Consider the following 72089-nt stretch of genomic DNA (forward strand, 5'->3'; position numbering starts at 1 on the left):
AGTAAGATCCTGTGAAAGCTGTGGAAGTGATTACAAATGCTATGCATGTACTCAGTGGACCAGTGTGGAATCTTAATCATGCTTCTCTAATTAAAGGGAAAATAGAGGAAAGAGGAAGACATGGGGAGGATAAAGGGGAAAGTAGAGGAAATGATACATTTTTTTGGATGTACCAAAAATGACATGCAGATTTGGAAATAAAGATGGAGTAACACCATCCACGAGTGCACCAACTAATCCATTTCTCTCAGGAAGATCTGATGTCAATAGTGAATGTACAACAAGTACCAGAGTACGCAGATTACCTGTAAGGTTCAAGGACTATGTTCTGTAATTACTCTTGATATTTGTCTGCATTTAGTGATTACACATTGGAACAATTTTTCATTGTGAGTTTTATTGTTTTAATTTTGGAGGGGAGAGATGTGTTACATATATGGTTATTTGAACTGTTGGGAGTTGTATATGTAACACATTAAACGTTGCTGTTTCACCTGCTTTGTGGTTGATTATTGTCATATGAATTGTTTGCACGAGCTAGAGAATGTCCTGAGGGCATATATAGTGGGGATTGGACTTTGAATGGCATTCATGAATAGGAGCAGTGTGTGTAATACTTTAGAGGAATAAACAAGTGGAGTATCTACACTGTAGACTTGTTTTTGCTGTGTGATTTGTTATCCTCTTAACAAGTACCTTTTCACTTGTTATGAGTAGCTCGTAAGGTAAATGTTTGTTGTGTTCTACCTTCTTAGTCATTATGTGTGTGGCTGCCCAAACTTCTACTTTGACATCCCCCCAGCCATTCCTGTCTATACCAGGAGAATCTCTCAAGAGGAGGCAGACTGGAGATATCATTTCTAAAATTCGATATCGACCATAGAAGATAATACCTCAGAAGAGTTCTCCTCACAGAAGAATTTTTTTTTTTAAATCATACACGAGTTCCAAAATGGTTAAGAGCCTCCTGTGAAATAGAAAAGAAGCTGAGAATGCAGGAGGAACTTGATGAATGTAAACAGACCTTAGAAGACCTGGATAAATAACTCGAACCTACAGCCCGCCTGCTAATTCAAAGATTTTTTTTTTCATAAGGGTGCCACTTAAAATGATGAATACTACCTGGTATCTTTAAAGAAATAAGCCATCACATGCACATTTGAAATTCTTCATAGTAAGCTAATCAGAGGTCAGATTATAATGCATACCACTGAGCCTAATTTGAGGCACTATGGGTTAATGGAGATTCCATCCAGAAGCATGGCATTGCCATAGCAAAAACAATGAGCTATCTAAAAGGTGTTTCACAGCTTCTGTAAAAACCTCACAGGGCAACGAGACTTTCAAAGTTTGTTAAACAACTTCAGTTTAGTCATTTATTGAACACAAAGTTGACAGTAAAAATGACCAACCCACTATTCATACATTCAGACACATGTTTTGGCCCGTTGTCATTCAAATCCCAAGGAGATACATTTCCTTAAAATACATCTAAAGATACCTTTCACAGTCCTATGTGATCCTGAATACATTGCTTGGAAAGGGTCTCATGAGCCAACAACTACCCCCTCTTTTTTTGTTTTACAAAAGATGAAGGTTTCTTGATTAAGTTGCATCTTCACATCAACAGTTCTACAACCAGAGTAGCTCATCATTATCTCAGTAATTCAAGTCTGTTATCCAGCCCTAATGTGACACTGCTCTGGTTTGTGATGTCTGACTTTTCTATAATCATCTTCATTCTGGTTCTTCGCGTGCGGAGAGGAGAAATAGGCTGAGCTGGCTTTGTTTCTAAACCATTTCTAGACACATCACTCTGAAACATATATACCTTCCTACTCCAGGGGATATTTAGTGCGAATAATTGGTTTGAAGATTATGCTGCCAAGTTACATGTCTCCTTTCCAATTCAGCGGTAAAAGTCTTTTTTAAACCATCTCCACCCTCCCACCTTCCTAACACGTGTGCATGATTTATGAATCTGATTTATAAGGTGAGTGTAAGTTACCTCTTCTTTTGAATGAGATTCCCTGTGCAAAAATCAATCCGCATAAAACGGGAAAGAAGATACTAAGGGCCAGATGTAGGAAGGAAGCAATTTGCGAGTTGCAAATTGCGAGTCCTTCCGACTCGCAATTTGCAACTCGCAAATTGCTATGCAGTACGGTGTCTCAGACACCGACTGCAACTCGCTATGGGGTCGCAATGACCCACCTCATGAATATTCATGAGGTGGGTCGCAAATTGCGGCCCCATAGCGAGTATAGGCACTCGCTAACATGGAGGCCTGCTGTAGTCAGCAGGCCTCCATGTTAGAGACCTGCTTTTCAATAAAGCAGTTTTTTTTTTTTTAAATGTAGCCCGTTTTCCCTAAGGGAAAACGAGCTGCATTTCAAAAAATCCGAAACCTGACTTAAGTCCTTGTAACATGAGTGATTGAAGTGCTTGAAGGAAATTGCCTCACACCACTCAGAAATCTCACCTCTTTGCTACAGTTTCGAGTCATGCAATGTACCGACCATCTTTGTGTAACTGCACACTCTGACCATAAGTATGGTCACGCTGAGCACGGGTCACGGAACATGGAGGCTATATTAGCACAAGCTACTGTTTACGATACACACTTTTAGCAGCTGCTCAATTGGAGCAGTGCCAAAGTGTTAAAGCAGTACTACGATTCTAGAGGGCCACAATAAAGAACAGTAATGTTACGTATGTTGTTATTCCAACTCTGGGGAGTTGTGTAACACATTACATGTCGCTGCTTGAACAGCTGGTGAGGTTGAATCTTGTCATATGAACTGTGCATGAGAGATAGGGAATGTTGTGACGGCATATATAGTGGGATAGAAGTTTGAACGGCATTCATGTACTGGCATTGGTGCTTGTAACATCTTAACTAAGTAATAAACAATTGGATCATTTACAAGATAAAATCATGCTTTCTGTGTAACCCTTTATCCTCTTAGCACTGGTGATGAAGATGGGTAACTACAGCCTTAAAAATGGACCAATATTTATTGTAGGGGATCGCTTGCAGAAGATCGTCAATTTAAACAGCTTTAGTTATCGGACAGTGAGGTAAAGACTTTGTGAAACATGCTTGCAGCCTGGCCACCGCCCATAGATGATTTATTCTGCAGTCACAGCAATAACAAATTTCTGCATTTTTTATACAAGCGGTGAAGACTGAGTGCAAGATTCCATTAACATCTACCGCATTTCATCTCAGAGGTTCTTGGGACTGCATTACTTCATCACGCCACGCATCAACAACGGGGTGGGCATTCTGGATTGCTTCTGGGTATGAGGAGGAAGCAAGTGGGATGCTTCCAGTTTGACTAGTGCATTGACGAGATGTGCACACCCAAATGATTTCTATTTCTACGTTCACAGTGATGCGCACACCTAAGTAGAAATCCCGGGCACATTAACGGCGATGTGCACACCGAAGTGATTATTAATTACTTTTATTTGGCTGGTTCACTGTGATGAATGCACCTAACTTTGAATGAAACAGTGAAGTGCATTATATTCTAAATCGCTCTTTTTCCTAGTGACTGCATGTACAATACTACAATCTGTGGATGGTTTTGCCATTACATATATATATAGTAAAGCATTATTATGTCAAGGATTGTACCACCATCTATGTTTTTGCCAGCACCTGGGGAGACTACCATGGATTGAGAAACTTGGGAAGTAGAGTTTCTTGCTTATGTAGAAGTTTGGGAAGGTGATAATTGTGGACCTGAAAGAAAATTGTCTCTATTAAAACACTGTTTATGTGGTTTTGGGCTAAAGTACTACAAAAATCTACAACGTTTATTTAACCCCTTCGCTGCCAGGCCTTTTCCCCCTCCTGTGCCGATCCTTTTTTTAGCTATTTGGGGCAGTTCGCGCTTAGGCCCTCATAACATTTTGTTCACATAAGCTACCCACGCCAAATTTGCGTCCTTTTTTTCCAACATCCTAGGGATTGTAGAGGTACCCAGACTTTGTGGGTTCCCCAGAAGGAGGCCAAGAAATGAGCCAAAATACAGTGAAAATTTCGTTTTTTATAAAAAAAAGAGAAAAAGTCGCTGCAGAAGAAGGCTTGTGTTTTTTTCCCTGAAAAGGGCATCAATAAAGGGTTTGCCATGCTAAAATCACCAGCTTCCCAGCTTTCAGGAACAGGCAGACTTGAATCAGAAAACCCAATTTTTCAACACAATTTTGGCATTTTACTGGGACATACCCCATTTTTATGATTTTTTATGCTTTCAGCCTCCTTCCAGTCAGTGACAGAAATGGGCATGAAACCAACGCTGGATCCCAGACACCGCAACATTTCTGAAAAGAAGACAAAATTCTGAATTTAGCAAGGGGTAATTTGTGTAGATCCTACAAGGGTTTCCTACAGAAAATAACAACTGAAAAAGAAAAATATTGAAATTGAGGTAAAAAAACATAAATTTTTCTCTACGTTTTACTCTGTAACTTTTTCCTGCAATGTCAAATTTTCGAAAGCAAAACACTGTTACGTCTGCTGGACTCTTCTGGTTGCGGGGATATATAGGGCTTGTAGATTCATTAAGAACTCTAGGTACACAGAGCCAATAAATGACCTGCACCCTGCAGTGGATTTTCATTCTATACCAGGTATACAGCAATTAATTTGCTGAAATATAAAGAGTAAAAAATAGCTACCAAGAAAACCTTTGTATTTCCAAAATGGGCACAAGATAAGGTGTTGAGAAGCAGTGCTTATTTGCACATCTCTGAATTCCGGGGTGCCCATACTAGCATGTGAATTACAGGGCATTTCTCAAATAGACGTCTTTTTTACACACTGTCTCACATTTGGAAGGGAAAAATGTAGAGAAAGACAAGGCGCAATAACACTTGTTTTGCTATTCTATTTTCCCCCAAGTCTCCCGATAAAAATGATACCTCACTTGTGACAGGATATGCCCCAAAACACAACGTGGACACATCACAGAAAACAGAGCTGTTTTTTGCAAAGTGCCTACCTGTAGATTTTGGCCTCTAGCTCAGCCGGCTCCTAGGGAAACCAAACCTGTGCATTTTTGAAAACTAGAGACCTAGGGGAATCCAAGATGGGGTGACTTGTGGGGCTCCGACCAGGTTCTGTTACCCAGAATCCTTTGCAAACCTCAAAATTTGGCTAAAAAAACACATTTTCCTCACATTTCGTGACAGAAAGTTCTGGAATCTGAGAGGAGCCACAAATGTCCATCCACCCAGCGTTACCCCAAGACTCCCGATAACAATGTTACCTCACTTGTGTGGGTAGTGCTAGCGCCCGCGACAGGAAATGTCCCAAAACACAACTTGGGCACATCCCATTTTTTGACAGAAAACAGAGCTGTTTTTTGCAAAGTGCCTACCTGTAGATTTTGGCCTCTAGCTCAGCCAGCACCTAGGAAAACCTACCAAACCTGTGCATTTTTTAAAACTAGAGACCTAGGGGAATCCTAGATGGGGTGACTTGTGGGGCTCTGACCAGGTTCTGTTACCCAGAATCCTTTCCAAAACTCAAAATTTGGCTAAAAAAATATATTTTCCTCACATTTCAGTGACAGAAAGTTCTGGAATCTGAGCGGAGCCACAAATTTCCTTCCACCCAGCGTTCCCCCAAGTCTCCCGATAAAAATGGTACCTCACTTGTGTAAGTAGGCCTAGCGCCCGTGACACGATATGCCCCAAAACAGAACGTGGACACATCACAGAAACCAGAGCTGTTTTTTGCAAAGTGCCTAACTGTAGATTTTGGCCTCTAGCTCAGCCGGCACCTAGGGACACCTACAAACCTCTGCATTTTTACAAACTAGAGACCTAGGGGAATCCAAGATGGGGTGACTTGTGGGGCTCTGACCAGGTTCTGTTACCCGGAATCCTTTGCAAACCTCAAAATTTGGCTAAAGAAACACATTTTCCTCACATTTCAGTGACAGAAAGTTCTAGAATCTGAGAGGAGCTACAAATTTCCTTCCACCCAGCGTTCCCCCAAGTCTCCCGATAAAAATTATACCTCACTTGTGTGGGTAGTCCTAGCGCCTGTGACAGGAAATGTCCCAAAAGACAAAGTGGGCACATCCCATTTTTTGACAGAAAACAGAGCTGTTTTTTGCATAGTGCCTACCTGTAGATTTTGGCCTCTAGCTCAGCCGTCACCTAGGGAACCATACCAAACCTGTGCATTTTTTAAAACTAGAGACCTAGGGGAATCCTAGATGGGGTGACTTGTGGGGCTCTGACCAGGTTCTGTTACCCAGAATCCTTTGCAAACCTCAAAATTTGGCTAAAAAAATATATTTTCCTCACATTTCGGTGACAGAAAGTTATGGAATCCGAGAGGAGCCACAAATTTCCTTCCACCCAGCGTTCCCCCAAGTCTCCCGATAAAAATGGTACCTCACTTGTGTGGGTAGGCCTATCGCCCGCGACAGGATATGCCCCAAAACACAACGTGGACACATCACAGAAAACAGAGCTGTTTTTTGCAAAGTGCCTAACTGTAGATTTTGGCCTCTAGCTCAGCCGGCACCTATGGACACCTACCAAACCTGGTCATTTTTGAAAACTAGAGACCAAGCGGAATCCAAGATGGGGGGACTTGTGGGGTTCTGACCAGGTTCTATTACCCAGAATCCTTTGCAAACCTCAAAATTTGGCTAAAAAAACTAATTTTCCTCACATTTCGGTGACAGAAAGTTCAGGAATCTGAGGAGGAGCCACAAATTTCCTTCCACCCAGCGTTCCCCCAAGTCTCCCGATAAAAATGGTACCTCACTTGTGTGGGTAGTCCTAGCGCCCGCAACAGGAAATGTCCCAAAACACAAAGTGGGCACATCCCATTTTTTCACAGAAAACAGAGCTGTTTTTTGCAAAGTGCCTACCTGTAGATTTTGGTCTCTAGCTCAGGCGGCACCTAGGGAAACCTACCAAACCTGTGCATTTTTTTAAACTAGAGACATAGGGGAATCCAAAATGGGGTGACTTGTGGGGCTCTGTCCAGGTTCTGTTACCCAGAATCCTTTGCAAACCTCAACATTTGGCTAAAAAAACATATTTTCCTCACATTTCGGTGACAGAAAGTTCTGGAATCTGAGAGGAGCCACAAATTTTCTTCCACCCAGCATTCCCCCAAGTCTCCCGATAAAAATGGTACCTCACTTGTGTGGGTAGGCCTAGCGCCTGCGACAGGATATGCCCCAAAACACAACTTGGACACATCACAGAAAACCGAGCTGTTTTTTGCAAAGTGCCTAACTGTAGATTTTGGCCTCTAGCTCAGCCGGCACCTAGGGACACCTACCAAACCTGTGCATTTTTTTAAACTAGAGAACTAGGGGAATCCAAGATGGGGTGACTTGTGGGGCTCTGACCAGGTTCTGTTACCCAGAATCCTTTGCAAACCTCAAAATCTGGCTAAAAAAACACATTTTCCTCACATTTCGGTGACAGAAAGTTCTGGAATCTGAGAGGAGAAACAAATTTCCTTCCACCCAGCGTTCCCCCAAGTCTCCCGATAACAATGATACCTCACTTGTGTGGGTAGTCCTGGCGCCCGCGACAGGAAATGTCCCAAAACACAAAGTGGGCACATCCCATTTTTTGACAGAAAACAGAGCTGTTTTTTGCAAAGTGCCTACCTGTAGATTCTGGCCTCTAGCTCAGCCGGCACCTAGGGAAACCTACCAAACCTGTGCATTTTTTAAAACTAGAGACCTAGGGGAATCCTAGATGGGGTGACTTGTGGGTCTCTGACCAGGTTCTGTTACCCAGAATCCTTTGCAAACCTCAAAATTTGGTTAAAAAAATATATTTTCCTCACATTTCGGTGACAGAAAGTTCTGGAATCTGAGAGGAGCCACAAATTTCCTTCCACCCAGTGTTCCCCCAAGTCTCCCGAAAAAAATGGTACCTCACTTGTGTGGTTAGGCCTAGCGCCCGCGACAGGATATGCCCCAAAACACAACGTGGACACATCACAGAAAACAGAGCTGTTTTTTGCAAAGTGCCTACCTGTAGATTTTGGCCCCAAGTTCAGCTGGCACCTAGGGAAACCTACCAAACCTGTGCATTTTAAAAAACTAGAGACCTAGGGGAATCCAAGATGGGGTGACTTGTGGGGCTCTGACCAGGTTCTGTTACCCAGAATCCTTTGCAAACCTCACAATTTGGCTAAAAATATATATTTTCCTCATATTTCGGTGACAGAAAGTTCTGGAACCTGAGAGGAGCCACAAATTTCCTTCCACCCAGCGTTCCCCCAAGTCTCCCGATAACAATGATACCTCACTTGTGTGGGTAGTCCTAGCGCCCGCGACAGGAAATGTCCCAAAACACAAAGTGGGCACATCCCATTTTTTGACAGAAAACAGAGCTGTTTTTTGCAAAGTGCCTACCTGTAGATTTTGGCCTCTAGCTCAGCCGGCACCTAGGGAAACCTACCAAACCTGTGCATTTTTTAAAACTAGAGACCTAGGGGAATCCTAGATGGGGTGACTTGTGGGTCTCTGACCAGGTTCTGTTACCCAGAATCCTTTGCAAACCTCAAAATTTGGTTAAAAAAATATATTTTCCTCACATTTCGGTGACAGAAAGTTCTGGAATCTGAGAGGAGCCACAAATTTCCTTCCACCCAGTGTTCCCCCAAGTCTCCCGATAAAAATGGTACCTCACTTGTGTGGTTAGGCCTAGCGCCCGCAACAGGATATGCCCCAAAACACAACGTGGACACATCACAGAAAACAGAGCTGTTTTTTGCAAAGTGCCTACCTGTAGATTTTGGCCTCTAGCTCAGTCGGCACCTAGGGAAACCTACCAAACCTGTGCATTTTTTAAAACTAGAGACCTAGGGGAATCCAAGATGGGGTGACTTGTGGGGCTCTGACCAGGTTCTGTTACCCAGAATCCTTTGCAAACCTCAAAATTTGGCTAAAAAAACAAATTTTCCTCACATTTCGGTGACAGAAAGTTCTGGAATCTGAGAGGAGCCACAAATTTCCTTCCACCCAGCGTTCCCGCAAGTCTCCCGATAACAATGATACCTCACTTGTGTGGGTAGTTCTAGCGCCTGTGACAGGAAATGTCCCAAAACACAAAGTGGGCACATCCCATTTTTGACAGAAAACAGAGCTGTTTTTTGCAAAGTGCCTACCTGTAGGTTTTGGCCTCTAGCTCAGCCGGCACCTAGGGAAACTACCAAACCTGTGCATTTTTTAAAACTAGAGACCTAGGGGAATCCTAGATGGGGTGACTTGTGGGTCTCTGACCAGGTTCTGTTACCCAGAATCCTTTGCAAACCTCAAAATGTGGTTAAAAAAATATATTTTCCTCACATTTCGGTGACAGAGAGTTCTGGAATCTGAGAGGAGCCACAAATTTCCTACCACCCAGTGTTCCCCCAAGTCTCCCGATAAAAATGGTACCTCACTTGTGTGGGTAGGCCTAGCGCCCGCGACAGGATATGCCCCAAAACACAATGTGGACACATCACAGAAAACAGAGCTGTTTTTTGCAAAGTGCCTACCTGTAGGTTTTGGCCTCTAGCTCAGCCGGCACCTAGGGAAACCTACCAAACCTTGCATTTTTGAAAACTAGAGACCTAGGGGAATCCAAGATGGGGTGACTTGTGGGCTCTGACCAGGTTCTGTTACCCAGAATCCTTTGCAAACCTCAAAATTTGGCTAAAAAAACACATTTTCCTCACATTTCGGTGACAGAAAGTTCTGGAATCTGAGAGGAGCCACAAATGTCCTTCCACCCAGCGTTCCCCCAAGTCTCCCGATAAAAATGATACCTCACTTGTGTGGGTAGTCCTAGCGCCCGCAACAGGAAATGTCCCAAAACACAAAGTGGGCACATCCCATTTTTTGACAGAAAACAGAGCTGTTTTTTGCAAAGTGCCTACCTGTAGATTTTGGCCTCTAGCTCAGCCGGCACCTATGGAAACCTACCAAACCTGTGCATTTTTTAAAACTAGAGACCTAGGGGAATGCTAGATGGGGTGACTTGTGGGTCTCTGACCATGTTCTGTTACCCAGAATCCTTTGCAAACCTCAAAATTTGGTTAAAAAACTATATTTTCCTCACATTTCGGTGACAGAAAGTTCTGGAATCTGAGAGGAGCCACAAATTTCCTTCCACCCAGCGTTCCCCCAAGTCTCCGGATAAAAATGGTACCTAACTTGTGTGGGTAGGACTAGCGCCCCCGACAGGATATGCCCCAAAACACAACGTGGACACATCACAGAAAACAGAGCTGTTTTTTTGCAAAGTGCCTACCTGTAGATTTTGGCCTCTAGCTCAGCCGGCACCTAGGGAAACCTACCAAACCTGTGCATTTTTCAAAACTAGAGACCTAGGGGAATCCAAGATGGGGTGACTAGTGGGGTCTGACCAGGTTCTGTTACCAAGAATCCTTTGCAAACCTCAGAATTTGGCTAAAAAAACATATTTTCCTCACATTTCGGTGACAGAAAGTTCTGGAATCTGAGAGGAGCCACAAATTTTCTTCCACCCAGCGTTCCCGCAAGTCTCCCGATAAAAATGGTACCTCACTTGTGTGGGTACGCCTAGCGCCCGCGACAGGATATGCCCCAAAACACAACGTGGATACATCACAGAAAACAGAGCTGTTTTTTGCAAAGTGCCTACCTGTAGATTTTGGCCCCTAGCTCAGCCGGCACCTAGGGAAACCTACCAAACCTGTGCATTTTTTAAAACTAGAGACCTAGGGGAATCCAAGATGGGGTACCTTGTGGGGCTCTGACCAGGTTCTGTTACCCGGAATCCTTTGCAAACCTCACAATTTGGCTAAAAAAACATATTTTCCTCACATTTCGGTGACAGAAAGTTCTGGAAACTGAGAGGAGCCACAAATTTCCTTCCACCCAGCGTTCCCCCAAGTCTCCCGATAAAAATGGTACCTCACTTGTGTGGGTAGGCCTAGCGCCCGTGACAGGATATGCCCCAAAACACAACGTGGACACATCACAGAAAACAGAGCTGTTTTTTGCAAAGTGCCTAACTGTAGATTTTGGCCTCTAGCTCAGCCGGCACCTAGGGACACCTACCAAACCTGTGCATTTTTTTAAACTAGAGAACTAGGGGAATCCAAGATGGGGTGACTTGTGGGGCTCTGACCAGGTTCTGTTACCCAGAATCCTTTGCAAACCTCAAAATCTGGCTAAAAAAACACATTTTCCTCACATTTCGGTGACAGAAAGTTCTGGAATCTGAGAGGAGAAACAAATTTCCTTCCACCCAGCGTTCCCCCAAGTCTCCCGATAACAATGATACCTCACTTGTGTGGGTAGTCCTGGCGCCCGCGACAGGAAATGTCCCAAAACACAAAGTGGGCACATCCCATTTTTTCACAGAAAACAGAGCTGTTTTTTGCAAAGTGCCTACCTGTAGATTTTGGCCTCTAGCTCAGCCGGCACCTAGGGAAACCTACCAAACCTGTGCATTTTTTAAAACTAGAGACCTAGGGGAATCCTAGATGGGGTGACTTGTGGGTCTCTGACCAGGTTCTGTTACCCAGAATCCTTTGCAAACCTCAAAATTTGGTTAAAAAAATATATTTTCCTCACATTTCGGTGACAGAAAGTTCTGGAATCTGAGAGGAGCCACAAATTTCCTTCCACCCAGTGTTCCCCCAAGTCTCCCGATAAAAATGGTACCTCACTTGTGTGGTTAGGCCTAGCGCCCGCAACAGGATATGCCCCAAAACACAACGTGGACACATCACAGAAAACAGAGCTGTTTTTTGCAAAGTGCCTACCTGTAGATTTTGGCCTCTAGCTCAGTCGGCACCTAGGGAAACCTACCAAACCTGTGCATTTTTTAAAACTAGAGACCTAGGGGAATCCAAGATGGGGTGACTTGTGGGGCTCTGACCAGGTTCTGTTACCCAGAATCCTTTGCAAACCTCAAAATTTGGCTAAAAAAACAAATTTTCCTCACATTTCGGTGACAGAAAGTTCTGGAATCTGAGAGGAGCCACAAATTTCCTTCCACCCAGCGTTCCCGCAAGTCTCCCGATAACAATGATACCTCACTTGTGTGGGTAGTTCTAGCGCCTGTGACAGGAAATGTCCCAAAACACAAAGTGGGCACATCCCATTTTTGACAGAAAACAGAGCTGTTTTTTGCAAAGTGCCTACCTGTAGATTTTGGCCTCTAGCTCAGCCGGCACCTAGGGAAACTACCAAACCTGTGCATTTTTTAAAACTAGAGACCTAGGGGAATCCTAGATGGGGTGACTTGTGGGTCTCTGACCAGGTTCTGTTACCCAGAATCCTTTGCAAACCTCAAAATGTGGTTAAAAAAATATATTTTCCTCACATTTCGGTGACAGAGAGTTCTGGAATCTGAGAGGAGCCACAAATTTCCTACCACCCAGTGTTCCCCCAAGTCTCCCGATAAAAATGGTACCTCACTTGTGTGGGTAGGCCTAGCGCCCGCGACAGGATATGCCCCAAAACACAATGTGGACACATCACAGAAAACAGAGCTGTTTTTTGCAAAGTGCCTACCTGTAGGTTTTGGCCTCTAGCTCAGCCGGCACCTAGGGAAACCTACCAAACCTTGCATTTTTGAAAACTAGAGACCTAGGGGAATCCAAGATGGGGTGACTTGTGGGCTCTGACCAGGTTCTGTTACCCAGAATCCTTTGCAAACCTCAAAATTTGGCTAAAAAAACACATTTTCCTCACATTTCGGTGACAGAAAGTTCTGGAATCTGAGAGGAGCCACAAATGTCCTTCCACCCAGCGTTCCCCCAAGTCTCCCGATAAAAATGATACCTCACTTGTGTGGGTAGTCCTAGCGCCCGCAACAGGAAATGTCCCAAAACACAAAGTGGGCACATCCCATTTTTTGACAGAAAACAGAGCTGTTTTTTGCAAAGTGCCTACCTGTAGATTTTGGCCTCTAGCTCAGCCGGCACCTATGGAAACCTACCAAACCTGTGCATTTTTTAAAACTAGAGACCTAGGGGAATGCTAGATGGGGTGACTTGTGGGTCTCTGACCATGTTCTGTTACCCAGAATCCTTTGCAAACCTCAAAATTTGGTTAAAAAACTATATTTTCCTCACATTTCGGTGACAGAAAGTTCTGGAATCTGAGAGGAGCCACAAATTTCCTTCCACCCAGCGTTCCCCCAAGTCTCCGGATAAAAATGGTACCTAACTTGTGTGGGTAGGACTAGCGCCCCCGACAGGATATGCCCCAAAACACAACGTGGACACATCACAGAAAACAGAGCTGTTTTTTTGCAAAGTGCCTACCTGTAGATTTTGGCCTCTAGCTCAGCCGGCACCTAGGGAAACCTACCAAACCTGTGCATTTTTCAAAACTAGAGACCTAGGGGAATCCAAGATGGGGTGACTAGTGGGGTCTGACCAGGTTCTGTTACCAAGAATCCTTTGCAAACCTCAGAATTTGGCTAAAAAAACATATTTTCCTCACATTTCGGTGACAGAAAGTTCTGGAATCTGAGAGGAGCCACAAATTTTCTTCCACCCAGCGTTCCCGCAAGTCTCCCGATAAAAATGGTACCTCACTTGTGTGGGTACGCCTAGCGCCCGCGACAGGATATGCCCCAAAACACAACGTGGATACATCACAGAAAACAGAGCTGTTTTTTGCAAAGTGCCTACCTGTAGATTTTGGCCCCTAGCTCAGCCGGCACCTAGGGAAACCTACCAAACCTGTGCATTTTTTTAAACTAGAGACCTAGGGGAATCCAAGATGGGGTACCTTGTGGGGCTCTGACCAGGTTCTGTTACCCGGAATCCTTTGCAAACCTCACAATTTGGCTAAAAAAACATATTTTCCTCACATTTCGGTGACAGAAAGTTCTGGAAACTGAGAGGAGCCACAAATTTCCTTCCACCCAGCGTTCCCCCAAGTCTCCCGATAAAAATGGTACCTCACTTGTGTGGGTAGGCCTAGCGCCCGTGACAGGATATGCCCCAAAACACAACGTGGACACATCACAGAAAACAGAGCTGTTTTTTGCAAAGTGCCTAACTGTAGATTTTGGCCTCTAGCTCAGCCGGCACCTAGGGACACCTACAAACCTGTGCATTTTTACAAACTAGAGACCTAGGGGAATCCAAGATGGGGTGACTGGTGGGGCTCTGACCAGGTTCTGTTACCCAGAATCCTTTGCAAACCTCAAAATGTGGCTAAAAAAACACATTTTCCTCACATTTCAGTGACAGAAAGTTCTAGAATCTGAGAGGAGCCACAAATTTCCTTCCACCCAGCGTTCCTCCAACTCTCCCGATAAAAATTATACCTCACTTGTGTGGGTAGTCCTAGCGCCTGTGACAGGAAATGTCCCAAAACACAAAGTGGGCACATCCCATTTTTTGACAGAAAACAGAGCTGTTTTTTGCAAAGTGCCTACCTGTAGATTTTGGCCTCTAGCTCAGCCGGCACCTAGGGAACCCTACCAAACCTGTGCATTTGTTAAAACTAGGGACCTAGGGGAATCCTAGATGGGGTGACTTGTGGGGCTCTGACCAGGTTCTGTTACCCAGAATCCTTTGTAAACCTCAAAATTTGGCTAAAAAAGTATATTTTCCTCACATTTCAGTGACAGGAAGTTATGGAATCTTAAAGGAGCCACAAATTTCCTTCCACCCAGCGTTCCCCCAAGTCTCCCGATAAAAATGGTACCTCGCTTGTGTGGGTAGGCCTATCGCCCGCGACAGGATATGCCCCAAAACACAACGTGGACACATCACAGAAAACAGAGCTGTTTTTTGCAAAGTGCCTAACTGTAGATTTTGGCCTTTAGCTCAGCCGGCACCTAGGGACACCTACCAAACCTGGTGATTTTTGAAAACTAGAGACCTAGCGGAATCCAAGATGGGGGACTTGTGGGGTTCTGACCAGGTTCTATTACCCAGAATCCTTTGCAAACCTCAAAATTTGGCTAAAAAAACAAATTTTCCACACATTTCGGTGACAGAAAGTTCAGGAATCTGAGGAGGAGCCACAAATTTCCTTCCACCCAGCGTTCCTGCAAGTCTCCCGATAAAAATGATACCTCACTTGTGGGAATACACCTAGCGCCCGCGACAGGATATGCCCCAAAACACAACGTGGACACATCACAGAAAACAGAGCTGTTTTTTGCAAAGTGCCTGCCTGTAGATTTTGGCCCCTAGCTCAGCCGGCACCTAGGGAAACCTACCAAACCTGTGCATTTTTAAAAACTAGAGACCTAGGGAAATCCAAGATGGGGTGACTTGTGGGGCTCTGACCAGGTTCTGTTACCCAGAATCCTTTGCAAACCTCACAATTTGCCTAAAAAAACATATTTTTCTCACATTTCGGTGACAGAAAGTTCTGGAACCTGAGAGGAGCCACAAATTTCCTTCCTCCCAGCGTTCCCCCAAGTCTCCCGATAAAAATGGTACCTCACTTGTGTGGGTAGGCCTAGCGCCCGTGACAGGATATGCCCCAAAACACAACGTGGACACATCACAGAAACCAGAGCTGTTTTTTGCAAAGTGCCTAACTGTAGATTTTGGCCTCTAGCTCAGCCGGCACCTAGGGACACCTACAAACCTGTGCATTTTTACAAACTAGAGACCTAGGGGAATCCAAGATGGGGTGACTTGTGGGGCTCTGACCAGGTTCTGTTACCCGGAATCCTTTGCAAACCTCAAAATTTGGCTAAAGAAACACATTTTCCTCACATTTCAGTGACAGAAAGTTCTAGAATCTGAGAGGAGCCACAACTTTCCTTCCACCCAGCGTTCCCCCAAGTCTCCCGATAAAAATTATACCTCACTTGTGTGGGTAGTCCTAGCGCCTGTGACAGGAAATGTCCCAAAACACAAAGTGGGCACATCCCATTTTATGACAGAAAACAGAGCTGTTTTTTGCAAAGTGCCTACCTGTGGATTTTGGCCTCTAGCTCAGCCGGCACCTAGGGAAACCTACCAAACCTGTGCATTTTTTAAAACTAGAGACCTAGGGGAATCCTAGATGGGGTGACTTGTGGGGCTCTGACCAGGTTCTGTTACCCAGAATCCTTTGCAAACCTCAAAATTTGGCTAAAAAAATATATTTTCCTCACATTTCGGTGACAGAAAGTTATGGAATCTGAGAGGAGCAACAAATTTCCTTCCACCCAGCGTTCCCCCAAGTCTCCCGATAAAAATGGTACCTCGCTTGTGTGGGTAGGCCTATCGCCCGCGACAGGATATGCCCCAAAACACAACGTGGACACATCACAGAAAACAGAGCTGTTTTTTGCAAAGTGCCTAACTGTAGATTTTGGCCTCTAGCTCAGCCGGCACCTAGGGACACCTACCAAACCTGGTCATTTTTGAAAACTAGAGACCAAGCGGAATCCAAGATGGGGGGACTTGTGGGGTTCTGACCAGGTTCTATTACCCAGAATCCTTTTCAAACCTCAAATTCGGCTAAAAAAACAAATTTTCCTCACATTTTGGTGACAGAAAGTTCAGGAATCTGAGGAGGAGCCACAAATTTCCTTCCACCCAGCGTTCCCCCAAGTCTCCCGATAAAAATGGTACCTCACTTGTGTGGGTAGTCCTAGCGCCCGCGACAGGAAATGTCCCAAAACACAAAGTGGGCACATCCCATTTTTTGACAGAAAACAGAGCTGTTTTTTGCAAAGTGCCTACCTGTAGATTTGGTCTCTAGCTCAGGCGGCACCTAGGGAAACCTACCAAACCTGTGCATTTTTTAAAACTAGAGACATAGGGGAATCCAAGATGGGGTGACTTGTGGGGCTCTGTCCAGGTTCTGTTACCCAGAATCCTTTGCAAACCTCAACATTTGGCTAAAAAAACATATTTTCCTCACATTTCGGTGACAGAAAGTTCTGGAATCTGAGAGGAGCAACAAATTTCCTTCCACCCAGCATTCCCCCAAGTCTCCCGATAAAAATGGTACCTCACTTGTGTGGGTAGGCCTAGCGCCCGCGACAGGATATGCCCCAAAACACAACTTGGACACATCACAGAAAACAGAGCTGTTTTTTGCAAAGTGCCTACCTGTAGATTTTGGCCTCTAGCTCAGCCGGCACCTAGGGAAACCTACCAAACCTGTGCATTTTTTAAAACTAGAGACCTAGGGGAATCCTAGATGGGGTGACTTGTGGGTCTCTGACCAGGTTCTGTTACCCAGAATCCTTTGCAAACCTCAAAATGTGGTTAAAAAAATATATTTTCCTCACATTTCGGTGACAGAAAGTTCTGGAATCTGAGAGGAGCCACAAATTTCCTACCACCCAGTGTTCCCCCAAGTCTCCCGATAAAAATGGTACCTCACTTGTGTGGGTAGGCCTAGCGCCCGCGACAGGATATGCCCCAAAACACAATGTGGACACATCACAGAAAACAGAGCTGTTTTTTGCAAAGTGCCTACCTGTAGGTTTTGGCCTCTAGCTCAGCGGGCACCTAGGGAAACCTACCAAACCTTGCATTTTTGAAAACTAGAGACCTAGGGGAATCCAAGATGGGGTGACTTGTGGGGCTCTGACCAGGTTCTGTTACCCAGAATCCTTTGCAAACCTCAAAATTTGGCTAAAAAAACACATTTTCCTCACATTTCGGTGACAGAAAGTTCTGGAATCTGAGAGGAGCCACAAATGTCCTTCCACCCAGCGTTCCCCCAAGTCTCCCGATAAAAATGATACCTCACTTGTGTGGGTAGTCCTAGCGCCCACAACAGGAAATGTCCCAAAACACAAAGTGGGCACATCCCATTTTTTGACAGAAAACAGAGCTGTTTTTTGCAAAGTGCCTACCTGTAGATTTTGGCCTCTAGCTCAGCCGGCACCTATGGAAACCTACCAAACCTGTGCATTTTTTAAAACTAGAGACCTAGGGGAATGCTAGATGGGGTGACTTGTGGGTCTCTGACCATGTTCTGTTACCCAGAATCCTTTGCAAACCTCAAAATTTGGTTAAAAAACTATATTTTCCTCACATTTCGGTGACAGAAAGTTCTGGAATCTGAGAGGAGCCACAAATTTCCTTCCACCCAGCGTTCCCCCAAGTCTCCGGATAAAAATGGTACCTAACTTGTGTGGGTAGGCCTAGCGCCCCCGACAGGATATGCCCCAAAACACAACGTGGACACATCACAGAAAACAGAGCTGTTTTTTTGCAAAGTGCCTACCTGTAGATTTTGGCCTCTAGCTCAGCCGGCACCTAGGGAAACCTACCAAACCTGTGCATTTTTAAAAACTAGAGACCTAGGGGAATCCAAGATGGGGTGACTTGTGGGGCTCTGACCAGGTTCTGTTACCAAGAATCCTTTGCAAACCTCAGAATTTGGCTAAAAAAACATATTTTCCTCACATTTCGGTGACAGAAAGTTCTGGAATCTGAGAGGAGCCACAAATTTTCTTCCACCCAGCGTTCCCGCAAGTCTCCCGATAAAAATGGTACCTCACTTGTGTGGGTACGCCTAGCGCCCGCGACAGGATATGCCCCAAAACACAACGTGGATACATCACAGAAAACAGAGCTGTTTTTTGCAAAGTGCCTACCTGTAGATTTTGGCCCCTAGCTCAGCCGGCACCTAGGGAAACCTACCAAACCTGTGCATTTTTTAAAACTAGAGACCTAGGGGAATCCAAGATGGGGTACCTTGTGGGGCTCTGACCAGGTTCTGTTACCCGGAATCCTTTGCAAACCTCACAATTTGGCTAAAAAAACATATTTTCCTCACATTTCGGTGACAGAAAGTTCTGGAACCTGAGAGGAGCCACAAATTTCCTTCCACCCAGCGTTCCCCCAAGTCTCCCGATACAAATGGTACCTCACTTGTGTGGGTAGGCCTAGCGCCCGTGACAGGATATGCCCCAAAACACAACGTGGACACATCACAGAAAACAGAGCTGTTTTTTGCAAAGTGCCTAACTGTAGATTTTGGCCTCTAGCTCAGCCGGCACCTAGGGACACCTACAAACCTGTGCATTTTTACAAACTAGAGACCTAGGGGAATCCAAGATGGGGTGACTGGTGGGGCTCTGACCAGGTTCTGTTACCCGGAATCCTTTGCAAACCTCAAAATGTGGCTAAAAAAACACATTTTCCTCACATTTCAGTGACAGAAAGTTCTAGAATCTGAGAGGAGCCACAAATTTCCTTCCACCCAGCGTTCCCCCAACTCTCCCGATAAAAATTATACCTCACTTGTGTGGGTAGTCCTAGCGCCTGTGACAGGAAATGTCCCAAAACACAAAGTGGGCACATCCCATTTTTTGACAGAAAACAGAGCTGTTTTTTGCAAAGTGCCTACCTGTAGATTTTGGCCTCTAGCTCAGCCGGCACCTAGGGAACCCTACCAAACCTGTGCATTTGTTAAAACTAGGGACCTAGGGGAATCCTAGATGGGGTGACTTGTGGGGCTCTGACCAGGTTCTGTTACCCAGAATCCTTTGTAAACCTCAAAATTTGGCTAAAAAAATATATTTTCCTCACATTTCAGTGACAGAAAGTTATGGAATCTTAAAGGAGCCACAAATTTCCTTCCACCCAGCGTTCCCCCAAGTCTCCCGATAAAAATGGTACCTCGCTTGTGTGGGTAGGCCTATCGCCCGCGACAGGATATGCCCCAAAACACAACGTGGACACATCACAGAAAACAGAGCTGTTTTTTGCAAAGTGCCTAACTGTAGATTTTGGCCTTTAGCTCAGCCGGCACCTAGGGACACCTACCAAACCTGGTGATTTTTGAAAACTAGAGACCTAGCGGAATCCAAGATGGGGGACTTGTGGGGTTCTGACCAGGTTCTATTACCAAGAATCCTTTGCAAACCTCAAAATTTGGCTAAAAAAACAAATTTTCCACACATTTCGGTGACAGAAAGTTCAGGAATCTGAGGAGGAGCCACACATTTTCTTCCACCCAGCGTTCCCGCAAGTCTCCCGATAAAAATGGTACCTCACTTGTGTGGGTACGCCTAGCGCCCGCGACAGGATATGCCCCAAAACACAACGTGGATACATCACAGAAAACAGAGCTGTTTTTTGCAAAGTGCCTACCTGTAGATTTTGGCCCCTAGCTCAGCCGGCACCTAGGGAAACCTACCAAACCTTTGCATTTTTTAAAACTAGAGACCTAGGGGAATCCAAGATGGGGTACCTTGTGGGGCTCTGACCAGGTTCTGTTACCCGGAATCCTTTGCAAACCTCACAATTTGGCTAAAAAAACATATTTTCCTCACATTTCGGTGACAGAAAGTTCTGGAACCTGAGAGGAGCCACAAATTTCCTTCCACCCAGCGTTCCCCCAAGTCTCCCGATAAAAATGGTACCTCACTTGTGTGGGTAGGCCTAGCGCCCGTGACAGGATATGCCCCAAAACACAACGTGGACACATCACAGAAAACAGAGCTGTTTTTTGCAAAGTGCCTAACTGTAGATTTTGGCCTCTAGCTCAGCCGGCACCTAGGGACACCTACAAACCTGTGCATTTTTACAAACTAGAGACCTAGGGGAATCCAAGATGGGGTGACTGGTGGGGCTCTGACCAGGTTCTGTTACCCGGAATCCTTTGCAAACCTCAAAATGTGGCTAAAAAAACACATTTTCCTCACATTTCAGTGACAGAAAGTTCTAGAATCTGAGAGGAGCCACAAATTTCCTTCCACCCAGCGTTCCCCCAACTCTCCCGATAAAAATTATACCTCACTTGTATGGGTAGTCCTAGCGCCTGTGACAGGAAATGTCCCAAAACACAAAGTGGGCACATCCCATTTTTTGACAGAAAACAGAGCTGTTTTTTGCAAAGTGCCTACCTGTAGATTTTGGCCTCTAGCTCAGCCGGCACCTAGGGAACCCTACCAAACCTGTGCATTTGTTAAAACTAGGGACCTAGGGGAATCCTAGATGGGGTGACTTGTGGGGCTCTGACCAGGTTCTGTTACCCAGAATCCTTTGTAAACCTCAAAATTTGGCTAAAAAAATATATTTTCCTCACATTTCAGTGACAGAAAGTTATGGAATCTTAAAGGAGCCACAAATTTCCTTCCACCCAGCGTTCCCCCAAGTCTCCCGATAAAAATGGTACCTCGCTTGTGTGGGTAGGCCTATCGCCCGCGACAGGATATGCCCCAAAACACAACGTGGACACATCACAGAAAACAGAGCTGTTTTTTGCAAAGTGCCTAACTGTAGATTTTGGCCTTTAGCTCAGCCGGCACCTAGGGACACCTACCAAACCTGGTGATTTGTGAAAACTAGAGACCTAGCGGAATCCAAGATGGGGGGACTTGTGGGGTTCTGACCAGGTTCTATTACCCAGAATCCTTTGCAAACCTCAAAATTTGGCTAAAAAAACAAATTTTCCACACATTTCGGTGACAGAAAGTTCAGGAATCTGAGGAGGAGCCACAAATTTCCTTCCACCCAGCGTTCCTGCAAGTCTCCCGATAAAAATGGTACCTCACTTGTGTGAGTACACCTAGCGCCCGCGACAGGATATGCCCCAAAACACAACGTGGACACATCACAGAAAACAGAGCTGTTTTTTGCAAAGTGCCTGCCTGTAGATTTTGGCCCCTAGCTCAGCCGGCACCTAGGGACACCTACCAAACCTGTGCATTTTTAAAAACTAGATACCTAGGGAAATCCAAGATGGGGTGACTTGTGGGGCTCTGACCAGGTTCTGTTACCCAGAATCCTTTGCAAACCTCACAATTTGCCTAAAAAAACATATTTTCCTCACATTTCGGTGACAGAAAGTTCTGGAACCTGAGAGGAGCCACAAATTTCCTTCCTCCCAGCGTTCCCCCAAGTCTCCCGATAAAAATGGTACCTCACTTGTGTGGGTAGGCCTAGAGCCCGTGACAGGATATGCCCCAAAACACAACGTGGACACATCACAGAAACCAGAGCTGTTTTTTGCAAAGTGCCTAACTGTAGATTTTGGCCTCTAGCTCAGCCGGCACCTAGGGACACCTACAAACCTGTGCATTTTTACAAACTAGAGACCTAGGGGAATCCAAGATGGGGTGACTTGTGGGGCTCTGACCAGGTTCTGTTACCCGGAATCCTTTGCAAACCTCAAAATTTGGCTAAAGAAACACATTTTCCTCACATTTCAGTGACAGAAAGTTCTAGAATCTGAGAGGAGCCACAACTTTCCTTCCACCCAGCGTTCCCCCAAGTCTCCCGATAAAAATTATACCTCACTTGTGTGGGTAGTCCTAGCGCCTGTGACAGGAAATGTCCCAAAACACAAAGTGGGCACATCCCATTTTTTGACAGAAAACAGAGCTGTTTTTTGCAAAGTGCCTACCTGTGGATTTTGGCCTCTAGCTCAGCCGGCACCTAGGGAAACCTACCAAACCTGGTCATTTTTGAAAACTAGAGACCAAGCGGAATCCAAGATGGGGGGACTTGTGGGGTTCTGACCAGGTTCTATTACCCAGAATCCTTTTCAAACCTCAAATTCGGCTAAAAAAACAAATTTTCCTCACATTTCGGTGACAGAAAGTTCAGGAATCTGAGGAGGAGCCACAAATTTCCTTCCACCCAGCGTTCCCCCAAGTCTCCCGATAAAAATGGTACCTCACTTGTGTGCGTAGTCCTAGCGCCCGCGACAGGAAATGTCCCAAAACACAAAGTGGGCACATCCCATTTTTTGACAGAAAACAGAGCTGTTTTTTGCAAAGTGCCTACCTGTAGATTTGGTCTCTAGCTCAGGCGGCACCTAGGGAAACCTACCAAACCTGTGCATTTTTGAAAACTAGAGACATAGGGGAATCCAAGATGGGGTGACTTGTGGGGCTCTGTCCAGGTTCTGTTACCCAGAATCCTTTGCAAACCTCAACATTTGGCTAAAAAAACATATTTTCCTCACATTTCGGTGACAGAAAGTTCTGGAATCTGAGAGGAGCAACAAATTTCCTTCCACCCAGCATTCCCCCAAGTCTCCCGATAAAAATGGTACCTCACTTGTGTGGGTAGGCCTAGCGCCCGCGACAGGATATGCCCCAAAACACAACTTGAACACATCACAGAAAACAGAGCTGTTTTTTGCAAAGTGCCTAACTGTAGATTTTGGCCTCTAGCTCAGCCGGCACCTAGGGACACCTACCAAACCTGTGCATTTTTTTAAACTAGAGAACTAGGGGAATCCAAGATGGGGTGACTTGTGGGGCTCTGACCAGGTTCTGTTACCCAGAATCCTTTGCAAACCTCAAAATCTGGCTAAAAAAACACATTTTCCTCACATTTCGGTGACAGAAAGTTCTGGAATCTGAGAGGAGCCACAAATTTCCTTCCACCCAGCGTTCCCCCAAGTCTCCCGATAAAAATGATACCTCACTTGTGTGGGTAGTCCTAGCGCCCGCGACAGGAAATGTCCCAAAACACAAAGTGGGCACATCCCATTTTTTGACAGAAAACAGAGCTGTTTTTTGCAAAGTGCCTACCTGTAGATTTTGGCCTCTAGCTCAGCCGGCACCTAGGGAAACCTACCAAACCGGTGCATTTTTAAAAACTAGAGACCTAGGGGAATCCTAGATGGGGTGACTTGTGGGTCTCTGACCATGTTCTGTTACCCAGAATCCTTTGCAAACCTCAAAATTTGGTTAAAAAACTATATTTTCCTCACATTTCGGTGACAGAAAGTTCTGGAATCTGAGAGGAGCCACAAATTTCCTTCCCCCCAGCGTTCCCCCAAGTCTCCCGATAAAAATGATACCTCACTTGTGTGGGTAGTCCTAGCGCCCGCGACAGGAAATGTCCCAAAACACAAAGTGGGCACATCCCATTTTTGACAGAAAACAGCTGTTTTTTGCAAAGTGCCTACCTGTAGATTTTGGCCTCTAGCTCAGCTGGCACCTAGGGAAACCTACCAAACCTGTGCATTTTTTCAAAACTAGAGACCTAGGGGAATCCAAGATGGGGTGACTTGTGGGGCTCTGACCAGGTTCTGTTACCAAGAATCCTTTGCAAACCTCAAAATTTGGCTAAAAAAACATATTTTCCTCACATTTCGGTGACAGAAAGTTCTGGAATCTGAGAGGAGCCACAAATTTCCTTCCACCCAGCCTTCCCCCAAGTCTCCTGATAAAAATGGTACCTCACTTGTGTGGGTAGGCCTAGCGCCCGCGACAGGATATGCCCCAAAACACAATGTGGATACATCACAGAAAACATAGCTGTTTTTTGCAAAGTGCCTAACTGTAGATTTTGGCCTCTAGCTCAGCCGGCACCAAGGGACACCAACCAAAAATGGTCATTTTTTAAAACCAGAGACCTAGGGGAATCCAAGATGGGGGGACTTGTGGGGTTCTGACCAGGTTCTGTTACCCAGAATCCTTTGCAAACCTCAAAATTCGGCTTAAAAAACAAATTTTCCTCACATTTCGGTGACAGAAAGTTCTGGAATCTGAGAGGAGCCACAAATTTCCTTCCACCCAGCGTTCCCCCACGTCTCCCGATAAAAATGGTACCTCACTTCTGTGGGTAGTCTTAGCGCCCGCGACAGGAAATGTCCCAAAACACAAAGTGGGCACATCCCAATTTTTGACAGAAAACAGAGCTGTTTTTTGCAAAGTGCCTACCTGTAGGTTTTGGCCTCTATCTCAGCCAGCACCTAGGGAAACCTATCAAACCTGTGCATTTCTTAAAACTAGAGACCTAGGGGAATCCAAGATGGGGTGACTTGTGGGGCTCTGACCAGGTTCTGTTACCCAGAATCCTTTGCAAACCTCACAATTTGGCTAAAAAAATATATTTTCCTCACATTTCGGTGACAGAAAGTTCTGGAATCTGAGAGGAGCCACAAATTTCCTTCCACCCAGCGTTCCCCCAAGTCTCCCGATAAAAATGGTACCTCACTTGTGTGGGTAGGCCTAGCGCCCGCGACAGGATATGCCCCAAAACACAACGTGGACACATCACAGAAAACAGAACTGTTTTTTGGAAAGTGCCTACCTGTAGATTTTGGCCTCTAGCTCAACCGGCACCTAGGGAAACCTACGAAACCTGCGCATTTTTTAAAACTAGAGACCTAAGGGAATCTAAGATGGGGTGACTTGTGGGGCTCTGTCCAGGTTCTGTTACCCAGAATCCTTTGCAAACCTCAAAATGTGGCTAAAAACACATGTTTTCCTCACATTTCGGTAAGAGAAAGTTCTGGAATCTGAGAGGAGCCACAAATTTCCTTCCACCCAGCGTTCCCCCAAGTCTCCCGATAAAAATGATACCTCCCTTGTGTGGGTAGTCCTAGCGCCCGCAACAGGAAATGTCCCAAAACACAAAGTGGGTACATCCCATTTTTTGACAGAAAACAGAGCTGTTTTTTGCAAAGTGCTTACCTGTAGATTTTGGCCTCTAGCTCAGCCGGCACCTATGGAAACCTACCAAACCTGTGCATTTTTTAAAACTAGAGACCTAGGGGAATCCTAGATGGGGTGACTTGTGGGTCTCTGACCATGTTCTGTTACCCAGAATCCTTTGCAAACCTCAAAATTTGGTTAAAAAACTATATTTTCCTCACATTTCGGTGACAGAAAGTTCTGGAATCTGAGAGGAGCCACAAATTTCCTTCCCCCCAGCGTTCCCCCAAGTCTCCCGATAAAAATGATACCTCACTTGTGTGGGTAGTCCTAGCGCCCGCGACAGGAAATGTCCCAAAACACAAAGTGGGCACATCCCATTTTTGACAGAAAACAGCTGTTTTTTGCAAAGTGCCTACCTGTAGATTTTGGCCTCTAGCTCAGCCGGCACCTAGGGAAACCTACCAAACCTGTGCATTTTTTCAAAACTAGAGACCTAGGGGAATCCAAGATGGGGTGACTTGTGGGGCTCTGACCAGGTTCTGTTACCAAGAATCCTTTGCAAACCTCAAAATTTGGCTAAAAAAAACATATTTTCCTCACATTTCGGTGACAGAAAGTTCTGGAATCTGAGAGGAGCCACAAATTTCCTTCCACCCAGCCTTCCCCCAAGTCTCCTGATAAAAATGGTACCTCACTTGTGTGGGTAGGCCTAGCGCCCGCGACAGGATATGCCCCAAAACACAATGTGGATACATCACAGAAAACATAGCTGTTTTTTGCAAAGTGCCTAACTGTAGATTTTGGCCTCTAGCTCAGCCGGCACCAAGGGACACCAACCAAAAATGGTCATTTTTTAAAACCAGAGACCTAGGGGAATCCAAGATGGGGGGACTTGGGGGTTCTGACCAGGTTCTGTTACCCAGAATCCTTTGCAAACCTCAAAATTCGGCTTAAAAAACAAATTTTCCTCACATTTCGGTGACAGAAAGTTCTGGAATCTGAGAGGAGCCACAAATTTCCTTCCACCCAGCGTTCCCCCACGTCTCCCGATAAAAATGGTACCTCACTTCTGTGGGTAGTCTTAGCGCCCGCGACAGGAAATGTCCCAAAACACAAAGTGGGCACATCCCAATTTTTGACAGAAAACAGAGCTGTTTTTTGCAAAGTGCCTACCTGTAGATTTTGGCATCTATCTCAGCCAGCACCTAGGGAAACCTATCAAACCTGTGCATTTCTTAAAACTAGAGACCTAGGGGAATCCAAGATGGGGTGACTTGTGGGGCTCTGACCAGGTTCTGTTACCCAGAATCCTTTGCAAACCTCACAATTTGGCAAAAAAAATATATTTTCCTCACATTTCGGTGACAGAAAGTTCTGGAATCTGAGAGGAGCCACAAATTTCCTTCCACCCAGAGTTCCCCCAAGTCTCCCGATAAAAATGGTACCTCACTTGTGTGGGTAGGCCTAGCGCCCGCGACAGGATATGCCCCAAAACACAACATGGACACATCACAGAAAACAGAACTGTTTTTTGGAAAGTGCCTACCTGTAGATTTTGGCCTCTAGCTCAACCGGCACCTAGGGAAACCTACGAAACCTGCGCATTTTTTAAAACTAGAGACCTAGGGGAATCCAAGATGGGGTGACTTGTGGGGCTCTGACCAGGTTCTGTTACCAAGAATCCTTTGCAAACCTCAAAATTTGGCTAAAAAAACATATTTTCCTCACATTTCGGTGACAGAAAGTTCTGGAATCTGAGAGGAGCCACACATTTCCTTCCACCCAGCCTTCCCCCAAGTCTCCTGATAAAAATGGTACCTCACTTGTGTGGGTAGGCCTAGCGCCCGCGACAGGATATGCCCCAAAACACAATGTGGATACATCACAGAAAACATAGCTGTTTTTTGCAAAGTGCCTAACTGTAGATTTTGGCCTCTAGCTCAGCCGGCACCAAGGGACACCAACCAAAAATGGTCATTTTATAAAACCAGAGACCTAGGGGAATCCAAGATGGGGGGACTTGTGGGATTCTGACCAGGTTCTGTTACCCAGAATCCTTTGCAAACCTCAAAATTCGGCTTAAAAAACAAATTTTCCTCACATTTCGGTGACAGAAAGTTCTGGAATCTGAGAGGAGCCACAAATTTCCTTCCACCCAGCGTTCCCCCACGTCTCCCGATAAAAATGGTACCTCACTTCTGTGGGTAGTCTTAGCGCCCGCGACAGGAAATGTCCCAAAACACAAAGTGGGCACATCCCAATTTTTGACAGAAAACAGAGCTGTTTTTTGCAAAGTGCCTACCTGTAGATTTTGGCCTCTATCTCAGCCAGCACCTAGGGAAACCTATCAAACCTGTGCATTTCTTAAAACTAGAGACCTAGGGGAATCCAAGATGGGGTGACTTGTGGGGCTCTGACCAGGTTCTGTTACCCAGAATCCTTTGCAAACCTCACAATTTGGCTAAAAAAATATATTTTCCTCACATTTCGGTGACAGAAAGTTCTGGAATCTGAGAGGAGCCACAAATTTCCTTCCACCCAGCGTTCCCCCAAGTCTCCCGATAAAAATGGTACCTCACTTGTGTGGGTAGGCCTAGCGCCCGCGACAGGATATGCCCCAAAACACAACGTGGACACATCACAGAAAACAGAACTGTTTTTTGGAAAGTGCCTACCTGTAGATTTTGGCCTCTAGCTCAACCGGCACCTAGGGAAACCTACGAAACCTGCGCATTTTTTAAAACTAGAGACCTAAGGGAATCTAAGATGGGGTGACTTGTGGGGCTCTGTCCAGGTTCTGTTACCCAGAATCCTTTGCAAACCTCAAAATGTGGCTAAAAAAACACGTTTTCCTCACATTTCGGTGACAGAAAGTTCTGGAATCTGAGAGGAGCCACAAATTTCCTTCCACCCAGCGTTCCCCCAAGTCTCCCGATAAAAATGATACCTCACTTGTGTGGGTAGTCCTAGCGCCCGCAACAGGAAATGTCCCAAAACACAAAGTGGGTACATACCATTTTTTGACAGAAAACAGAGCTGTTTTTTGCAAAGTGCCTACCTGTAGATTTTGGCCTCTAGCTCAGCCGGCACCTACGGAAACCTACCAAACCTGTGCATTTTTTAAAACTAGAGACCTAGGGGAATCCTAGATGGGGTGACTTGTGGGTCTCTGACCATGTTCTGTTACCCAGAATCCTTTGCAAACCTCAAAATTTGGTTAAAAAACTATATTTTCTTCACATTTCGGTGACAGAAAGTTCTGGAATCTGAGAGGAGCCACAAATGTCCTTCCCCCCAGCGTTCCCCCAAGTCTCCCGATAAAAATGATACCTCACTTGTGTGGGTAGTCCTAGCGCCCGCGACAGGAAATGTCCCAAAACACAAAGTGGGCACATCCCATTTTTGACAGAAAACAGCTGTTTTTTGCAAAGTGCCTACCTGTAGATTTTGGCCTCTAGCTCAGCCGGCACCTAGGGAAACCTACCAAACCTGTGCATTTTTTCAAAACTAGAGACCTAGGGGAATCCAAGATGGGGTGACTTGTGGGGCTCTGACCAGGTTCTGTTACCAAGAATCCTTTGCAAACCTCAAAATTTGGCTAAAAAAACATATTTTCCTCACATTTCGGTGACAGAAAGTTCTGGAATCTGAGAGGAGCCACAAATTTCCTTCCACCCAGCCTTCCCCAAAGTCTCCTGATAAAAATGGTACCTCACTTGTGTGGGTAGGCCTAGCGCCCGCGACAGGATATGCCCCAAAACACAATGTGGATACATCACAGAAAACATAGCTGTTTTTTGCAAAGTGCCTAACTGTAGATTTTGGCCTCTAGCTCAGCCGGCACCAAGGGACACCAACCAAAAATGGTCATTTTTTAAAACCAGAGACCTAGGGGAATCCAAGATGGGGGGACTTGTGGGGTTCTGACCAGGTTCTGTTACCCAGAATCCTTTGCAAACCTCAAAATTCGGCTTAAAAAACAAATTTTCCTCACATTTCGGTGACAGAAAGTTCTGGAATCTGAGAGGAGCCACAAATTTCCTTCCACCCAGCGTTCCCCCACGTCTCCCGATAAAAATGGTACCTCACTTCTGTGGGTAGTCTTAGCGCCCGCGACAGGAAATGTCCCAAAACACAAAGTGGGCACATCCCAATTTTTGACAGAAAACAGAGCTGTTTTTTGCAAAGTGCCTACCTGTAGATTTTGGCCTCTATCTCAGCCAGCACCTAGGTAAACCTATCAAACCTGTGCATTTCTTAAAACTAGAGACCTAGGGGAATCCAAGATGGGGTGACTTGTGGGGCTCTGACCAGGTTCTGTTACCCAGAATCCTTTGCAAACCTCACAATTTGGCTAAAAAAATATATTTTCCTCACATTTCGGTGACAGAAAGTTCTGGAATCTGAGAGGAGCCACAAATTTCCTTCCACCCAGCGTTCCCCCAAGTCTCCCGATAAAAATGGTACCTCACTTGTGTGGGTAGGCCTAGCGCCCGCGACAGGATATGCCCCAAAACACAACGTGGACACATCACAGAAAACAGAACTGTTTTTTGGAAAGTGCCTACCTGTAGATTTTGGCTTCTAGCTCAACCGGCACCTAGGGAAACCTACGAAACCTGCGCATTTTTTAAAACTAGAGACCTAAGGGAATCTAAGATGGGGTGACTTGTGGGGCTCTGTCCAGGTTCTGTTACCCAGAATCCTTTGCAAACCTCAAAATGTGGCTAAAAAAACACGTTTTCCTCACATTTCGGTGACAGAAAGTTCTGGAATCTGAGAGGAGCCACAAATTTCCTTCAACCCAGCGTTCCCCCACGTCTCCCGATAAAAATGATACCTCACTTGTGTGGGTAGGCCTAGTGCCCGGTAAAGGAAATGGCCCAAAACACAACGTGGACACATCACATTTTGCATAGAAAACAGTGCCTACCTGTGGATTTTGGCCTCTAGCTCAGCCGGCACCTGGGGAAACCTAGCAAACCAGCACATTTTTTAAAACTAGAAACACAGGGGAATCCAAGATGGGGTGACTTGTGGGGCTCTGACCAGGTTCTGTTACCCAGAATCCTTTGCAAACCTCAAAATGTGGCTAAAAAAACACGTTTTCCTCACATTTCGGTGACAGAAAGTTCTGGAATCTGAGAGGAGCCACAAATTTCCTTCCACCCAGCGTTTCCCCAAGTCTCCCGATAAAAATGGTACCTCACTTGTGTGGGTAGGCCTAGCGCCCGCGACAGAATATGCCCCAAAACACAACGTGGACACATCACAGAAAACAGAGCAGTTTTTTGCAAAGTGCCTACCTGTAGATTTTGGCCTCTAGCTCAGCTGGCACCTACAGAAACCTACCAAACCTGTGCATTTTTTAAAACTAGAGACCTAGGGGAATCCAGGATGCGGTGACTTGTGGGGCTCTGACCAGGTTCTGTTACCCAGAATCCTTTGCAAACCTCAAAATTTGGCTAAAAAAACACATTTTCCTCACATTTCGGTGACAGAAAGTTCTGGAATCTGAGAGGAGCCACAAATTTCCTTCCACCCAGCGTTCCCCTAAGTCTCCAGATAAAAATGATACCTCACTTCTGTGGGTAGTCCTAGCGCCCGTGACAGGATATGCCCCAAAACACAACGTGGACACATCACAGAAAACAGAGCTGTTTTTTGCAAAGTGCCTACCCGTAGATTTTGGCCTCTAGCTCAGGCGGCACCTAGGGAAACCTACGAAACCTGTGCATTTTTTAAAACTAGAGACCTAGGGGAATCTAAGATGGGGTGACTTGTGGGGCTCTGTCCAGGTTCTGTTACCCAGAATCCTTTGCAAACCTCAAAATGTGGCTAAAAAAACACGTTTTCCTCACATTTCGGTGACAGAACGTTCTGGAATCTGAGAGGAGCCACAAATGTCCTTCCACCCAGCGTTCCCCCACGTCTCCCGATAAAAATGATACCTCACTTGTGTGGGTAGGCCTAGCGCCCGGTACAGGAAATGGCCCAAAACACAACGTGGACACATCACATTTTTTCATAGAAAACAGTGCCTACCTGTGGATTTTGGCCTCTAGCTCAGCCGGCACCTGGGGAAACCTAGCAAACCAGCACATTTTTGAAAACTAGAAACCCAGGGGAATCCAAGATGGGGTGACTTGTGGGGCTCTGACCAGGTTCTGTTACCCAGAATCCTTTGCAAACCTCAAAATGTGGCTAAAAAAACACGTTTTCCTCACATTTCGGTGACAGAAAGTTCTGGAATCTGAGAGGAGCCACAAATTTCCTTTGACCCAGCGTTCCCCCAAGTCTCCTGATAAAAATAATACCTCACTTGTGTGGTTAGGCCTAGCGCCCTCGACAGGAAATGGCCCAAAACACAACGTGGACACATCACCTTTTTTCATAGAAAACAGTGCCTACCTGTGGATTTTGGCCTCTAGCTCAGCCGGCCCCAGGGGGGGAAGAAATGGCCTAAAATAAATTTGTCCCCGTGCTCCCCTCACCCCCCCGGGAGCGACCCTTGTCTACGGGGTCGCTCCCCCTGCGTGACATTGGCGCCAAGAAAAAAATCCCTGGTGCCTAGTGGTTTCTTCTCCCTTGGTGGCAGATTGACATAAAATCGGCCAATCTGGCCCCAAGGGGGGCAGAAATGGTCTAAATACAATTTGCCCCCCAGGGGAGCGACCCTTGCCTAAGGGGTCGCTCCACATCTCTAAAAAAAGAAACAGACAAAAAAAATAATTGCCCTGGCGCCTAGAGGTTTCTGCCCCCCTGGGGGCAGATCAGCCTAATACTAATAGGCCGATCTGCCCCCAGAGGGGCAGAAATGGCCTAAAATAAATGTGCCCCCCCCCGGGGAGCGACCCTTGCCTACAAGGTCACTCCTCTTGCATGACGACGTAAAAAAAAAGATCCCTGGTGCCTAGTGGTTTCTGCCCCCCTTGGGGGCAGATTGACCTAAAATCGGGCGATCTGCCCCCAAAGCGGGCAGAAATGACCTAAATACAATTTGCCCCTCCAGGGGGGCGACCCTTGCCTAAGGGGTCGCTCCACATCTCTAAAAAAACAAACAGACAAAAAAAAAATTGCCCTGGCGCCTAGAAGTTTCTGCCCCCCGGGGGGCAGATCGGCCTAATAACAATAGGCCGATCTGCCCCCAGGGGGGCAGAAATGGCCTAAAATAAATTTACGTCCTGGGCACAGAACAGGTTAATGCTGGTGAATGGAATACCCAGCTATATGCTTGAAAACAAATGCACTTGAGATGTGGAAAAACCAAATGTGATTATGGAGAAATTAAAATTTTAATCCAGGAAACAACATGCCAATGGCCCTTTCGAAGAACATGTTTCAAAGTCACAGTAATTTGCTTCAAATTGTGATATTGCACACGTTAATTAAGAGCAAGTATTAAGAGATCAGATCTTGATGAAAACCAACAGTAACAAAGCCCAGGAGAGGTTATGGCTAGTGCTGATATTTTACTTGTTGCTTCCATTGAGCTTCTCAAAGCAATAGAACATTCAGAAAAAATTGTGCAAGAGAAAAGGGGTTTACCCCATGGAGAGATTCAGGTTGTTACGAAACATGAATAAATAAAAAAAAAAAGAAATATGGAAAAAGGAAGAAGTCAAGAAACCATTCCTAACATGGTATAGATTTAGGAATCCCATACATTTACATAATTTTAAAGCCTGCCCTGCCATTGATAAAGTATGCTCTAAATGGAATAAAAAGGGCACTTCAGTAGTGTGTAGATTCAATATGTCGAAAACAACCAGTAAATATATCCAAGGACCAGCTAGACGAAACTGAGGAATTGACACAATATACAAGTACAGTTTGAATGTATGTGATGAACCAGTCAAAATGACTTTCTGCCCTGTAATACTGATATTGATGTTAAACACATTTCTGATCTAGTTGATGCCTGTTTTGGGTGCACTACTATTAACTAAAGGATTATTGATTAATTACGGCCTAATACATGTTTACTGCCATCTAATGTGACAGACAGGATATACAATTAATATCGCAGGATATTTTTGGGAAAGGTGGACTTTTTTGGTTTAATTGCTAGAGGAAAAATATATGCAGCATGAAAGGAGTGCTCATTATTAGGATGGTCTCATTGAGTGAGTTGAAATAGACATTAGACTGGCCCTAAGTTAAGTTTAACTGTCTTTGAATTTGATGAATGGAAGGAAATTCAACAGAAGTGAATGAGTTTATGTCGCAATTGGAAATAAATATAATCAGGTTTTCAATGAAAATGTAGGTGAATCTAAAGGTTTTAAGCATTGTATAGTATTGAAGACTAATGCAATATCTGTAATATATAAAGCCATAAATGTACCATTCGTGGGTAGAAAAAAATGAAAATTAAATAAAAAAGATTTATAGGAAAAAGGTATAATTGAGGCAGTATTTAAGTGGAAGCAACTAGGGAATTGAGGCTCTGCAATGATTTACGCAGTATCACTAAAGCCATTTGGGTGGACGCTCAGCCCCTCCCAAATCTACATGAAATCGTTCCAAACTTGCGGGTGCCAAGGTATTTTGTACCTTGGATTTAGTTAGAGCACACCACCATGTCAACCTTGAGGATGAATTGAAAATGCTAACTCTATTCATTTCGTTAATGTAGGATGCATTTTAGTCTACCCAGGGCTACTTCTGTTTTCCAGTATTTAATGAAAGAAACACTAGAAGGAGTACCTGAGGCAACTGCCTTCTAGGGCAATATTTTGTTATTTGGGAGCAACATTGAAGAACATGATAAAACTTGGATAGAGGTCTCCAGGCTTTGTCAGATCAAGGACTAACACTGAAAATGAACAAATGTACATTTCAAGAATATGAAGTAGAGTATTTGGGACATTTCATAAGTGGGTCAAGTATTTGGGACATTTCATAAGTCGGTCATGTATCAGCCAAAACATAGTATTGTTGAAGGTATTTTGAAAAGGGCCTATACCTGACACTAAACAGCACTTGATCGCTTTTTTAGGACTAATTGAGTTTTATGCAAAGTTCATCTAAAACTAAGCTGAGAAGGCCAAGCCTTTAAGGAGTTGCTGAAGAAGAATGCAAAGTTTGGGTGGAATGCAGCAAAGACAGTTGCTTTCAATGAGATGAAAAAATTAATAAGCAATCCATCTTGTCTTAAATTGTATGTTGAGGGAAAGGAATTTATAATAGTCATAGGTGCAAGTCATTTTGGAGAACAACAAACCACTTGACAAAAAAAAAGGGGTGAGAATGTGTAGTTTCCTATGCTTCAGAAACACTCCATCCAGAATTGAACACGTTTCAGGGAAAAACTAGATTCATGCAGATTGCATGTCAAGATTACTGATGTCAGTTGAAAATACAGTTGACGAATTGGGTGAAGAACATGAGGTAGTATTTACAGTTGCTGATGTGACATTGACAGTTATAGACAATCCTGCCATTTTCTTATCTGAATAAACTGATGAATTGTGGAAAAACTCAAATTGTAAGTTACTCATTGAAATTTTGGTATGTGTTGGCCTGAGGAACGTATTGTTCAGAGAGAGTTGAAAGGGTTCTCCAAGGTACATGGGGTGTTAGGTGTTGAAAATAGACAAATTATGAGAGGTTGCAAGTTCATTACTCCTTTTGGTCTCAGAAAGAAATTAATTGATCATGCACATGAAGGTCATTTGGGAATATCTTGTACCAGGGAAAGCATCAGAGATCATTTATGGTGGTCTGTAATTGATGTCATGGTTGATAAACAGGTAAGATCCTGTAGTGAATGTGCATTTAGTGTTCAGTCAGTCAAACCACTCATTACAGATTTGCATCAAAGATAATTCCTTGCAGGACAGTGGATCAAACTGGGCACAGAAGTCATTGGTCCTTTTGCAGTTTTACCGAAGCATGATCCGATTGGTATACTTCTCAGCGATTACTTCTCAAAGTGGCCGGAAGCCAGAATGATTAAGGAGGTTACATCAGAAAGTGTTATAGATTTCTTGGAAGAGTTGCTTTGCAGAGAGGGACTACCATGAGAAAATATTTCAGAAAATAGTCTGCAATTTACCAGCAATTATACTCAGATTTAATTGTCTAGAAGTATTATCATTCATGGGAGGCTATCTACATCACATCCAGAATCCAATGGCCAAGTGGAGAGATTTAACAGAGTGTGAAAGAGGCTAATCCATTATCTGTTACGAGTGGGTTACGTTGGAGGGAGGCATTGCCAGCAATGCTCTTAGTGTACACAACCACTCACAATTCTGTGACTGACACTACACCATTTGAATTGTTGAGAGGGAATAAACCAGGTACTTTTCTTGTACCATAGTGGTTGAAGATGAAAAAGAGCCATGATACTGAAGTAGATATAAAGAAAATAAGAAGGGTGGTGGAGGACTATAACCACAAAATGAAAGTTGAGATGGAGATGAGAAAAGGCATTCGCAGTAGTGAACGTGAGCATGAGTTATTTAGTTTGTCTCAAGAAATAGGTACTAGTAAGCAAGCGATCAATCAGCGTGCTAGTAAGGTCCTGTGAAAGTTGTGGAAGTGATTAGAAATGCTGTGCATGTACTCAGTGGAACAATATGGAATCTTAATCGTGCTTCTCTATTTAAAGGGAAAATATAGGAAAGAGGAAGACATGGGGAGGATAAAGTGGAAAGTAGAGGAAGTGATACATTTTTTTCGATGTACCAAAAATGACATGCAGATTTGGAACTAAAGATGGGGTAACATCATCCACGAGTGCACCAAATAATCCATTTCTCTCAGGAAGATCTGATGTCAATAGTGAAGGTACAATAAGTACCAGAGTACGCAGATTACCTGTAAGGTTCAAGGACTCTGTTCTGTAATTACTGTTGATATTTGTCTGCATTTAGTGATTAGACATTGGAACTATTTTTCATAGTGAGTTTTATTGTTTAATTTTGGGGGGGAAATGATGTTATTTGAACTGTTGGGAGTGGTATATGTAACACATTAGAAGTTGCTGTTTCACCTGCTTTGTGGTTGATTATTGTCATATGAATTGTACGTACGAGCTACAGAATGTCCTGAGGGCATATATAGTGGAGATAGGACTTTGAACGGCATTCATGAACTAGGAGCAGTATGTGTAATATCTTAGCAGAATAAACAATTGGAGTATCTACATTGTAGACTTGTTTTTCCTGTGTGATTCTTTATCCTCTTAACAAGTACCATTTCACTTGTCCTGAGTAGCTCGTAAGGTAAATGTTTGTTGTGTTCTACCTTCTTAGTCATTATGTTTCTGGCTGCCCAAACTTTTACTTTGACATCCCCCCAGCCGTTCCTGTCTATACCAGGAGAATCTCTCAAGAGTAGGCAGACTGGAGATATCATTTCTAAAATTCTATATCGACCATAGAAGATGATACCTCAGAAGAGTTCTCCTCACAGAAGAAAAAAAACATTTTAAATCATACATGAGGGCCAAAATCGTTAAGAGTCTCCTGTGAAATGGAAAAGAAGCTGAGAATGCAGGAGGAACTTGATGAATGTAAACATCCCTTAGAAGACCTGAATAATTAACTCGAACCTACAGTCTGCCTGCTGATTGAAAGATTGTTTTTTTTCCAACATAAGCAGGGTGCCACTTAAAAGGATGAAGACTACCTGGCATCTTTAAAAAAATTAGCCATTACATGCACATTTGAAATTCTGCATAGTGAGCTAATCAGATGTCAGGTTATAATGCATACCATTGAGCCTAATTTGAGGCTCTATGGGTTAATGGAGATTCCAGCCAGAAGCATGGCATTGCCATAGCAAAAACAATGAGCTATCTAAAAGGTGTTCCACAGCTTCTGTAAAAACCTCACAGGGCAATGAGACTTTCAAAGTTTGTTAAACACCTTCAGTTTAGTCATTTATTGAAAACAAACTTGACTGTAAAAATTACCAACCCGCTATTCACATTCAGACACAAGTTTTGTCCCGTTGTCATTCAAATCCCAAGGAGATACATTTCCTTAAAATACATCTAAAGATAACTTTCACAGTCCTATGTGATCCTGAATACATTGCTTTGGAAAGGCTCTCATGAGCCAACAACTCCCGCTTCTTTTTTTTTTTAATAAAAGATAAAGGTTTCTTGATTAAGTTGCATCTTCACATCAACAGTTCTACAACCAGAGTAGCTCATCATTATCTCAGTGATTCAAGTCTGTTATCCAGCCCTAATGTGACACTGCTCTGGTTTGTGATGTCTGACTTTTCTATAATTATCTTCATTCTGGTTCTTCGCTTGCGGAGAGGAGAAATAGACAGAGCTGGCTGTGTTTCTAAACCATTTCCAGACACACCACTCTGAAACATATATACCTTCCTACTCCAGGGGATATTTAGTGCGAATAATTGGTTTGAAGAATATGCTGCCAAGTTACATGTCTCCTTTCCAATTCAGCGGTAAAAGTATTTTTTAAACCATCTCCACCCTCCCACCTTCCTAACAAATGTGCATGATTTATGAATCTGATTTATAAGGTGAGTATAAGTTACCTCTCTTTTGAATGAGATTCCCTGTGCAAAAATCAATCCGCATAAAACGGGAAAGAAGATATTAAGTTCTCTGACTGTTGGATTAAATTTATCATATGACAATAAAAGATTGGCTCATTTTTGGGGACTCAAAAATGAACAACTGGCATTTCTGTAAAATTCATATTGGAATACTGAAACCGCATTAGAAAAAATCAAAAATATTGTGCCGCATTTCTTGGTGCAATGCTAGATTTAAGGTAATATCTTGGTGCAATTGTTAGTTTGTGTTTTCAGTTTAAAGCTCCAAGTCTAGCTTCCAAATCTTGATTTTCTTTAGGTATCTGTATTTAAATTACCAGTACATGGTCTTCTACCCTCCTATGAGGCTTTTAATCAGAAGGATGTAGTTAGTAGGAGCCTATGTTTTGAAGGAGTATGAGCAAAATGTCTTTCGGAGAGGAATGGAATAGTTTCTGTGCACTATATATGCTACACCAAAGTGCTTCTGCATTAAAGGAATTAAAAAGCAAACACTTTAAAAATACTTAAAAAGGGAAAAAGCATAATGAACATTATTAAGACCTGTCTCATAGTCCACTTGAACCTCACACAGATGTTGTTGCTTGGTTCAATCAAACTGACATTGCTACGAGGACAGTCCGATCTATTAATGTGGCCTTTTGTATAGGCTCTGCAATTTCAATCAGAGGCATCCTCTGTCCACGCTCCTGAATGATGAGCAGCACTACTCATTACGATTCTGCTTACCGACATGTTTTTTCATGAACTGCTGATGTCAGCTGACACTTATTGAAAGTATAACAAATCAATGGACATCTGCAACTGCCTTCATTCTCTACCACCTCTTGTTTGGTGAAATTTGGCACTTTCCTGACTTAAGTCCTTGTAAAGTGAGTGATTGAAGTGCTTGAAGGAAATTGCCTCACACCACTCAGAAATCTCACCTCTTTGCTACAGTTTCGAGTCATGCAATGTGCTGACCATCTTCGTGTAACTGCACACTCTGACCATAAGTATGGTCACGCTGCGCACGGGTCACAGAACATGGTGGCAATATTAGCACAAGCTACCGTTTACGATACACACTTTTAGCAGCTGCTCAATTGGAGCAGTGCCAAAGTGTTATAGCAGTACTACGATTCTAGAGGGCCACAATAAAGAACAGTACTGTTACGTATGTTGTTATTCCAACTCTGAGGATGTGTGTAACACATTACATGTCCCTGCTTGAACAGCTGGTGAGGTTGAATCTTATCATACGAAAACTGCGTGAGAGATAGGGAATGTCGTGAGGGTATATATAGTGGGATAGAAGTTTGAACGGCATTCATGAACTGGGATTGGTGCTTCTAACATCTTAACTGAGGAATAAAACATTGGAGAATTTACAAGGTAGACTCGTTCTTTCTGTGTAACCCTTTATCCTCTTAGCACTGGTGATGAAGATGGGTAACTACAGCCTTAAAAATGGACCAATGTTGATTGTGGGGGAACGATTGCAGAAGATCATCAATTTAAACACCTTTAGTTATCGGACAGTGAGGGAAAGTATTTTTGAGACGTGCTTGCAGCCTGGCCACCGCCTATAGGTGATTTGTTCTGCAGGCACAGCAATAACAAATTTCTGCATTTTTTTATACAAGCGGTGAAGACTGAGTGCAAGTATCTATTCACATCTACCGCATTTCATCTCAGAGGTTCTTGGGACTGGCATGACTTCATCACGCCATGCATCAACAACGTGGTGGGCATTTTGGATTGTTTCTGGGTATGAGGAGGAAGCAAGTGGGATGCTTCCAGTTTGACTAGTGTATTGACAGTGATGTGCACAACCAAATGATTTATATTTCTACGTTCACAGTGATGCGCACACCTAAGTAGAAATCCCTGGCACATTAACTGCGATGCGCACACCGAATTGATTATTAATTACTTTTATTCGGCTGGTTCACTGTGATGAATGCACCTAAGTTTGCATGAAACAGTGAAGTGCATTATATTCTAAATTGCTCTTTTTCCTAGTAACTTCATATACAATATTACAATCTGTGGACGGTTTTGCCATTACATATATATAGTAAAGCATTATTATGTCAAGGATTGTACCACCATCTATGTTTTTGCCAGCACCTGGGGAGACTACCATGGATTGGCAAACTTAGGAAGTAGAGTTTCTTGCGTATGTAGAAGTTTTGGAAGGTGATAATTGTGTACCAGAAAAAAAACTTGTCTCTATTAAAATACTGTTTAGGTGGTTTTGGGCTAAAGTGCTACAAAAATCTACAATGTTTACTCAATGCTGGTGAATGGAATGCTCAGCTATATGCTTCACAACAAATGCACTTGAGATGTGGAAAAACCAAATGTGATTATGGAGAAATTAAAATTTTAATGCAGGAAACAAAATTCCAATGGCCCTTTCGAAGAACATGTTTCAAAGTTACAGTAATTTGCTTCAATTTGTGATTTTGCACACGTTAATTAAGGACAAATATTAAGAGATCAGATCTTGATGAAAACCAACAGTAAGAAAGCCCAGGAGAGGTTATGGCCTAGTGCTGATATTTTACTTGTTGCTGCCATTGAGCTTCTCAAAGCAATAGAACATTCAGAAAAAATTGTGCAAGAGATAAGGGGTTTACCCCATGGAGAGATTCAGGTTGTTACAAAACATAAAAAAAAAAATTAAAAAAAAACAATATTGAAAAATGAAGAAGTCAAGAAACCATTGCTAACATGGTATAGATTTAGGAATCCCATACATTTACATAATTTTAAAGCCTGCCCTGCCATTGATAAAGTATGCTCTAAATGGAATAAAAAGGGCACTTCAGTAGTGTGTAGATTCAATATGTCGAAAACAACCAGTAAATATATCCAAGAACCAGCTAGACGAAACTGAGGAATTGACACAATATACAAGTACAGTTTGAATGTATGTGATGAACCAGTCAAAATGACTTTCTGCCCTGTAATACTGATATTGATGTTAAACACATTTCTGATCTAGTTGATGCCTGTTTTGGGTGCACTACTATTAACTAAAGGATTATTGATTAATTACGGCCTAATACATGTTTACTGCCATCTAATGTGACAGACAGGATATACAATTAATATCGCAGGATATTTTTGGGAAAGGTTGACTTTTTTGGTTTAATTGCTAGAGGAAAAATATATGCAGCATGAAAGGAGTGCTCATTATTAGGATGGTCTCATTGAGTGAGTTGAAATGGACATTAGACTGGCCCTAAGTTAAGTTTAACTGTCTTTGAATTTGATGAATGGAAGGGAATTCAACAGAAGTGAATGAGTTTATGTCGAAATTGGAAATAAATATAATCAGGTTTTCAATGAAAATGTAGGTGAATCTAAAGGTTTTAAGCATTGTGTAGTATTGAAGACTAATGCAATATCTGTAATATATAAAGCCATAAATGTACCATTCGTGGGTAGAAAAAAATTAAAATCAAATATAAAAGATTTATAGGAAAAAGGTATAAATGAGGCAGTATTTAAGTGGAAGCAACTAGGGAATTGAGGCTCTGCAATGATTTACGCAGTATCACTAAAGCCATTTGGGTGGACACTCAGCCCCTCCCAAATCTACATGAAATTGTTCCAAACTTGCGGGTGCTAAGGTGTTTTGTACCCTGGATTTAGTTAGAGCACACCACCATGTCAACCTTGAGGATGAATTGAAAATGCTAACTCTATTCATTTCGTTAATGTAGGATGCATTTTAGTCTACCCAGGGCTACTTCTGTTTTCCAGTATTTAATGAAAGAAACACTAGAAGGAGTACCTGAGGCAACTGCCTTCTAGGGCAATATTTTGTTATTTGGGAGCAACATTGAAGAACATGATAAAACTTGGATAGAGGTCTCCAGGCTTTGTCAGATCATGGACTAACACTGAAAATGAACAAATGTACATTTCAAGAACATGAAGTAGAGTATTTGGGACATTTCATAAGTGGGTCAAGTATTTGGGACATTTCATAAGTCGGTCAAGTATCAGCCAAAACATAGTCATGTTGAAGGTATTTTGAAAAGGGCCTACACCTGACACTAAACAGCACTTGATCGCTTTTTAGGACGAATTGAGTTTTATGCAAAGTTCATCTAAAACTAAGCTGTGAAGGCCAAGCCTTTAAGGAGTTGCTGAAGAAGAATGCAAAGTTTGGGTGGAATGAAGCAAAGACAGTTGCCTTCAATGAGATGAAAAAATTAATAAGCAATCCATCTTGTCTTAAATTGTATGTTGAGGGAAAGGAATTTATAATAGTCATAGGTGCAAGTCATTTTGGAGAACAACAAACCACTTGACAAAAAAAAAGGGGCGAGAATGTGTAGTTTCCTATGCTTCAGAAACAATCCGTCCAGAATTGAACACGTTTCAGGGAAAAACTAGATTCATGCAGATTGCATGTCAAGATTACTGATGTCAGTTGAAAATCCTGTTGACGAATTGGATGAAGAACATGAGGTAGTATTTACAGTTGCTGATGTGACATTGACAGTTATAGACAATCCTGCCATTTTCTTATCTGAATAAACTGATGAATTGTGGAAAAACTCAAATTTTAAGTTACTCATTGAAATTTTGGTATGTGTTGGCCTGAGGAAAGTATTGTTCAGAGAGAGTTGAAAGGGTTCTCCAAGGTACATGAGGAGTTAGGTGTTGAAAATAGACAAATTATGAGAGGTTGCAAGTTCATTACTCCTTTTGGTCTCAGAAAGAAATTAATTGATCATGCACATGAAGGTCATTTGGGAATATCTTGTACCAGGGGAAGCATCAGGGATCATTTATGGTGGTCTGTAATTGATGTCATGGTTGATAAACAGGTAAGGTCCTGCAGTGAATGTGCATTTAGTGTTCAGTCAGTCAAACCACTCATTCCAGATTTGCGTCAAAGATAATTTCTTGCAGGACCGTGGATCAAACTGGGCACAGAAGTCATTGCTCCTTCTGCAGTTTTACCTAAGCATGATCCGATTGGTATACTTCTCAGCGATTACTTCTCATAGTGGCCGGAAGCCAGAATGATTAAGGAGGTTACATCAGAAAGTGTTATAGAATTCTTGGAAGAGTTGCTTTGCAAAGAGGGACTACCATGAGAAAATATTTCAGAAAATAGTCTGCAATTTACCAGCAATTATACTCAGAATTAATTGTCTAGAAGTATTATCATTCATGGGAGGCTATCTACAGCACATCCAGAATCCAATGGCCAAGTGGAGAGATTTAACAGAGTGGTGAAAGAGGCTAATCCGTTATCTGTTACGAGTGGGTTATGTTGGAGGGAGGCATTGCCAGCAATGCTCCTGGTGTACACAACCACTCCCAATTCTTTGACTGACACTACACCATTTGAATTGTTGAAAGGGTATAAACCAGGTACTTTTCTTGTACCATGGTGGTTGAAGATGAAAAAGAGCCATGATACTGAAGTAGATGTAAAGAAAACAAGAAGGGTGGTGGAGGACTATAAGCACAAAATGAAAGTTGAGATGGAGATGAGAAAAGGCATTCGCAGTAGTGAACGTGAGCATGAGTTATTTAGTTTGTCTCAAGAAATACGAACTAGTAAGCAAGGGATCAATCAGCGTGCTAATAAGGTCCTGTGAAAGTTGTGGAAGTGATTAGAAATGCTGTGCATGTACTCAGTGGAACAATGTGGAATCTTAATCGTGCTTCTCTATTTAAAGGGAAAATATAGGAAAGAGGAAGACATGGGGAGGATAAAGTGGAAAGTAGAGGAAGTGATACATTTTTTTTGATGTACCAAAAATGACATGCAGATTTGGAACTAAAGATGGGGTAACATCCTCCACGAGTGCACCAAATAATCCATTTTTCTCAGGAAGATCTGATGTCAATAGTGAAGGTACAATAAGTACCAGAGTACGCAGATTACCTGTAAGGTTCAAGGACTATGTTCTGTGATTACTCTTGATATTTGTCTGCATTTAGTGATTAGACATTGGAACTATTTTTCATAGTGAGTTTTATTGTTTAATTTTGGGGGGGAAATTATGTTATTCGAACTGTTGGGAGTGGTATATGTAACACATTAGAAGTTGCTGTTTCACCTGCTTTGTGGTTGATTATTATCATATGAATTGTACGTACGAGCTACAGAATGTCCTGAGGGCATATATAGTGGGGATAGGACTTTGAACGTCATTCATGAACTAGGAGCAGTATGTGTAATATCTTAGCAGAATAAACAATTGGAGTATCTACACTGTAGACTTGTTTTTCCTGTGTGATTCTTTATCCTCTTAACAAGTACCATTTCACTTGTTCTGAGTAGCTCGTAAGGTAAATGTTTGTTGTGTTCTACCTTCTTAGTCATTAGGTTTCTGGCTGCCCAAACTTTTACTTTGACATCCCCCCAGCCGTTCCTGTCTATACCAGGAGAATCTCTCAAGAGGTAGGCAGACTGGAGATATCATTTCTAAAATTCTATAGCGACCATAGAAGATGATACCTCAGAAGAGTTCTCCTCACAGAAGAAAAAAAACATTTTAAATCATACACGAGGGCCAAAATCGTTAAGAGTCTCCTGTGAAATGGAAAAGAAGCTCAGAATGCAGGAGGAACTTGATGAATGTAAACATCCCTTAGAAGACCTGAATAATTAACTCGAACCTACAGTCTGCCTGCTGATTGAAAGATTGTTTTTTTTCCAACATAAACAGGGTGCCACTTAAAAGGATGAAGACTACCTGGCATCTTTAAAAAAAATAGCCATCACATGCACATTTGAAATTCTGCATAGTGAGCTAATCAGAGGTCAGGTTATAATGCATACCATTGAGCCTAATTTGATGCTCTATGGGTTAATGGAGATTCCAGCCAGAAGCATGGCATTGCCATAGCAAAAACAATGAGCTATCTAAAAGGTGTTCCACAGCTTCTGTAAAAACCCCACAGGGCAATGAGACTTTCAAAGTTTGTTAAACAACTTACGTTTAGTCATTTATTGAAAACAAACTTGACAGTAAAAATTACCAACCCGCTATTCACATTCAGACACAAGTTTTGGCCCGTTGTCATTCAAATCCCAAGGAGATACATTTCCTTAAAATACATCTAAAGATAACTTTCACAGTCCTATGTGATCCTGAATACATTGCTTTGGAAAGGCTCTCATGAGCCAACAACTCCCCCCTCTTTTTTTTTTTTACAAAAGATAAAGATTTCTTGATTAAGTTGCATCTTCACATCAACCATTCTACAACCAGAGTAGCTCATCATTATCTCAGTGATTCAAGTCTGTTATCCAGCCCTAAAGTGACACTGCTCTGGTTTGTGATGTCTGACTTTTCTATAATTATCTTCATTCTGGTTCTTCGCTTGTGGAGAGGAGAAATAGGCAGAGCTGGCTGTGTTTCTAACCCATTTCTAGACACACCACTCTGAAACATATATACCTTCCTACTCCAGGGGATATTAAGTACAAATAATTGGTTTGAAGAATATGCTGCCAAGTTACATGTCTCCTTTCCAATTCAGCGGTAAAAGTATTTTTTAAACCATCTCCACCCTCCCACCTTCCTAACAAATGTGCATGATTTATGAATCTGATTTATAAGATGAGTGTAAGTTACCTCTTCTTTTGAATGAGATTCCCTGTGCAAAAATCAATCCGCATAAAACGGGAAAGAAGATAGTAAGTTCTCTGACTGTTGGATTAAATTTATCATATGACAATAAAAGATTGGCTCATTTTTGGGGACTCAAAAATGAACAACTGGCATTTCTGTAAAATTCATACTGGACTACTGAAACCGCATTCGAAAAAATCTAAAATATTGTGCCGCATTTCAGGGTGCAATGCTAGATTTAAGGTAATATCTTGGTGCAATTGTTAGTTTGTGTTTTCAGTTTAAAGCTCCAAGTCAAGCTTCCAAATCTTGATTTTCTTTAGGTATCTGTTTTTAAATTACCAGTACATGGTCTTCTACCCTCCTATGAGGTTTTTAATCAGAAGGATGTAGTTAGTAGGAGCCTATGTTTTGAAGGAGTATGAGCAAAATGTCTTTCGGAGAGGAATGGAATAGTTTCTGTGTACTATATATGCTACACCAAAGTGCTTCTGCATTAAAGGAATTAAAAAGCAATCACTTAAAAAATACTTAAAAAGGGAAAAAGCATAATGAACATTAGTAAGACCTGTCTCATAGTCCACTTGAACCTCACACAGATGTTGTTGCTTGGTTCAATCAAACTGACATTGCTACGAGGACAGTTCGATCTATTAATGTGGCCTTTTGCATAGGCTCTGCAATTTCAATCAGAGACATCCTCTGTCCACGCTCCTGAATGATGAGCAGCACTAATCATTACGATTCTGCTTACCCACATGTTTTTTCATGAACTGCTGATGTCTGCTGACACTTATTGAAAGTATACCAAATCAATGGACATCTGCAACTGCCATCATTCTCTACCACCTCTTGTTTGGTGAAATTTGGCACTTTCCTGACTTAAGTCCTTATAAAGTGAGTGATTGAAGTGCTTGAAGGAAATTGCCTAACACCACTCAGAAATCTCACCTCTTTGCTACAGTTTGGAGTTATGCAATGTGCCGACCATCTTCGTGTAACTGCACACTCTGACCATAAGTATGGTCACGCTGCGCACGGGTCACAGAACATGGTGGCAATATTAACACAAGCTACCGTTTACGATACACACTTTTAGCAGCTGCTCAATTGGAGCAGTGCCAAAGTGTTATAGCAGTACTACGATTCTAGAGGGACACAACAAAGAACAGTACTGTTACATATGTTGTTATTCCAACTCTGGGGATGTGTGTAACACATTACATGTCCCTGCTTGAACAGCTCGTGAGGTTGAATCTTATCATATGAAAACTGCGTGAGAGATAGGGAATGTCATGAGGGCATATTTAGTGGGATAGAAGTTTGAACGGCATTCATGAACTGGGATTGGTGCTTCTAACATCTTAACTGAGGAATAAAACATTGGAGAATTTACAAGGTAGACTCGTTCTTTCTGTGTAACCCTTTATCCTCTTAGCACTGGTGATGAAGATGGGTAACTACAGCCTTAAAAATGGACCAATATTGATTGTGGGGGAACGATTGCAGAGGATCATCAATTTAAACACCTTTAGTTATCAGACAGTGAGGGAAAGTATTTTTGAGACGTGCTTGCAGCCTGGCCACCGCCTATAGGTGATTTATTCAGCAGGCACAGCAATAACACATTTCTGCATTTTTTTATACAAGCGGTGAAGACTGAGTGCAAGATTCTATTCACATCTACCGCATTTCATCTCAGAGGTTCTTGGGACTGGCATGACTTCATCACGCCATGCATCAACAACGTGGTGGGCATTTTGGATTGTTTCTGGGTATGAGGAGGAAGCAAGTGGGATGCTTCCAGTTTCACTAGTGTATTGACAGTGATGTGCACACCGAAATGATTTCTATTTCTACGTTCACATAGATGCGCACACCTAAGTAGAAATCCCGGGCACATTAACAGCGATGCGCACACCGAAGTGATTATTAATTACTTTTATTCGGCTGGTTCACTGTAATGAATGCACCTAAGTTTGAATGAAAAAGTGAAGTGCATTATATTCTAAATTGCTCTTTTTCCTAGTAACTGCATATACAATATTACAATCTGTGGACGGTTTTGCCATTACATATATATAGTAAAGCATTATTATGTCAAGGATTGTACCACCATCTATGTTTTTGCCAGCACCTGGGGATACTACCATGGATTGGCAAACTTAGGAAGTAGAGTTTCTTGCTTATGTAGAAGTTTTGGAAGGTGATAATTGTGGACCTGAAAGAAAATTGTCTCTATTAAAACACTGTTTAGGTGGTTTTGGGCTAAAGTAGTACACAAATCTACAACGTTTACTCAATGCTGGTGAATGAAATGCCCAGCTATATGCTTCACAACAAATGCACTTGAGATGTGGAAAAACCAAATGTGATTATGGAGAAATTAAAATTTTAATCCAGGAAACAAAATGCCAATGGCCCTTTCGAAGAACATGTTTCATTCAAAGTTACAGTAATTTTCTTCAATTTGTGATTTTGCACACGTTAATTAAGGACAAATATTAAGAGATCAGATCTTGATGAAAACCAACAGTAAGAAAGCCCAGGAGAGGTTATGGCCTAGTGCTGATATTTTACTTGTTGCTTCCATTGAGCTTCCAAACCAATAGAACATTCAGAAAAAAATGTGCAAGAGATAAGGGGTTTACCCCATGGAGAGATTCAGGTTGTTACGAAACATAATAAAAAAAAAAAAACAATATTGAAAAAGGAAGAAGTCAAGAAACCATTGCTAACATGGTATAGATTTAGGAATCCCATACATTTACATAATTTTAAAGCCTGCCCTGCCATTGATAAAGTATGTTCTAAATGGAATAAAAAGGGCACTTCAGTAGTGTGTAGATTCAATATGTCGAAAACAACCAGTAAATATATCCAAGAACCAGCTAGACGAAACTGAGGAATTGACACAATATACAAGTACAGTTTGAATGTATATGATGAACCAGTCAAAATGACTTTCTGCCCTGTAATACTGATATTGATGTTAAACACATTTCTGATCTAGTTGATGCCTGTTTTGGGTGCACTACTATTAACTAAAGGATTATTGATTAATTACAGCCTAATACATGTTTACTGCCATCTAATGTGACAGACAGGATATACAATTGATATCGTAGGATATTTTTGGGAAAGGTTGACTTTTTTGGTTTTATTGCTAGAGGAAAACTATATGCAGCATGAAAGGAGTGCTCATTATTGGGATGGTCTCATTGAGTGAGTTGAAATGGACATTAGACTGGCCCTAAGTTAAGTTTAACTGTCTTTGAATTTGATGAATGGAAGGGAATTCAACAGAAGTGAATGAGTTTATGTCGTTATTGGAAATAAATATAATCAGGTTTTCAATGAAAATGTAGGTGAATCTAAAGGTTTTAAGCATTGTATAGTATTGAAGACTAATGCAATATCTGTAATGTATAAAGCCATAAATGTACCATTCGTGGGTAGAAAAAACTTAAAATCAAATAAAAAAGATTTATAGGAAAAAAGGTATAATTGAGGCAGTATTTAAGTGGAAGCAACTAGGGAATTGAGGCTCTGCAATGATTTACACAGTATCACTAAAGCCATTTGGGTGGACGCTCAGCCCCTCCAAAATCTACATGAAATCGTTCCAAACTTGTGGGTGCCAAGGTATTTTGTACCCTGGATTTAGTTAGAGCACACCACCATTTCAACCTTGAGGATGATTTGAAAATGCTAACTCTATTCATTTCGTTAATGTAGGATGCATTTTAGTCTACCCAGGGCTACCTCTGTTTTCCAGTGTTTAATGAAAGAAACACTAGAAGGAGTACCTGAGGCAACTGCCTTCTAGGGCAATATTTTGTTATTTGGGAGCAACATTGAAGAACATGATAAAACTTGGATAGAGGTCTCCAGGCTTTGTCAGATCAAGGTCTAACACTGAAAATGAACAAATGTACATTTCAAGAACATGAAGTAGAGTATTTGGGACATTTCATAAGTGGGTCAAGTATTTGGGACATTTCATAAGTCGGTCAAGTATCAGCCAAAACATAGTCATGTTGAAGTTTTTTTAAAAGGGCCTATACCTGACACTAAACAACACTTGATCGCTTTTTTAGGACTAATTGAGTTTTATGCAAAGTTCATCTAAAACTAAGGTGAGAAGGCCAAGCCTTTAAGGATTTGCTGAAGAAGAATGCAAAGTTTGGGTGGAATGAAGCAAAGACAGTTGCCTTCAATGAGATGAAAAAATTAATAAGCAATCCATCTTGTCTTAAATTGTATGTTGAGGGAAAGGAATTTATAATAGTCATAGGTGCAAGTCATTTTGGAGAACAACAAACCACTTGACAAAAAAAAAGGGGCGAGAATGTGTAGTTTCCTATGCTTCAGAAACACTCCGTCCAGAATTGAACACGTTTCAGGAAAAAACTAGATTCATGCAGATTGCATGTCAAGAATACTGATGTCAGTTGAAAATCCAGTTGACGAATTGGGTGAAGAACATGAGGTAGTATTTACAGTTGCTGATGTGACACTGACAGTTATAGACAATCCTGCCATTTTCTTATCTGAATAAACTGATGAATTGTGGAAAAACTCAAATTTTAAGTTACTCATTGAAATGTTGGTATGTGTTGGCCTGAGGAAAGTATTGTTCAGAGAGAGTTGAAAGGGTTCTCCAAGGTACATGAGGTGTTAGGTGTTGAAAATAGACAAATTATGAGAGGTTGCAAGTTCATTACTCCTTTTGGTCTCAGAAAGAAATTAATTAATCATGCACATGAAGGTCATTTGGGAATATCTTGTACCAGGGGAAGCATCAGAGATCATTTATGGTGGTCTGTAATTGATGTCATGGTTGATAAATAGGTAAGATCCTGTAGTGAATGTGCATTTAGTGTTCAGTCAGTCAAACCACTCATTCCAGATTTGCGTCAAAGATAATTCCTTGCGGGACCGTGGATCAAACTGGGCACAGAAGTCATTGGTCCTTCTGCAGTTTTACCTAAGCATGATCCGATTGGTATACTTCTCAGCGATTACTTCTCAAAGTGGCCGGAAGCCAGAATCATTAAGGAGGTTACATCAGAGTGTGTTATAGAATTCTTGGAAGAATTGCTTTGCAGAGAGGGACTACCATGAGAAAATATTTCAGAAAATAGTCTGCAATTTACCAGCAATTATACTCAGAATTAATTGTCTAGAAGTATTATCATTCAAGGGAGGCTATCTACATCACATCCAGAATCCAATGGCCAAGTGGAGAGATTTAACAGAGTGGTGAAAGAGGCTAATCCGTTATCTGTTACGAGTGGGTTTCGTTGGAGGGAGGCATTGCCAGCAATGCTCTTAGTGTACACAACCACTCCCAATTCTTTGACTGACACTACACCATTTGAATTGTTGAGAGGGTATAAACCAGGTACTTTTCTTGTACCATGGTGGTTGAAGATGAAAAAGAGCCATGATACTGAAGTGGATATAATGGAAATAAGAAGGGTGGTGGAGGACTATAAGCACATAATGAAAGTTGAGATGGAGATGAGAAAAGGCATTCGCAGTAGTGAACGTGAGCATGAGTTATTTAGTTTGTCTCAAGAAATACGTACTAGTAAGCAAGGGATCAATCAGCGTGCTAGTAAGGTCCTGTGAAAGTTGTGGAAGTGATTAGAAATGCTGTGCATGTGCTCAGTGGAACAATGTGGAATCTTAATCGTGCTTCTCTATTTAAAGGGAAAATATAGGAAAGAGGAAGACATGGGGAGGATAAAGTGGAAAGTAGAGGAAGTGACACATTTTTTTCGATGTACCAAAAATGACATTCAGATTTGGAACTAAAGATGGGGTAATATCATCCACGAGTGCACCAAATAATCCATTTCTCTCAGGAAGATCTGATGTCAAATGTGAATGTACAATAAGTACCAGAGTACGCAGATTACCTGTAATGTTCAAGGACTATGTTCTGTCATTACTCTTGATATTTGTCTGCATTTAGTGATTAGACATTGGAACTATTTTTCATAGTGAGTTTTATTGTTAAATTTTTGGGGGGAAATGATGTTATTCGAACTGTTGGGAGTGGTATATGTAACACATTAGAAGTTGCTGTTTCACCTGCTTTGTGGTTGATTATTGTCATATGAATTGTACGTACGAGCTACAGAATGTCCTGAGGGCATATATAGTGGGGATAGGACTTTGAACGTCATTCATGAACTAGGAGCAGTATGTGTAATATCTTAGCAGAATAAACAATTGGAGTATCTACACTGTAGACTTGTTTTTCCTGTGTGATTCTTTATCCTCTTAACAAGTACCATTTCACTTGTTCTGAGTAGCTCGTAAGGTAAATGTTTGTTGTGTTCTACCTTCTTAGTCATTAGGTTTCTGGCTGCCCAAACTTTTACTTTGACATCCCCCCAGCCGTTCCTGTCTATACCAGGAGAATCTCTCAAGAGGTAGGCAGACTGGGGATATCATTTCTAAAATTCTATATCGACCATGGAAGATGATACTTCAGAAGAGTTCTCCTCACAGAAGAAAAAAACCATTTTAAATCATACATGAGGGCCAAAATCGTTAACAGTCTCCTGTGAAATGGAAAAGAAGCTGAGAATGCAGGAGGAACTTGATGAATGTAAACATCCCTTAGAAGACCTGAATACTTAACTCGAACCTACAGTCTGCCTGCTGATTGAAAGATTGATTTTTTTCCAACATAAGCAGGGTGCCACTTAAAAGGATGAAGACTACCTGGCATCTTTAAACAAATTAGCCATCACATGCACATTTGAAATTCTGCATAGTGAGCTAATCAGAGGTCAGATTATAATGCATACCATTGAGCCTAATTTGAGGCTCTATGGGTTAATGGAGATTCCAGCCAGAAGCATGGCATTGCCATAGCAAAAACAATTAGCTATCTAAAAGGTGTTCCACAGCTTCTGTAAAAACCTCACAGGGCAATGAGACTTTCAAAGTGTGTTAAACAACTTCAGTTTAGTCATTTATTGAAAACAAACTTGACAGTAAAAATTACCAACCCGCTATTCACATTCAGACACAAGTTTTGGCCCGTTGTCATTCAAATCCCAAGGAGATACATTTCCTTAAAATACATCTAAAGATACCTCTCACAGTCTTATGTGATCCTGAATACATTGCTTTGGAAAGGCTCTCATGAGACAACAACTCCCCCCTCTTTTTTTTTTTTTACAAAAGATAAAGGTTTCTTGATTAAGTTGCATCTTCACATCAACAGTTCTGCAACCAGAGTAGCTCATCATTATCTCAGTGATTCAAGTCTGTTATCCAGCCCTAATGTGACACTGCTCCGGTTTGTGATGTCTGACTTTTCCATAATTATCTTCATTCTGGTTCTTCGCTTGCGGAGAGGCGAAATAGGCAGAGCTGGCTGTGTTTCTAAACCATTTCTAGACACACCACTCTGAAACATATATACCTTCCTACTCCAGGGGATATTAAGTACGAATAATTGGTTTGAAGAATATGCTGCCAAGTTACATGTCTCCTTTCCAATTCAGCGGTAAAAGTATTTTTTAAACCATCTCCACCCTCCCACCTTCCTAACAAATGTGCATGATTTATGAATCTGATTTATAAGATGAGTGTAAGTTACCTCTTCTTTTGAATGAGATTCCCTGTGCAAAAATCAATCCGCATAAAACGGGAAAGAAGATAGTAAGTTCTCTGACTGTTGGATTAAATTTATCATATGACAATAAAAGATTGGCTCATTTTTGGGGACTCAAAAATGAACAACTGGCATTTCTGTAAAATTCATACTGGACTACTGAAACCGCATTCGAAAAAATCAAAAATATTGTGCCGCATTTCTTGGTGCAATGCTAGATTTAAGGCAATATCTTGGTGCAATTGTTAGTTTGTGTTTTCAGTTTAAAGCTCCAAGTCAAGCTTCCAAATCTTGATTTTCTTTAGGTATCTGTTTTTAAATTACCAGTACATGGTCTTCTACTCTCCTATGAGGTTTTTAATCAGAAGGATGTAGTTAGTAGGAGCCTATGTTTTGAAGGAGTATGAGCAAAATGTCTTTCGGAGAGGAATGGAATAGTTTCTGTGCACTATATATGCTACACCAAAGTGCTTCTGCATTAAAGGAATTAAAAAGCAAACACTTTAAAAATACTTAAAAAGGGAAAAAGCATAATGAACATTATTAAGACCTGTCTCATAGTCCACTTGAACCTCACACAGATGTTGTTGCTTGGTTCAATCAAACTGACATTGCTACGAGGACAGTCTGATCTATTAATGTGGCCTTTTGCATAGGCTCTGCAATTTCAATCAGAGACATCCTCTGTCCGTGCTCCTGAATCATGAGCAGCACTACTCATTACGATTCTGCTTACCCACATGTTTTTTCATGAACTACTGATGTCAGCTGACACTTATTGAAAGTATACCAAATCAATGGTGTTAGAAATGGGGTTTTTGGTTGGCAGTCAGGTTACCTCCTGTCCAAGCAAAAGCCCTCACTCTAGTCAGGGTAAGTCACACACTATCCAAGATTATCCTGTGCCCACCCTCTGGTAGCTTGGCACGAGCAGTCAGGCTTAACTTAGAAGGCAATGTGTAAAGTATTTGTGCAATAAATCATACAATACCACCATATAGCACCACAAAAATACACCACACAGTGTTTAGAAAAATATATAATATTTATCAGGATAATTGTAGGTCAAAAAGAATAAAGTTGCAATGGAAAATTGTAGAAATATCACAGGGAAGTGATATAAAGTGTCTTAAGTCTTTAGAATGCAATACAGTGTCTTTCAAGCACAAAGTACCTGGTTTCTGGTGAAAAAGCTCCTTAGAGGGCCACAGGAGTAGAGATGCGTGGAAAAAGGGGTGTGTGCGTCGATTTCTCCTCAGCACACACAGACTTGCGTCGTTCTTTTCCACGCGGGGAAGTCGGGCGTCGTTTTCCGGCGCGCAGACAGTCTCTTTTTGTGGATCGCAGGGATTACCAGCTGTCCCGGGTCTGTGCGTGGATTCTCGTGCTTGTTTTCAGGCTGCGCGTCGTTCTGCGGGGCTGCGCGTCGAAGTTTCGATCTCACGGTAGGCGTCGCGTCGATTTCTCCTTGGAAGTCGGGCGGCGTTGTCCTTGCGAGGCCGTGCGTCGAAAGTTTGGTCTCACGGCAGGCGTCGCGTCGATTTCTCCTTGGAAGTCGGGCGGCGTTGTCCTTGTGAGGCCGTGCGTCAAAGTTTCGCACTCACGGTGGGCGTCGCGTCGATTTCTCCTGGAAAGTCGAGCGGCTTTGTCCTTGCGAGGTTGTGCGTCGAAGTCTCGATCGTCCCGAGGGCGTCGCGTCGATCAGCGTCGGTGTGCGGCGTTTTTCTCGCCGCGAAACAAGCTGTGCGTCGAAATTTTCGGCGCACGGAGCGTCCAAGTGAAAGGAAGAAGTCTTTTTGGTCCTGAGACTTCAAGGAACAGGAGGCAAGCTCTATCCAAGCCCTTGGAGAGCACTTTCACAGCCAGACAAGAGTTCAGCAAGGCAGCAGGGCAACAGCAAGACAGCAGTCCTTTGTAGAAAGCAGACAGGTGAGTCCTTTGAGCAGCCAGGCAGTTCTTCTTGGCAGGATGTAGTTTCTGGTTCCGGTTTCTTCTCCAGCAAGTGTCTCTCGAGGTAGGGCAGAGGCCCTGTTTTATACCCAAATGTGCCTTTGAAGTGGGGGAGACTTCAAAGAGTGGCTAAGAAGTGCACCAGGTCCCCTTTCAGTTCAATCCTGTCTGCCAGGGTCCCAGTAGGGGGTGTGGCAGTCCTTTGTGTGAGGGTAGGCCCTCCACCCTCCCAGCCCAGGAAGACCCATTCAAAATGCAGATGTATGCAAGTGAGGCTGAGTACCCTGTGTTTGGGGTGTGTCTGAGTGAATGCACAAGGAGCTGTCAACTAAACCTAGTCAGACGTGGATTGTAAGGCACAGAAGGATTTAAGTGCAAAGAAATGCTCACTTTCTAAAAGTGGCATTTCTAGAATAGTAATATTAAATCCGACTTCACCAGTCAGTAGGATTTTGTATTACCATTCTGGCCATACTAAATATGACCTCCCTGCTCCTTTCAGATCAGCAGCTGCCACTCCAATAGTGTATGAGGGCAGCCCCAATGTTAGCCTATGAAGGGAGCAGGTCTCACAGCAGTGCAAAAACGAATTGAGGGTTTTTTTACACTACCAGGACATATAACTACACAGGTACATGTCCTGCCTTTTACCTACACAGCACCCTGCTCTAGGGGATACCCAGGGCACACATTAAGGGTGACTTATATGTAGAAAAAGGGGAGCTCTTTGCTTGGCAGGTACTTTTAAATGTCAAGTCGAGGTGGCAGTGAAACTGCCCACACAGGCCTAGCAATGGTAGGCCTGAGACAAGGAAAAGGGGCTACTTAAGTGGGTGGCACAATCCGTGCTGCAGGTCCACTAGTAGCATTTAATCTATAGGCCCTAGGCACCTGGAGTGCACATTACTGGGGACTTATAAGTAGATTAAATAGTTCAATCAGGTATGATCCAAAGTTACCATGTTTACAGAGAGAGAGCATATGCACTTTAGCACTGGTTAGCAGTGGTAAAGTGCGCAGAGTCTAAAAACCAGCAAAAACAGTATCCACAAAGTGGAGGGAGGCAATCAAAAAGTTAGGGGTGACTACCCTAAGGCTGTCAGGTCTAACATGTGTCCCCCCCAGCTGAAAGTGGGGAGAGCTACCCGACCTCTTGGGAGCTCTCATCGCTAAGGCGGAAGTACCTGGAGAGACCATCAGCATTGGCGTGGTCAACCCCTGGGCGATGTTCCACCGTAAAGTCCATCCCCTGTAGGGAAATGGACCACCTCAAGAGTTTTGGATTCTCACCCCTCATCTGCATGAGCCATCTGAGGGGCCTGTGGTCTGTCTGAACTAGGAAGTGAGTCCCAAACAGGTAGGGTCTCAGCTTCTTCAGGGCCCAGACCACAGCAAAAGCTTCTCTTTCAATAGCACTCCACCTCTGTTCCCGTGGTAATAGTCTTCTGCTAATAAAGACTACCGGTTGATCTCTGCCCTCCTCATTTAGCTGTGCTAGAACTGCCCCTATGCCATGCTCTGAAGCGTCTGTCTGCACGATAAATTCCTGGGAGTAGTCAGGGGCCTTGAGCACGGGGGCCGTGCACATGGCTTCCTTCAGGGCGTCAAAGGCTTTCTGACAAGCCTCTGTCCAATTCACCAACCTAGGCTGCTTCTTGGAAGTGAGTTCTGTCAAGGGTGTTGCAATGGTACCATAGCCCTTGACAAATCGGCGGTAGTATCCTGTGAGGCCTAGAAAGGCTCTCACCTCCGTCTGTGTTCGGGGTGGTTGCCAGGCCTTGATAGTTTCAATCTTGGCCTGGAGTGGCTGCACCTTGCCACCACCCACTAGGTGTCCTAAGTACACCACGGAACCCTGCCCAATCTGGCACTTACTGGCCTTGATGGTCAGGCCTGCCTGTTGCAGGGCCTGAAGCACCTCCTTGAGGTGAAGCAGGTGTTCCTCCCAGCTGGAACTGTAGACAGCTATGTCATCCAGGTAGGCTGCACAGAAGGCATCCTTGCCAGCTAGGACCCCGTTAACCAACCGTTGGAAGGTAGCGGGGGCATTTTTCAACCCAAACGGCATCACCCGGAACTGGTAATGGCCATCCGGGGTTGAAAATGCGGATCTTTCCTTGGCCCCCTCAGTTAGGCCGATCTGCCAGTACCCTGAAGTAAGATCAAACGTACTCAGGAACTTGGCAGCGCCTAGCCTGTCCACGAGCTCATCAGCTCGGGGGATGGGGTGAGCATCAGTCCGTGTGACTGAATTGAGACCCCGGTAGTCCACACAGAACCGGAGTTCTGGCTTCGCACCTGGGGTAGTAGCCTTAGGGACCAATACCACTGGGCTGGCCCAGGGACTACTGGATTTCTCAATGACCCCTAGAGTCAACATCTTGGAGACCTCCTCCTTGATGCTGGCCTTCACCTTATCCGACAACCTGTAAATTTTGTTTTTCACAGGGAGACTGTCACCGGTGTCAATATCATGAACACAGAGGTGGGTCAGCCCAGGAGTAAGGGAGAACAGGGGGGAGAACTGCTCCAACAGCTCATAACAGTCTCCTTTCTGATTTAGAGTCAGGGAGTCAGACAGAATGACCCCGCTTACTGACCCATCACCTTCTTGGGCAGAGAGGAGGTCGGGGAGAGGTTCACTCTCCTCTTCCGTTCCTTCATCTGTGACCAGAAGCATGTTGATCTCCGACCTCTCACAATGAGCTTTTAGTCGGTTCACATGGAGCACCCTTAGGGGATTCCTAGGGGTTTTGAGGTCCACTAGGTAAGTGGCCTCCCCTTTCCGCTCCTTTATTTCAAATGGGCCAGACCAGCGGTCCTGGAGAGCTCTGGGCTCTACTGGCTCCATTACCCACACTTTGTCTCCAGGTTGAAACTCTACCAGGGTGGCCTTCTGGTCATACCATTGTTTCATCACCTCTTGACTGGCCTCAAGGTTATCTTGGGCTTCTTTCCAGAAGCGGGTCATCTGGTTGCGGAGGGCCAACATATAGCTGACCACATCCTGAGGGGGTCTCTTTGGAGCTTTCTCCAATCCCTCCTGGACAATGCTTAAGGGTCCCCTGACAGGGTACCCATAGAGAAGTTCAAAGGGACTAAACCCTACCCCTCTCTGGGGGACCTCTCTGTAAGCAAAGAGAAGGCATGGTAAGAGGACGTCCCACTTACGCCTCATGGCCTCAGGAAGGCCACCAATCATGCCTTTCAGGGTCTTGTTGAATCTCTCCACAAGACCGTTCGTCTGGGGGTGATAGGGTGTGGTGAACTTGTAAGTTACCCCACACGCATCCCACAGAGACTTCATGTATGCAGACATGAAGTTAGTGCCTCTATCAGACACTATTTCCTTGGGGAATCCCACACGGGTAAATATCCCCATCAGGGTTCTGGCCACCACCGGTGCAGTTACTGTTCTTAGAGGGATTGCCTCTGGGTAACGGGTGGCATGGTCCACCAAAACCAGGATGAACCTGTTGCCTAAGGCAGTTTTGGGGTCCAAGGGACCAACAATGTCGATGCCCACCCTTTCAAAGGGGGTGCCAACGACAGGAAGTGGAATCAGGGGGGTTTTAACCCTTTTTCCTGCTTTACCACTGGCCTGGCAGGTAGGACAGGATCTGCAGAATTTGTCTGAGTGTGTCCTCATTTTGGGCCAATAAAAGTGGGTGACAAGCCTGTTAAAGGTCTTGCCCTGCCCCAAATGTCCTGCCAGGGGAATGTCGTGAGCCAGACCCAGTAGGAAGGTTCGGTAACATTGGGGGACCACCAGCATACGTGCTGCCCCAAAGCCCGGAACCTTAGACTCACTGTAGAGGAAATCATTCTCCCAATATAGGTGGTGATCGCCAGAGGCGTCGCCGGCTGCCTGGTTTGAGGCTTGTTTCCTCAAACCTTCTAGAGTGGGACATTCTTTCTGCGCCTTGCAGAATTCCTCCCTGGTGGGTCCACCCTCAACTTGCCAGCCAGCAAGCTCAGGTAAGTCACCTAGGGCGGCGATGTCTTCCCCAGTTGGCTCGGAAGCCTCCTCCTCAGGAGCCCCGTCAGCCACTGTGGGAACAGCGGGGGCCGGTTTCCCGCACCCCTGGTCCCTCCTCCTGGCAGCTCTCTGGGCCATCGTTCCAGGCTCCAGATGCCCTTGACTGCCCTCTCGGTCAGCCATGGACCGTGTGGTCATGCAGACCCACTCAGGTAACCCTAACATCTCCAGGTGAGACCTGAGCTCTACTTCTTTCCAGGCAGTGTGCTCAAGGTCATTGCCTAACAGACAATCTACAGGCATGGCAGGACTCACAGCTACTTTCAGAGTACCAGAGACCCCCCCCCACTCAAAGGGAACCAGAGCCACCGGTAGGTGACTCTCGCGATTGTCAGCGACTCTGACCTGGTGGAATGCATTAGGTACTATCTGCTCTGCTGACACCAGCTGACTCTTGATAGTAGTCATACTGGCTCCTGTGTCACGCAGAGCCTCCACCCTCTGCCCATCAATGGTGACCCACTGCCGGTACTTGGAAGTATTTCTGGGCATGTGGGCCTTGGGCACCATTTCTCCTTCTCCCAGGGACACTAGGGAAATCTCTACCTGCTCCCCAAAGCTAGTTGGGTCCATCTCCCCCCCGAGTGCTACACTAGTCAACCCAGGTGCCTGTCCGGTAGTGGACGGTGCCCTCTTGGGGCACTGTGGATCGCCTTTGTAGTGACCATATTGGTAACACTCCATGCATTTGGGGCTAGACTTTCCTGACCTGTCAAATGTCCCTGGCTTTTTCCCAAATTTGGAAAAGGAAGGGTTGCCACCCCCTCCCTGGGAATTCTTTTGGGGGCCTTTAGAGAGTTCCTTATCTGTAAGTTTATCTCCCCCCTCTTTCTTCTGTTGGGAACCCTGACCACCTTTGTGGGAGTCCCCCCCAGGTACCTTTTTGGACACTCTGGTGCTAACCCAGAGGTCCGCCTCCTCAGCAAGCTTCCTGGGATCAGTCAGCTTACTATCCACTAGGTGCTGGCGCAAATCGGTATAAGTAACATTAAGCATATGCTCTCTCAGGATCAAGTCATATAAACCTTTATAATCTGCTACTTTGTTGCCCCGCACCCATCCATTCAGTGCCTTACTAGAGAAATCAAAGAAATCTACCCATGTTTGTGTGGTTTGTTTGGTGCTGTCCCTGAACCTCTGACGGTATCCCTCAGGGGTCAGCCCAAACTTGGCAAGTAAAGTGGCTTTCTGGAGTGGGTATGTGTTTTGATCCGGTGGATCCAATGTGAGAAGTGTGTCCCTCCCCAATGGCGGCACATAACCCCACATAGCTACCCCCCATTGCCCTTCAGGAACCTCATGAGCCCTTAGTGCAACTTCATAAGCAGCTAACCATTTATCTATGTCATCTCCCACCACAAAACTGGGCACCACATTTTTGGGTATACGAACCTTCTTTTCTCCAGCAGGTCCTGTCTGTATGCTGCCACCATTATTGCTGGATTCAGACTGTCTTGCCTTGATCTCCAGCTCCTTGAGACTCAGTTCATGAGCCAACAATAGTTTCTTTTCAGCCAACGCTCTTTCAGCTTCCACTTGTTTGGCTGCTCTTTCAGCTTCTGCTTGTTTGGCTGCCCTTTCAGCTTCTGCTTGAACCTCTTTGGCTGTTCTTTCAGCTTCAATCTGTTTGGCTGCTCTTTCAGCCTCAGCTTGTTTGGCTTCTCTTTCTGCCCTCCTCTCTTCCTGTTGTGCCTCAATTTTCAGTTTTGCCATTTAAAATTGGAACTCCCTTTCCTCTCTCCTTTCCTCTGCGGTCAGGCTTTGCATGGAGACACTGCTCCCTGGTCTGGAAGGGTGCACAATTGCAGTGGTAACACCATCCATAGATAGTGAAAATCCTTCTGAGGGGCCATTTTCTGGCTCCTCTTCCTCATCATCCTCTAAATGGGCTTCTGCCCAGGCCCTCAGCGCCACTTGAAAGTCCTCCTTTCTGGAGGCCCCTTGGGTGGGTACCCTTAATGCCCTGCAGAATCCTCTTAGTTGTTTGACCGTGTATGTATCCAACTGGACTAGGTCAAAGTCCCCTGTCTGAGACCCAGTCAGAGACATGTTGAGTGAGGATTTAGTTTTTGAAAATTGTCAGGAAAAAACGGATTTTCAAAAAGAGAGAAAAACCAAGTTGACCTTCAACTGTGGGTAGGTAGTGAAATACTTAGCTACTGTATGTCACTGCACAAATACAAGTCCTATCCTCACCGCTGATCACCAATGTTAGAAATGGGGTTTTTGGTTGGCAGTCAGGTTACCTCCTGTCCAAGCAAAAGCCCTCACTCTAGTCAGGGTAAGTCACACACTATCCAAGATTATCCTGTGCCCACCCTCTGGTAGCTTGGCACGAGCAGTCAGACTTAACTTAGAAGGCAATGTGTAAAGTATTTGTGCAATAAATCATACAATACCACCATATAGCACCACAAAAATACACCACACAGTGTTTAGAAAAATATATAATATTTATCAGGATAATTGTAGGTCAAAAAGAATAAAGTTGCAATGGAAAATTGTAGAAATATCACAGGGAAGTGATATAAAGTGTCTTAAGTCTTTAGAATGCAATACAGTGTCTTTCAAGCACAAAGTACCTGGTTTCTGGTGAAAAATCTCCTTAGAGGGCCACAGGAGAAGAGATGCGTGGAAAAAGGGGTGTGTGCGTCGATTTCTCCTCAGCACACACAGACTTGCGTCGTTCTTTTCCACGCGGGGAAGTCGGGCGTCGTTTTCCGGCGCGCAGACAGTCTCTTTTTGTGGATCGCGGGGATTACCAGCTGTCCCGGGTCTGTGCGTGGATTCTCCTGCTTGTTTTCCGGCTGCGCGTCGTTCTGCGGGGCTGCGCGTCGAAGTTTCGATCTCACGGTAGGCGTCGCGTCGATTTCTCCTTGGAAGTCGGGCGGCGTTGTCCTTGCGAGGCCGTGCGTCGAAAGTTTGGTCTCACGGCAGGCGTCGCGTCGATTTCTCCTTGGAAGTCGGGCGGCGTTGTCCTTGCGAGGCCGTGCGTCAAAGTTTCGCACTCACGGTGGGCGTCGCGTCGATTTCTCCTGGAAAGTCGAGCGGCTTTGTCCTTGCGAGGTTGTGCGTCGAAGTCTCGATCGTCCCGAGGGCGTCGCGTCGATCAGCGTCGGTGTGCGGCGTTTTTCTCGCCGCGAAACAAGCTGTGCGTCGAAATTTTCGGCGCACGGAGCGTCCAAGTGAAAGGAAGAAGTCTTTTTGGTCCTGAGACTTCAAGGAACAGGAGGCAAGCTCTATCCAAGCCCTTGGAGAGCACTTTCACAGCCAGACAAGAGTTCAGCAAGGCAGCAGGGCAACAGCAAGACAGCAGTCCTTTGTAGAAAGCAGACAGGTGAGTCCTTTGAGCAGCCAGGCAGTTCTTCTTGGCAGGATGTAGTTTCTGGTTCCGGTTTCTTCTCCAGCAAGTGTCTCTCGAGGTAGGGCAGAGGCCCTGTTTTATACCCAAATGTGCCTTTGAAGTGGGGGAGACTTCAAAGAGTGGCTAAGAAGTGCACCAGGTCCCCTTTCAGTTCAATCCTGTCTGCCAGGGTCCCAGTAGGGGGTGTGGCAGTCCTTTGTGTGAGGGTAGGCCCTCCACCCTCCCAGCCCAGGAAGACCCATTCAAAATGCAGATGTATGCAAGTGAGGCTGAGTACCCTGTGTTTGGGGTGTGTCTGAGTGAATGCACAAGGAGCTGTCAACTAAACCTAGTCAGACGTGGATTGTAAGGCACAGAAGGATTTAAGTGCAAAGAAATGCTCACTTTCTAAAAGTGGCATTTCTAGAATAGTAATATTAAATCCGACTTCACCAGTCAGTAGGATTTTGTATTACCATTCTGGCCATACTAAATATGACCTCCCTGCTCCTTTCAGATCAGCAGCTGCCACTCCAATAGTGTATGAGGGCAGCCCCAATGTTAGCCTATGAAGGGAGCAGGTCTCACAGCAGTGCAAAAACGAATTGAGGGTTTTTTTACACTACCAGGACATATAACTACACAGGTACATGTCCTGCCTTTTACCTACACAGCACCCTGCTCTAGGGGATACCCAGGGCACACATTAAGGGTGACTTATATGTAGAAAAAGGGGAGCTCTTTGCTTGGCAGGTACTTTTAAATGTCAAGTCGAGGTGGCAGTGAAACTGCCCACACAGGCCTAGCAATGGTAGGCCTGAGACAAGGAAAAGGGGCTACTTAAGTGGGTGGCACAATCCGTGCTGCAGGTCCACTAGTAGCATTTAATCTATAGGCCCTAGGCACCTGGAGTGCACATTACTGGGGACTTATAAGTAGATTAAATAGTTCAATCAGGTATGATCCAAAGTTACCATGTTTACAGAGAGAGAGCATATGCACTTTAGCACTGGTTAGCAGTGGTAAAGTGCGCAGAGTCTAAAAACCAGCAAAAACAGTATCCACAAAGTGGAGGGAGGCAGGCAAAAAGTTAGGGGTGACTACCCTAAGGCTGTCAGGTCTAACAAATGGACATCTGCAACTGCCATCATTCTCTACCACCTCTTGTTTGGTGAAATTTGGCACTTTCCTGACTTAAGTCCTTGTAAAGTGAGTGATTGAAGTGCTTGAAGGAAATTGCCTCACACCACTCAGAAATCTCACCTCTTTGCTACAGTTTGGAGTTATGCAATGTGCCGACCATCTTCGTGTAACTGCACACTCTGACCATAAGTATGGTCACGCTGCGCACGGGTCACAGAACATGGTGGCAATATTAGCACAAGCTACCGTTTACGATACACAGTTTTAGCAGCTGCTCAATTGGAGCAGTGCCAAAGTGTTATAGCAGTACTACGATTCTAGAGGGACACAATAAAGAACAGTACTGTTACATATGTTGTTATTCCAACTCTGGGGATGTGTGTAACCCATTACATGTCCCTGCTTGAACAGCTCGTGAGGTTGAATCTTATCATATGAAAACTGCGTGAGAGATAGGGATTGTCATGAGGGCATATTTAGTGGGATAGAAGTTTGAACGGCATTCATGAACTGGGATTGGTGCTTCTAACATCTTAACTGAGGAATAAAACATTGGAGAATTTACAAGGTAGACTCGTTCTTTCTGTGTAACCCTTTATCCTCTTAGCACTGGTGATGAAGATGGGTAACTACGGCCTTAAAAATGGACCAATATTGATTGTGGGGGGACGATTGCAGAAGATCATCAATTTAAACACCTTTAGTTATCAGACAGTGAGGGAAAGTATTTTTGAGACGTGCTTGCAGCCTGGCCACCGCCTATAGGTGATTTATTCTGCAGGCACAGCAATAACACATTTTTGCATTTTTTTATACAAGCGGTGAAGACTGAGTGCAAGATTCTATTCACATCTACCGCATTTCATCTCAGAGGTTCTTGGGACTGGCATGACTTCATCACGCCATACATCAACAACGTGGTGGGCATTTTGGATTGTTTCTGGGTATGAGGAGGAAGCAAGTGGGATGCTTCCAGTTTCACTAGTGTATTGACAGTGATATGCACACCCAAATGATTTCTATTTCTACGTTCACAGTGATGCACACACCTAAGTAGAAATCCCGGGCACATTAACGGCGATGAGCACACCGAAGTGATTATTAATTACTTTTATTCGGCTGGTTCACTGTAATGAATGCACCTAAGTTTGAATGAAACAGTGAAGTGCATTATATTCTAAATTGCTCTTTTTCCTAGTAACTGCATATACAATATTACAATCTGTGGACGGTTTTGCCATTACATATATATAGTAAAGCATTATTATGTCAAGGATTGTACCACCATCTATGTTTTTGCCAGCACCTGGGGAGACTACCATGGATTGGCAAACTTAGGAAGTAGAGTTTCTTGCTTATGTAGAAGTTTTGGAAGGTGATACTTGTGGACCTGAAAGAAAATTGTCTCTATTAAAACACTGTTTAGGTGGTTTTCGGCTAAAGTAGTACAAAAATCTACAACGTTTAATCAATGCTGGTGAATGAAATGCCCAGCTATATGCTTCACAACAAATGCACTTGAGATGTGGAAAAACCAAATGTGATTATGGAGAAATTAAAATTTTAATCCAGGAAACAAAATGCCAATGGCCCTTTCGAAGAACATGTTTCAAAGTTACAGTAATTTTCTTCAATTTGTGATTTTGCACACGTTAATTAAGGACAAATATTAAGAGATCAGATCTTGATGAAAACCAACAGTAAAAAAGCCCAGGAGAGGTTATGGCCTAGTGCTGATATTTTACTTGTTGCTTCCATTGAGCTTCCAAACCAATAGAACATTCAGAAAAAAATGTGCAAGAGATAAGGGGTTTACCCCATGGAGAGATTCAGGTTATTACGAAACATAAATAAATTTTAAAAAAAAACAATATTGAAAAAGGAAGAAGTCAAGAAACCATTGCTAACATGGTATAGATTTAGGAATCCCATACATTTACATAATTTTAAAGCCTGCCCTGCCATTGATAAAGTATGTTCTAAATGGAATAAAAAGGGCACTTCAGTAGTGTGTAGATTCAATATGTCGAAAACAACCAGTAAATATATCCAAGAACCAGCTAGACGAAACTGAGGAATTGACACAATATACAAGTACAGTTTGAATGTATGTGATGAACCAGTCAAAATGACTTTCTGCCCTGTAATACTGATATTGATGTTAAACACATTTCTGATCTAGTTGATGCCTGTTTTGGGTGCACTACTATTAACTAAAGGATTATTGATTAATTACAGCCTAATACATGTTTACTGCCATCTAATGTGACAGACAGGATATACAATTGATATCGCAGGATATTTTTAGGGAAGGTTGACTTTTTGGGTTTTATTGCTAGAGGAAAACTATATGCAGCATGAAAGGAGTGCTCATTATTGGGATGGTCTCATTGAGTGAGTTGAAATGGACATTAGACTGGACCTAAGTTAAGTTTAACTGTCTTTGAATTTGATGAATGGAAGGGAATTCAACAGAAAGGAATGAGTTTATGTCGCAATTGGAAATAAATATAATCAGGTTTTCAATGAAAATGTAGGTGAATATAAAGGTTTTAAGCATTGTATAGTATTGAAGACTAATGCAATATCTGTAATGTATAAAGCCATAAATGTACCATTCGTGGGTAGAAAAAACGTAAAATCAAATAAAAAAGATTTATGGGAAAAAGGTATAATTGAGGCAGTATTTAAGTGGAAGCAACTAGGGAATTGAGGCTCTGCAATGATTTACACAGTATCACTAAAGCCATTTGGGTGGACGCTCAGCCCCTCCCAAATCTACATGAAATCGTTCCAAACTTGCGGGTGCCAAGGTATTTTGTACCCTGGATTTAGTTAGAGCACACCACCATGTCAACCTTGAGGATGAATTGAAAATGCTAACTCTATTCATTTCGTTAATGTAGGATGCATTTTAGTCTACCCAGGGCTACCTCTGTTTTCCAGTGTTTAATGAAAGAAACACTAGAAGGAGTACCTGAGGCAACTGCCTTCTAGGGCAATATTTTGGTATTTGGGAGCAACATTGAAGAACATGATAAAACTTGGATAGAGGTCTCCAGGCTTTGTCAGATCAAGGACTAACACTGAAAATGAACAAATGTACATTTCAAGAACATGAAGTACAGTATTTGGGACATTTCATAAGTGGGTCAAGTATTTGGGACATTTCATAAGTCGGTCAAGTATCAGCCAAAACATAGTCATGTTGAAGGTATTTTGAAAAGGGCCTATACCTGACACTAAACAACACTTGATCGCTTTTTTAGGACTAATTGAGTTTTATGCAAAGTTCATCTAAAACTAAGCTGAGAAGGCCAAGCCTTTAAGGAGTTGCTGAAAAAGAATACAAGGTTTAGGTGGAATAAAGCAAAGACAGTTGCCTTCAATGAGATGAAAAAATTAATAAGCAATCCATCTTGTCTTAAATTGTATGTTGAGGGAAAGGAATTTATAATAGTCATAGGTGCAAGTAATTGTGGAGAACAACAAACCACTTGAGAAAAAGAAAGGGGCGAGAATGTGTAGTTTCCTACGCTTCAGAAACACTCCGTCCAGAATTGAACACGTTTCAGGGAAAAACTAGATTCATGCAGATTGCATGTCAAGATTACTGATGTCAGTTGAAAATCCAGTTGACGAATTGGGTGAAGAACATGAGGTAGTATTTACTGTTGCTGATGTGACATTGACAGTTATAGACAATCCTGCCATTTTTGTATCTGAATAAACTGATGAATTGTGGAAAAACTCAAATTTTAAGTTACTCATTGAAATCTTGGTATGTGTTGGCTTGAGGAAAGTAAGGTTCAGAGAGAGTTGAAAGGGTTCTCCAAGGTACATGAGGTGTTAGGTGTTGAAAATAGACAAATTATGAGAGGTTACAAGTTCATTACTCCTTTTGGTCTCAGAAAGAAATTAATTGATCATGCACATGTAGGTCATTTGGGAATATCTTGTATCAGGGGAAGCATCAGAGATCATTTATGGTGGTCTGTAATTGATGTCATGGTTGATAAACAGGTAAGATCCTGTAGTGAATGTGCATTTAGTGTTCAGTCAGTCAAACCACTCATTCCAGATTTGCGTCAAAGATAATTCCTTGCAGGACCGTGGATGAAACTGGGCACAGAAGTCATTGGTCCTTCTGCAGTTTTACCTAAGGATGATCCGATTGGTATACTTCTCAGCGATTACTTCTCAAAGGGGCCGGAAGTCAGAATGATTAAGGAGGTTACATCAGAAAGTGTTACAGAATTCTTGGAAGAGTTGCTTTGCAGAGAGGGACTGCCATGAGAAAATATTTCAGAAAATAGTCTGCAATTTACCAGCAATTATACTCAGAATTAATTGTCTAGAAGTATTATCATTCATGGGAGGCTATCTACATCACATCCAGAATCCAATGGCCAAGTGGAGAGATTTAACAGAGTGGTGAAAGAGGCTAATCCGTTATCTGTTACGAGTGGGTTACGTTGGAGGGAGGCATTGCCAGCAATGCTCTTAGTGTACACAACCACTCCCAATTCTGTGACTGACACTACACCATTTGAATTGTTGAGAGGGTATAATCCAGGTACTTTTCTTGTACCATGGTGGTTGAAGATGAAGAAGAGCCATGATACGGAAGTAGATATAAAGAAAATAAGAAGGGTGGTGGAGGTCTATAAGCACAAAATGAAAGTTGAGATGAAGATGAGAAAAGGCATTCGCAGTAGTGAACGTGAGCATGAGTTATTTAGTCTGTCTCAAGAAATACGTACTAGTAAGCAAGCGATCAATCAGCGTGCTAGTAAGGTCCTGTGAAAGTTGTGGAAGTGATTCGAAATGCTGTGCATGTACTCATTGGAACAATGAGGAATCTTAATCGTGCTTCTCTATTTAAAGGGAAAATATAGGAAAGAGGAAGACATGGGGAGGATAAACTGGAAAGTAGAGGAAGTGATACATTTTTTTCGATGTACCAAAAATGACATGCAGATTTGGAACTAAAGATGGGGTAACATCATCCACGAGTGCACCAAATAATCCATTTCTCTCAGGGAGATCTGATGTCAATAGTGAATGTATAATAAGTACCAGAGTACGCAGATTACCTGTAAGGCTCAAGGACTATGGGCAAGATGCAGGAAACGATGAGCGAGTCGCAAACGGCAAAAATTCCCGTTTGCGACTCGCTAATCACTTTTCCTATGCAGAAATGCATATTGCGAGTCGGGACCAACTCGCAATATGCATTTCAGAATCGCAAATAGGAAGGGGTGTTCCCTTCCTATTTGCGATTCGGAGTGGCATGCAATACCATTTGCGACCGCATATGCGGTCGCAAATGGTATCGCAGTTACCATCCACTTCAAGTGGATGGTAACCCACTCGCAAATTGGAAGGGGTCCCCATGGGACCCCTTCCCCTTTGCGAATGGACCCAAAACTATTTTTTCAGGGCAGGTAGTGGTCAAAGGGACCACTACCTGCCCTGAAAAAATACAGAAACTAAAGGTTTCGGTTTATTTTTTAAGTGCAGCTTGCTTTCCTTTAAGGAAAACGGGCTACACTTTAAAAAAAAAACTGCTTTATTGATAAAGCAGTCACGAACATGGAGGTCTGCTGACGACAGCAGGCCTCCATGTTTGCAAGTGCCTAGACTCGCTATGGGGCCGCAATTTGCGACCCACCTCATTAATATTAATGAGGTGGGTCATTGCGACCCCATAGCGACTCGCAGACGGTGTCTGAGACACCGTTCTGCATACCAATTTGCGAGTTGCAAATTGCGAGACGCAGGGACTCGCAATTTGCAAGTCGCAAATTGGCATTTTCCTACATCTGGCCCTATGTTCTGTAATTCCTCTTGATATTTGTGTTTATTTAGTGTATAGACATTGGAACTATTTTTCATAATGAGTTTTATTGTTTAATTTTGTGGGGGAAATTATGTTATTTGAACTGTTGGGAGTGGTATATGTAACACATTAGAAGTTGCTGTTTCACCTGCTTTGTGGTTGATTATTGTCATATGAATTGTACGTACGAGCTACAGAATGTCCTGAGGGCATATATAGTGGGGATAGGACTTTGAACGGCATTCATGAACTAGGAGCAGTATGTGTAATATCTTAGCAGAATAAACAATTGGAGTATCTACACTGTAGACTTATTTTTGCTATGTGATTCTTTATCCTCTTAACAAGTACCATTTCACTTGTTCTGAGTAGCTTGTAAGGTAAATGTTTGTTGTGTTCTACCTTCTTAGTGGGTTATTCTAACTTTGGAGGAGTGTTAATCCGTCCCAAAAGTGACGGTAAAGTGACGGATATACCACCAGCCGTATTACGAGTTCCATAGGATATAACGGACTCGTAATACGGCTGGTGGTAAATCCGTCACTTTTCCGTCACTTTTGGGACGGATTAACACCTCCTCCAAAGTTAGAATAACCCCCTTAGTCATTATGTGTCTGGCTGCCCAAACTTTTACTTTGACATCCCCCCAGCCGTTCCCGTCTATACCAGGAGAATCTCTCAAGACGTGGGCAGACTGGAGATATCATTTCTAAAATTCTATATCGACCATAGAAGATGATACTTCAGAAGAGTTCTCCTCACAGAAGAAAAAAACATTTTAAATCATACATGAGGGCCACAATCATTAAGAGTCTCCTGTGAAATGGAAAAGAAGCTGAGAATGCAGGAGGAACTTGATGAATGTAACATGCCTTAGCAGATCTGGATAATTAACTCGAACCTACAGTCTGCCTGCTGATTAAAAGATTGTTTTTTTTCCAGCATAAGCAGGGTGCCACTTAAAAGGATGAAGACTACCCGGCATCTTTAAAACAATTAGCCATCACATGCACATTTGAAATTCTGTATAGTGAGATAATCAGAGGTCAGATTATAATGCATACCATTGAGCCTAATTTGAGGCTCTGCGGTTTAATGGAGATTCCAGCCAAAAGCATGGCATTCCCATAGCAAAAACAATGAGCTATCTAAAAGGTGTTCCACAGCTTCTGTAAAAACCGCACAGGGCAATGAGACTTTAAAAGTTTGCTAAACAACTTCAGTTTAGTCATCTAATGAAAACGAAGTTAACAGTAAAAATTATCAACCCTCTATTCATACATTCAGACACAGGTTTTGGCCCGTTGTCATTCAAATCCCAAGGAGATACATTTCTTTAAAATACATCTCAAGATACCTTTCACAGTGTTAGGTGATCCTGAATACATTGCTTGGAAAGGCTCTCATGAGTGAACAACTGCCCCTCTTTTTTACAACAGTTAAAGGTTTCTTGATTAAACTGCATGTTCACGTCAACAGTTCTACAACCAGAGTAGCTCATCATTATCGCTGTGATTCAAGTCTGTTTTACAGCCCTAAGGTGACACTGCTCTGGTTTGTGATGTCTGACTTTTCTATAATCATCTTCTGTCTGGCTATTCATTGCGGAAAGGAGAAATAGGCAGAACTGGCTGTCTTTTTAAACCATTTCTAGACACACCACTCTGAAAAATATATACCTTCCTACTCCAGGGGATATTTAGTGCCCATAGTTGGTTTGAAGAATATGCTGGCAAGTTACATGTCTCCTTTCCAATTCAGCTGTAAAAGTATTTTTTAAACCATCTCCACCCCACTACTTCCTAACAAATGTGCATGATTTATGAATCTGATTTATAAGGTGAGTGTAACTTACCTCTTCTTTTGAATGAGATTCGCTGTGGAAAAATCAATCCGCATAAAACGGGAAAGAAGGTAGTAAGTTCTCTGGTTGTTGGATTAAATTTATCATATGAAAATAAAAGAACGGCTTATTTTTGGGGACTCAAATATAAACAACTGGCATTTCTGTAGAATTCATATTGGAAGACTGAAACCGCATAAGAAAAAATCAAAAATATTTTGCCGCATTTCTTGTTGCAATGCTAGATTTAAGGGAATATCTTGGTGCAATTGTTAGTTTATATTTTGAGTTTCAAACTCCAAGTCTAGCTTCCAAATCTTGATTATCTTTAGGCATCCATACTTAAATTACCAACACACGGTCTTCTACCCTCCTATGAGGCTTTTAATCAGAAGGATGTAGTTAGTAGGAGCCTATGTTTTGAAGGAGTAGGAGCAAAATGTCTTTCGTACTGGAATGGAATAGTTGCTCTGCACAATATATGCTACACCAAAGTGTTTCTGCATTAAAGGAATTAAAAAGCACACACTTTAAAAATACTTCAAAAGGGAAAAATCATAATAAACATTATTAGGACCTATCTCATAGTGCACTTGAACCTCACAGATGTTGTTGCCTGATTCAATCAAACTGACATCACTACGAGGACCAGTCCGATCTATTAATGTGGCCTTTTGTATAGGCTCTGCAATTTCAATCGAAGAGAACCTGTGTCCACGCTCCTGATTGATGAGCAGCACTACTCATTACGGTTCTGCTTACCCACGTGTTTTTTCATGAACTGCTGCTGTCAGCTGACACTTGTTGAAAGTAGAACAAATCA

This window comes from Pleurodeles waltl, chromosome 2_1 (genome assembly GCF_031143425.1).
Source record: "Pleurodeles waltl isolate 20211129_DDA chromosome 2_1, aPleWal1.hap1.20221129, whole genome shotgun sequence".
Taxonomy (NCBI): Eukaryota; Metazoa; Chordata; class Amphibia; order Caudata; family Salamandridae; genus Pleurodeles; species Pleurodeles waltl.